Source organism: Humulus lupulus, chromosome 9, assembly GCF_963169125.1.
Source record: "Humulus lupulus chromosome 9, drHumLupu1.1, whole genome shotgun sequence".
NCBI classification, from domain to species: domain Eukaryota; kingdom Viridiplantae; phylum Streptophyta; class Magnoliopsida; order Rosales; family Cannabaceae; genus Humulus; species Humulus lupulus.
The window spans coordinates 159,973,380-160,044,970 of record NC_084801.1 but is presented as its reverse complement, the minus strand read 5'-3'; the positions used below and the strand labels follow the sequence as shown (position 1 = coordinate 160,044,970).

The 71,591-nt window shown below is 40.9% G+C and overlaps 5 protein-coding genes across 6 annotated transcripts; 1 reads left to right on the top strand and 4 right to left on the bottom strand.

Annotated features, from left to right (window-relative positions):
• Positions 1-10,881: 10,881 nt before the first annotated feature.
• LOC133802304 (uncharacterized) lies at positions 10,882-17,108 on the bottom strand. Its single transcript, XM_062240588.1, has 4 exons — positions 16,984-17,108; positions 16,826-16,874; positions 11,917-12,338; positions 10,882-11,838 (listed from the first exon to the last, which is right to left on the bottom strand). Exons 3-4 carry the CDS (start codon positions 12,334-12,336, stop codon positions 11,296-11,298), a joined length of 963 nt encoding a protein of 320 aa, XP_062096572.1. The 5' UTR covers positions 12,337-12,338; positions 16,826-16,874; positions 16,984-17,108; the 3' UTR covers positions 10,882-11,295.
• A 4,669-nt stretch (positions 17,109-21,777) lies between these two features.
• LOC133800818 (senescence associated gene 20-like) lies at positions 21,778-22,646 on the top strand. Its single transcript, XM_062238885.1, has one exon. It carries the CDS (start codon positions 21,856-21,858, stop codon positions 22,381-22,383), a length of 528 nt encoding a protein of 175 aa, XP_062094869.1. The 5' UTR covers positions 21,778-21,855; the 3' UTR covers positions 22,384-22,646.
• Positions 22,647-25,865: 3,219 nt separating this feature from the next.
• LOC133800817 (uncharacterized) lies at positions 25,866-28,369 on the bottom strand. Its single transcript, XM_062238884.1, has 2 exons — positions 28,161-28,369; positions 25,866-27,717 (listed from the first exon to the last, which is right to left on the bottom strand). The coding sequence occupies exon 2, from the start codon at positions 27,527-27,529 to the stop codon at positions 26,123-26,125; it is 1,407 nt and encodes a 468-aa protein (XP_062094868.1). The 5' UTR covers positions 27,530-27,717; positions 28,161-28,369; the 3' UTR covers positions 25,866-26,122.
• A 2,695-nt stretch (positions 28,370-31,064) lies between these two features.
• LOC133800816 (uncharacterized) lies at positions 31,065-36,461 on the bottom strand. Of its 2 annotated transcripts, none has more exons than XM_062238883.1 (5): positions 35,894-36,461; positions 32,948-33,844; positions 32,052-32,830; positions 31,452-31,957; positions 31,065-31,364 (listed from the first exon to the last, which is right to left on the bottom strand). In XM_062238883.1, exons 2-3 carry the CDS (start codon positions 33,842-33,844, stop codon positions 32,765-32,767), a joined length of 963 nt encoding a protein of 320 aa, XP_062094867.1. In that variant the 5' UTR covers positions 35,894-36,461; the 3' UTR covers positions 31,065-31,364; positions 31,452-31,957; positions 32,052-32,764. The 2 variants fall into 2 exon arrangements, with proteins under 2 accessions (XP_062094867.1, XP_062094866.1); XM_062238882.1 differs by lacking the exon at positions 35,894-36,461 and adding an exon at positions 34,735-35,068.
• A 138-nt stretch (positions 36,462-36,599) lies between these two features.
• Positions 36,600-49,311, bottom strand: LOC133800815 (uncharacterized). The gene is made up of 24 exons (XM_062238881.1): positions 48,733-49,311; positions 48,282-48,353; positions 47,384-47,427; positions 47,194-47,305; positions 46,950-47,021; positions 46,326-46,388; positions 46,126-46,203; positions 45,936-46,028; positions 45,658-45,777; positions 44,866-44,952; positions 44,480-44,689; positions 44,329-44,376; positions 43,682-43,936; positions 43,060-43,166; positions 40,469-40,713; positions 40,155-40,223; positions 39,961-40,025; positions 39,663-39,832; positions 39,437-39,515; positions 38,947-39,202; positions 38,339-38,384; positions 37,722-37,830; positions 37,380-37,442; positions 36,600-36,858 (listed from the first exon to the last, which is right to left on the bottom strand). Exons 1-24 carry the CDS (start codon positions 49,069-49,071, stop codon positions 36,778-36,780), a joined length of 2,883 nt encoding a protein of 960 aa, XP_062094865.1. The 5' UTR covers positions 49,072-49,311; the 3' UTR covers positions 36,600-36,777.
• Between the last annotated feature and the right edge of the window lie 22,280 nt (positions 49,312-71,591).

Here is a 71,591-nt window from a genome sequence, read left to right as displayed (position 1 = left end):
TGCAAGACCTGTCGAAGATGTAACTCGTGCTCTACCTCTGAACTAGAATACACTAAAATATCGTCGATGAAGACAATGACAAAATGATCCAAAAATTCCTTGAACACCCTGTTCATTAAGTCCATGAAGGCTGCTGGGGCATTGGTCAAACCAAATGACATGACCAGAAACTCATAGTGCCCGTACCTCGTTCAGAAGGTCGTCTTCGGTATATCCTCGTCCTTGATCCTCAGCTGGTGATAACCAGATCGGAGATCAATCTTCAAGAATACCGTCTTTCCCTACAGCTGATCGAACAAGTCATCAATCCTTGGTAGAGGATACTTATTCTTGATAGTCAACTTGTTCAACTCCCTATAATCAATACACATCCTCAGAGTCTCGTCCTTCTTCTTCACAAACAACATTGGAGCACCCCATGGTGAGTAGCTAAGCCTGATAAACCCTAAATCTAGAAGTTAATGTAGCTGTATCTTCAATTCCTTAAGTTCTGTCGGTGCCATTCTATATGGTGCCCTTGACACTGGCTTTGTCACCGGTGCCAACTCAATAACAAACTAAATCTCCCTGTGTGGCAGTAACCCTAGTAAATCCTCTAGGAATAAATCCAAGAATTCACGAACCAATCTAGTCTCCCCCGGCCCGGTTGGCGAAACCCTAGTGGTATCCACTACAATAGCCAGAAAGCCTATACATCCTCCCTGTAATAAGTCCCTGGCTCTCAGCGCTGATATCATGGGTATGCGGGGTCCACATACAACTCCCATGAAAACAAAGGGATCCTCGCCCTCCAACTCAAAGGTCACCATCTTCTTTCTACAATTAATAGTAGCTTCGTATCTAGCCAACCAATCCATCCCCAAAATCATGTCAAAATCCTCCATACCCAATTCAATCAAGTCTACTGACAACTCCCTACCATCAACCATCAATGGCAGTGCTCTAATCTACCTCCTAGAAACCACCAGTTCCCCTGTAGGCAATATAGTCTCAAACCCTGTAGTACAATACTCACTAGGTCTACACAATCTATCAATCACCTTACTAGAAACGAATGAATGTGTAGCACCAGAATCAATCAATACAGTAAAAGGAGAGCCAGCGCTAGAAAGCTAACTTGTCACCACCGAGGGACTAGCCTCGGCCTCTGCCTGTGTTAGGGTGAACACTTGAGCTGGAGTCAAGATGTCCACCTTCCCTGCTTCCCCTTTCTTCATTGTTGGGAAATCCTTCTTGAGGTGTCCCACCACCCCACACACATAACAAGCCTTAGCTCGACATTCGCCCGGATGGCGTCTTCTGCACCTCGTGCACTCTGGATAGCTCCTCCATGTATCACCGCCTCCCTGACGACCACCCTAAGTACCTCGACCTCTCCTATTAGGACCAGGAGCAGTCAAAGTATCAGGGGTCTTCCTCTTTAGATCATTGGGGCCTCCGTCCCTACCAGACCCAGAATAGGGAGGCACCACTCTGCGACCCTCTCGCCTTGAAGCACTCACCCTCCAGATCTTGTTCTCCACTTCCTCAGCGGTAAGAGCCCTCTCAACAGCATGAGCATAAGTCGTCCCCCCAAGTACTGTTGTAATTCTCACATCCCGGGCTATCATAGCTTTAAGCCCTCTGATAAATCTTTCCTGCCTAGCTACATCTGTAGGCACAAGATCCGGTGCAAGCTTCGCAAGTCTTTCAAACTTCAGGGCATATTTTGTAACTGTCATGTTGCCCTGAATCAACCCCACAAATTCATTCACTTTTGCTGCCCTGATGGCAACATTATAATACTTCTGGCTGAACAAATCCTTGAATCCATCCCAACCCAAAGTAATAATATCCCTGGTCGGTGATGCCACCTCCATTCTCTCAGCATATATGCGGCACAGGCCACCCTGTCATGACCCTCTACCCTCATGAAGTCTAGAATAGCAGTAATCATACTCATCCATTGCTCGACCTTTAGTGGATCTGGCCCCCCCTCAAAAGTTGGAGGATGTTGTCTCCTGAACCGCTCATACAACAGTTCCCACCTATTCCCAACCTCCACTGGTTGTACAACTGGTGCCACTGTAGGTGGCACAATGGATGCAGCACTCCTTGACGAAGCCTGCTGTCTCAGAAGTCGGATCTGCTCATCTTGGCTCTGAAGCCGGGCTTGCATATCTGCCATAATCTGCTGCCAATTCTCAGGGACTGGCAGAGGGTTTTGGCCCTGGTCATCATCTTTAGCCTCAGACTCAATGTCAGCTAGTCGTACAGATTGTCTTAGATGCATAGCTATCCAAGTTAATCTACAATCAACGACTCAGCAGTCAGACTATGACGACAAGGTAACAATCCTTCCATGTATCACCATTGAAACACAACCAATCACAAGCAATCAAGATATAACAGTTTATCCAAATATTCACCCACATGCAACAACAATGCTAATAAGCATGCCCTAATATCATCATACAGTAGTCAAGGGCCAGGCCCTATCAGTATCTCATGCTCCCTATTAATCAAACATATATTAGCATTCATAATTCTTTCCAGTCACTTAAGCATATAAACATGTTTACACAATTACCGAACCCTGAGCCGAGCTTGTCTTTAGCGGTGAATGTACATGTCTAGCCAGTCTTCAGGAACCCTTAAACCTAGACTGCTCTGATACCAAGTTGTAACGCCCTGGATAACTAAGAGCCTTGACCCAGCCGGAAGTGTGGCCGACGGGGACGTCGGGCCCGTAAGGGGGGATGGGTGATTGTGACAGTCAGAATCTTGTGATCCATAAGGGGAAAGACCGAGTAAAAGCTGTGCAATCCCACACCGCCTAGGGAAGGTCAAGTGTGATTATTCTAAGAATGTGTAGGTATGGGACTACATAGCTGAAGAGGGATTAAATGGAATGATGGGTACTACCTATGCAAACAAGATGCATCTTCTTTTTAGTAGCCCATCACTTGAGAACTTCAAAGTTAAGCGTGCTTGACCTAGAGCAATCTGGTGATGGGTGACCTCCTGGAAAGTTTTCCCAGGAAGCATGCGAGTGAGGACAAAGCACGCTGGAAAGACTCGTGTTAGTTTGTAGGGCCAATCATCATTCCAAGAAACAGTCATAGTGACGTGGGGCGTTACATATGTTCTTTTCAAAACATTAGCAAAGTATATTAGATCGGATGTATTTGTTACATCAGACTGGAGTGATATTGACAGTAGATAGGATAAGTAAACATACTATTATTATCTATTCTATTCATATCATATAGTTGACCATATGTCAATTCAATCTCAATTCTGAGTGGTTAGTATTCTAACTGATTGTATTATTTGAGTTCTTTGACTTGTTCGTTACCAGCTTACCCTACGGACTAGCCCATACTTACATCTTGGGAACTCGGTAGTATAATTGAGTGGGAGTGTTAATCATAGATATGAACATCTATAGCTTCTGATGAAGAAGTAAAATGATGGTTAACTTTTAGTTTGGTTCAAGGTGCTAAATGATAGAGATCTCATTTCAATAATTAATATTAGTTTACTGAAATATCATTTACAAGGAACTAAGTGTTTTAAGGACAAAATACAATGATGGGTAAAACATTATTTTAGTCCCATCTCATTGTAGACCGTCTATAGAGAATTGAGTGATAATTATGGTTGTAACAATGGATAACTAATAACGTAACTGTTATCCAAAAAAATTAGCATTGATGATGTGGCAAGTGATCCCTGGACATGTGGCTGACACCTGGAAAAGCTCTGCTAGAGTATCGACCAGAAGACGCATTAGAAGCAGTAAGCAGCCCAGTCTTACCTGCGACCAGTCTGGTCGATGGTTCCGCATACAAAGCAACATTACTGTGAAGATCTTTGTAAATCCCGAATTTAACTCACACAATCTCCTGAGTATCCGATTATTCAGGAAAGAATATCTGTAACAATCTTTTGTAATCCCCCTTGAGCCTATAAATAGCGAAAGATAGCTCAAGGAAGGGACTTTTGGCTTCTGAATCATTTGAGACTATAGTAATTCTCCTAGTGATATTGTATTGTTCTTGAGAGGTTAGTGAAACTCATTGAACCCTTGTTCTTTGATCACTCCTTTGGTTCTTATATCAATAATAGTCTAAGTGGACGTAGGTTATTACCAGATCCTGGGGCCGAACCACTATAAAAATATCGTGTTGTTATTACTTTTTGTCATTACGTTCTTCTCTACACATTCATTCATATCAAGCATATTCTGACTCCGCGTCAGTTGGCCAAATCCTGGGTCAACATTCTGGTGCTTTCATTGAGAGCTTGATTTATCATTGCTGAGAAAACTAATGGCGAAAACTGGAAGGAAAGCTGGACAGGCGACTGCTGCTGCACCATCAAATCCACCTCCTCCTCGCCCTGCAAGCGTGGCGGAGGATGAGCCACATCTGGACTTTGAGGAGGAAGAAATGGATGATGCAACGCTGAAGAGTACCCTGGGGGCGTTGCAGGAGGAGCTGGCCAGTCTGAAAGCCAGTCAAGAGACTGCTGCCGGAGTTGTGGCGCGGCAGCAGCAGGAGATTGAACAGCAGTGCGTGGAACTAAGCGAAAGGCAGGCGGAGATGGACCGCCGCCAGAGCGAAGCCATGGCAGCCCTCGAGGCGGCCTTGCAGCTGCCAAGGAATCAGGCCGCACCTGTTTCGCAACCTGACCAACCTGGCAATGGGCCACCCCAGAGAGGTCCTAATCCAAGCCCACCGATCCAGCCTTCAAGTCCAAAAAGGCCCGAGCAGCCTCAAGCACCCCATGACGACGTCCCGCTGGACCCTGAGGCACAGCCACCATCCCAGGCTGGTCGCGGCAATCCCCCGCAACAAAGGCAGAATAGGGCCGAGCATCAACCTCGTAGTCCTAGACGCCGTAGGGGTGATGAGCCAAACCTACCAAACAGAGGTCAGTATCCCCCTGGTAACAAGAGGGACTCAGAGTTGGGCTCTGCGGTCCGGGGTCCCCCACGGCACGATGATGCACGGGGACACCACGACCAGCGCAGGCCACCCTCTAACGCTCGGGACGTTTCAGCCAGGAATGGAAATCGAGGGAACAGTCGATCCCACCATAGCCAGTCGAGGTTCAGAGATGGCCATGGATATAATGAGGCTGACTCAGGCAAGGGGAACGCTGGCCGAAGGAATGAAGAAAGAGGTAAAGGCAGGAGCCAGGTACCTCAAGATGACCAACCCAATAGATGGGATGCTAGGGGGCAGCCCAAACAAAATAATGTCTTCAACCGGCTCGGGGGTAGCGAGCAGCAGAGAAGGGACAAGGATTTGCGTGACGTACTTAACGATCGCCACGAGCGGCATGGCGAGAACGTCCCCCCAGCAACAGAGCCCACAGCGATTCCTGCCGCTGTACATGCCCAGATAGACGCCCTCAACCAGGCAGTGCAACAGCTGGTCGGGGGAAGGACATCTTACATCGACCACGATAGGAGGAAAGGCACTCCTTTCGTACAGAGGATAGCTAATGCCGAAACTCCAAGAAATTTCAAAATGCCTATACTCCCAAACTTTGACGGGTATGGAGACCCAGTGTCTCATGTCAACAAGTTTGAAATTCAAATGGACATTCAGAAAGTGTCCGAAGATGTTTGGTGCAGGATCTTCCCTGCAACACTTTCTGAAGCTGCGCAGGAATGGTTTTTTAAGTTCCCTCCCGCAAGCATAGTTTCTTGGGAAATGTTCGTAAGGGATTTTTACAGACAGTTCTATGCAGGTCGTGTGCATCCAACCGAAGCAAACCAGCTGGTTGAAATTCGCCAACAGGATGGGGAGTCAGTAAAGGACTACATCCAGCACTTTATGCGAGCGGCGGCTGGAGCAAAAACGGTGGGGGACGAAGGCAAAATGATGGCCATTACCGCAGGGGTTAAACGTCGTTCTCCCCTCTGGAAGAGTCTTCGAAAGGAAGGAGTGAGGACTACCCAAGAATTTTTGGACCGGGCTGATCGCTACATCAAGCTCGAAGAAGCCATCGCTGACGACGAAAATCCCTCAAGCAAGGATAAGAAGGCTTCCGAGCCCGCCAAAGCCGCCAATGGTTCCAAACCTAATGGCAACGGCAATGGCAAGAATGGTGGAAAACGGTCGTATAATGAGCCTTCCACCTCTGACAATAAACGAACCAAGGGTAATCGTTATGAACCTCAGTTCACTAACTACATTGCCCTCATCGAGTCTTGGGGAGAGGTGTATCAGGCCACAAGTTCTAGTGTGCCTTATAAAAAAACCTGGCCCCATTCGAAAGGATATTTCGAAAAGAGACACTACCAAGTTCTGTCGTTATCATACGACTACGGACATGACACCAATGAATGCAACCAGTTAAAAGATGAAATCGAGTTCCTTATTAGACAAGGACACTTGAGAAGATACGTACGGGCCTCGGGAAATTCCCAACGAGAAGCTCCGGGTAGCAACGAGCAGGCACCCACACGCCAGCGCTCGCCACCCTTACCGCCTACCCCCGTGACTGGCACACTCTTAACCATCTGTGGAGGCCCGCACCTCGCGGGAAATAGCGGAAAGGCCAGGGAACGATATGCTCGGACTCTACGCCACGACCAGGACATCGAGATGATGACTGTGGAGGACCGTGCACCAAAATAGGCTCGGTCAGAGGAAGGTGAGATAACCTTCTCTGATGGCGACGCCCAACACATCAGGTTCCCACATTCCGATCCGCTGGTCGTGGATATCCAGATGGCCAACATGATGGTGAAGAGAGTACTGGTCGATACAGGAAGTTCAGTGAATATCCTGTATAAATCAACACTGGAACGCATGAAATTGTCCGTTAAGGACTTGGAGCCCTGCAACCAAACGATATACGGCTTCTCTGGAGAAGGACTCGCCCCCGCCGGATTGATCAAACTGCCAGTAACGACAGGTACAGCGCCCGCAACAAGGACATTACTCGCCACTTTTGTAGTGGTCGACTGTCCTTCGGCGTACAATGCCGTTATTGGAAGGCCTATATTGGTTGATCTACGGGCTGTCATCTCTATGTGGCACTTGTCCAAGAAGTTCCCAACAGACGCGGGGGTAGGATGCGTGTTGGGGAACTAGAGGGAAGCCAGGGAGTGCTACAACACCTCAATCACAAAGGCAAAGAATGGAACGTCGAAGAGCACTACCTCAGATAGGTTGCAAATGGCACTAGATACACAAGCCCAATCCAATGATGAAGTCACCAAATAGGGTGTTGCCCAAAGTGAGGATACATACTTGGATCCTCGCTTTGGGGATTTTGAAGAAAACGTTGGACCCATCGAGGACCTGGAGGAGGTCCAACTCGACAAAGAAGACCCGACCAGAGTCGTAAAGGTTGGGAAAAACTTAGAGCCTACCACGAAACACGCACTGGTGGAATTTTTGCGAAAGAACCAGGAGGTTTTCGCCTGGTCGCATAAAGACATGGCTGGGATAGATCCTGCAGTAATCAGCCATGTCCTGAATATAGACAAGACCTTTCCACCCGTGCAACAAAAGAGAAGGCTGCTCGATAAAGATAGATCGAGAGCCTTAAAAGAAGACGTCGAAAGACTAAAGGAGAATGGGTTCATCAGGGTGGCATTTTATCCATCGTGGGTCTCCAATCCAGTGCTGGTTCCCAAGCCTAACGGCAAATGGTGGACCTGTGTGGATTTCACAGACCTCAATAAAGCCTGCCCAAAGGACTGCTTCCCACTCCCAAGGATCGACCAGCTGGTCGATGCAACTGCAGGGCACGAGATCCTCTCATTCATGGATGCATATTCAGGCTACAACCAGATTAGCATGCATCCCCCTGACGAGGATCATACCAGCTTTCGGACAGATACGGGCTTATACTGTTACAAAGTAATGCCCTTCGGACTGAAAAACGCAGGTGCGACTTACCAACGGCTAGTCAACCACATGTTTAAGGAGCTAATCGGAGTAAACATGGAGGTATACGTGGACGACATGCTGGTAAAGTCTAAGAAGGCAGAAGGACATGTGAGGGATTTACAAGAGTGCTTTGATGTATTAAACAAATACCAGGTGAAGTTAAATCCCCTCAAATGTTCCTTCGGAGTTGGATCAAGGAAATTTTTGGGGTTTATTGTAAATTCAAGAGGAATCGAGGCCAACCCCGACAAGATAAAAGCCCTGATCGACATGAAATCGCCAGAAAGGATCAAAGATGTACAAAGTTTAACTGGGAGAATCGCAGCCCTAAGCAGATTCATTTCAAAATCAACAGACAAGTGTGTCCCTTTTTTCAATCTACTTAGAGGGAATAAGAAGTTCGAATGGACAGGAGACTGCGAGCAAGCTTTCCAGGCCTTGAAAGCCCATATGGCACAACCTCCCATCTTATCAAAGCCAATCGAAGGAGAAACTTTGTTTATTTACCTGGCGATTATTGAAGTTGCTACTAGCGCGGTACTAGTGCGAGAGGAAGAAGGCGTACAAAAAGCAATCTACTATGTTAGCAAGAGACTGATCGGGGTAGAATTAAGGTATCCACCAATCGAGAGGTTAGCATATTGCTTAATCCTGGCCTCTAGAAAGTTGCGCCCCTACTTTCAAGCCCATCCTATTACAGTTCTAACTGACCAGCCCCTTCTGCAAGTCCTCCAAAAACCAGAGGCGGCTGGGCGATTATTAAAATGGGCAGTCGAATTAGGGCAGTTCGACATAACTTATTCACCGCGAGCAGCAGTCAAGGGACAAGTCTTGGCCGACCTTATTGCAGAGTTCACCGAACTCCCAGACAGCGAACAGTGCGAACAGTCTAAAGCGCCTGAGCCTCGAGACAAAGCTCCTTCGTGGAAGTTATTCACGGATGGTTCATCCAACGAATCCCACGCTGGAGCGGGAGTGATATTGATAACGCCGGAGGGGCATCGATTTCACTGCGCCATTAGGTTCGACTTCACCGCGTCAAATAATGAAGCGGAATACGAAGCACTCCTCGCTGGATTGAGAATGGCAAAGGATATGAGCATAAAGACGCTTGATATCTACAGTGATTCACAGCTGGTAGTGAATCAGGTCCTAGGAGAATACCAAGCGCGAGGCTTGAAAATGGTGGCCTACTTAAATAAAACAAAAGACATGCTAGCCCAGTTCACTAAATACACCCTCCAGCAAATTCCGCGAGACCAGAATTCAAATTCAGATGCCTTAGCCAAACTCGCAAGCGCGAAGGATGCTGACACTCTGAACATTGTGCCAGTAGAAAGACTGAGTAAGCCAAGCATACAAGCGGCCGAATCCAGTATGGAGATTCGAATGGAAGATACATGGATGGCACCTTATTTGGAGTATTTGACAAATGGTACGCTGCCAGCAGATAGAAACAAAGCCAAAACTCTACAAAGGTGAGCCGCTAGGTACATACTGGTCAATGGTGTTATGTACCGAAGAGGATATTCAATGCCACTACTCAGGTGCGTTACACCAGAATAAGCTAAGGAACTCATGAAAGAGGTGCATGAAGGCTTCTGCGGGGATCACGCTGAGGGGCAGAGTTTGGCGAAGAAGATTCTAAGGCAAGGCTACTTCTGGGCAACTATGAACGAGGATTCGATGGAGTTTGTATGAAGATGCGATAAATGTCAAAGATTCTCCAAGATTCCACGAGCAGCTCCAAACGAATTAAAACAGATGCAAAGGCCGTGGCCTTTTGCAGTATGGGGGATAGATTTGATTGGATCCCTACCTACAGGGAAAGGCAGAGTAAAGTACGCAGTCGTAGCAGTCGATTACTTCACCAAATGGGCCGAAGCTGAACCGCTCGCTACCATCGCGACCAAGAAAATCCTTGACTTCGTTATCAAGAACATTGTCTGTCGATATGGTTTGCCTAGAAAGATAGTTTCAGACAACGGGACCCAATTTGACAGCGACTTATTCACCGATTTCTGCGAAAGACATGGAGTCATTAAAAGCTTTTCTTCAATTGCACACCCCCAGGCGAATGGGCAGGTCGAAGCTGTGAATAAAACTCTTAAAGACACCCTGAAGAAGAGGCTCGAAGAAGCTAAGGGAGCTTGGCCAGAGCAATTGCCTGAAGTCCTCTGGTCGTATAGAACGTCTCACCGAACAGCGACAGGACATACCCCATTTTCCTTGGCCTACGGATATGAGGCGATGTTGCCTGTCGAATTAGATCCCCCCTCACATCGACGTCTAACATATGACCAGGACCAGAACAGCCAACTGATGATGGAATCCCTAGACTCGATTGACGAAATATGGGAGAAGGTCCAACTCCGAGTTGCTGCATACCAACAAAAAGTCGCCCGGTACTTTAACTCCAAAGTTAAAGAAAGAAAATTCAACGTCGGAGACTTGGTGCTACGACGAGTTTTCTTAAATACCCGCGACCCTACTGCTGGAGTGCTCGGACCTAATTGGGAAGGACCTTACCAAATTGAAGAAGTCCTTCATCCGGGCACCTACAAACTTGCACGCTTAAACGGAGATCTCGTTCCACGTTATTGGAATGGAGAACACCTGCGCAAGTATTATCAGTGAACAGTCCTTTTTAAAGGACTGGCTTGTATTAATTCTTTCTTTTTACAAGTTTAGCAAAGAGGGTTAGCCACGCTATATGGCTAATCGCTCGTATTTGTAAGATTCTATTTCAGAATCACTCGTAAAGACATGTTTAGTCCATTTTTAATATGAGATTATAAGGGACTGTGCGCAGCCAGTCATTCTTGCCAACCTTTGTGAATTTATATTTACAAATATTTGTTCATTACGTGTGTTGTTTTGCTGTATTACAAGTATTATTTTTCACCCGAGCAGAAATGTTCGAACAGGTCGTGGTCAAGGCAAGTGACAAAGGACCTAAAGCTCCTCGATCACTTGGGGGGCATATAAGGCACATCGATAGCAAAGCATACCGTGAGGTATGTAAACACATGAACAAAATGAGTGAAAGCATGCTGAGGTACTTAGAGTATTTTTCAAAATTTATATTTTGTTAAATCATGCCAAAGTACTATGCTAAGTTCGGTCATACGGACAAATGTTATAATAAATGAAAATGTTATAGCATCATGCAATCTTTTACACCGTAAGCATCACTGCTTGGATGTAATTGTTCAAGTAAAAGAAAAAGATTTACTGCCCGTGCAGCAAAGGTTAAAATGAAAATATTGTCTTTACATCACGACCCGTGGGTCATGTAATCAAAAGAAAAAATAAATGAAAAAGCTTAAGAAGCATTGGGAGCAGGAGGGTCCTTAGCAGCATTCTGGGTGACAGCATCCTCGGCAGCCCCTTCTTCCTATGCGCCAGCGATGCTTGGGGAAGCAGGGATCCTTGCTCTTGCCTCCTCTTCAGCCAGTTGGGCAGTGCAGCGAGCCAGCTCGGCAGCCCTGACATCCTCTGAAAGATAGCTGAAGTCGGCTCCCTGATTGTGTTTCCAGAAGTTGTAGAAACATCGGAGCGTCGTCCTCTTGTACCTTTCCAGATTTTTGGAGTTGTCAAGCTCTAGTTGCTTCACTTTGCCCTCAAGAGTGGCGATGGCCTCGTCCTTGGGCTTAAGCACCTCTTCCAATCTCCTGACTTCGCGAAGATGGGTTCGGCTGGCATCCTGATACTCCTGCCTCGACTTTATCGCATCTGCCTTTGCAGCTTCAGCCTCTGACAACTTGGTCACCGCAGCATCCCTCTGTTGAACTATCGCTTCCAACTCCTTAGTATGCCTGGCCTCTGCAGCCGAAAGCTCCTCGGCTGCTTTCACCTGATACCTCTCAATGGCCTTTGCCCTAGTCTGTTTGATGGTGGCTTGGGTGCGGGTACGAGCAGTGGTAGCAGACAGCAATGCCTGAGAACAGAGGATAAAAGTTAGGACCTGTGGCAAAGACTAAAAGACTGAAGCTAAAAAGATTAAAGAAGTACTTACGCTGGCTATTTCATTCAAGGTCCTGTTCAGGATCAGGTCGACCGTCATATTTTCTGCCTCAACCATTGCATCCTTAACGCGGTCATTTTTCCCGATGTACGCAATGCGGTCTTTGGCTGCTCGTATGGCACGGCTCGAGAGTTTGGCCCCAAGAGTTTCCTCCCGTTTGTCTTGTTCCCTTCTGGGCACAACCGGAGGAGGGTTCATTGGAGCAGGGGGAGTCTCCTTCTCAACAGGGGCCGGAGGATGAACAGAAGTTTGCCCAGCAGGCACGTCTCTAGGAGGGTCTTCTGTTCGACTCTTTTTCGCAGGACCCTGGCTCGTCTCGCCAGTTTGTCTCCGTGACGACTTCCTCCGAAGCTGAGGAACTTCCTCTTCTTCCTCAGTCTGGTATAGGTCGAAGACATTGGGAGTGGCCATATCTGCACACAAGTAAAAACATGCAATGGGTAAAGATAAAAGCAGATGAAGACTCTCTATCAAAACGAAAAATAAGGTCACAAAGTTAGTACCCGAGCTACAACTACTGGTCGGTATACTATTGACTCTATTAGTCACACACTCATTATCTGGCATGAAGAACTCTGGCCCTAAATTTGGAGTATATGTAAAGTTGCCCTCCCCGTCAAACAAATGACAGGGAATTGGCAAGCTACTTAAAAGCAAAATAACTTTACCATTTTCATCAGAGGATTCCCCCAGGTCCACAACTGGCTCTTTGGCCTTTTGTTTCCCCTTGCCTTGGGGAGCAGAAGGCCTTTCTGCAGAAGGATTGCCCGTGGGCTCACTGATTGTAACCCCTGTTGGCCTCCTTCGAGGAGGGGACGCGGGAGGTTGCTGCTCGGGAACCCCCTCGGCAGTGGCATCATCTACCACGGACCCTCTTGTTTCATGGCGAAGAGCCAGGAGGCCAGACAGCCTCAAGTTTTCATCGGTAACCAGGGACTTGACGCTTTTTTCTGCGTCTGTCATCCTGGCCAGTCTATTGGACCTCAACACCATGTCTGGTGTTGGGGTCGGACGTAACCATGGGCCTGAAAGACAAAGTGCAGTTTGAGAAAAATGAAAAGAAACTCCTTGATTAAAAGTATCGACAAGTCAAAAATGGCACTTACCTCCTCGAGCGAAGGCCAGGTTGTTGCTGGTTATGTCCGGTGTAAGGAAGTACTCCTTACTGTACTGCCCCACGTTCGATATATGCGTGGTGTCACTAGGAACGTCCGGTTGGTCTCCTGGTGACAGAAGTGGAAGAAACCCGTTCCATATTGTTGCGGGTTGGATTTAAGGTCAAAAAGATAGTTGACCTCATGAGGGGTAGGTTCTGGCCATTTCTTAAGTTTGTACAGGATATAGAGTGCGACCAGCATTCTATATCCATTTGGAGTAATTTGGAACGGGGCGACACTGAAATAATTGGCCACCCCCTCATAAAAAGGATGTAGAGGGAGGTAAGCCCCCGCCTCTAAGTGATACCGAGACCAGGCACTATATATGCCCCCAGGGAGGTTAGCCCTTTGGTCCGCGGCAGGAATTGTAATGGAAACCCCTGTAAGAGGGTATTTCCTGAAGTAATTAGCAACCATCTGAAGGGTCACTGAGCTGGTCGGGGAAGTATACCACTCGACATTAGGCAGATTCTGATGGCGAGGGCGGGCCCTGGTTTGGATATTAGGGTCAGGAGCAGGATTTTCTCGACCACTGGTCGAGGGAACCCTAGCCTGCGAATCAGGCTGGGCAGGAAAGTTTGGACTATTTTCAGACTCAGGCCTTTTCTTGCCTACGGATTTGGAACGGGCCATTTGAGGAGGAGAAGGACGAGGTCTAGTAGAGGATCGTGAGAAGGGAATCTCGTGAACTCGGTCGGCCGGTTGTTCTTCGCCCTCGAGCAGCTGGGCGAGAAGGTCGTCGTCGATGGGCCGTTCACCTCCCCACAAATCTGGCATCAATGTCTGCAAACAGAAGAATGGGGAGGTGAGGATAAAGAATTTTTAAAGGCTTTTTAGAATAACGCTGGTCGTGTATAAAAGCCAAGCTTTTGTACAACAGCATTCTAACGAAAAGCTAAATTTTCCGCATGAACAGTTTGAAAGACGGATCAAAGGATGAAAGTAAAAAGTTTTTTCAAGAAAGCTTTTTCAACTCCCCTTAGGGCGGGAAAAACCTATTTTCCAACTAGCCTAAAGATCGAACTTTTACTTCGATTTTACGTCCTAAAAGTATGATCCTGACTATTAAACTAACTTGTAACCCTTTTTTGCCTACATAACATTCTATTCACAAGCGTCTCAAACCAGAAACAGATAAACTCAAACAGTCAACATACAGAAGCATGCACCACGAAAATTTGAAGCATGAGAATTCGGAAACTTACCAAGAAAATGATCGTGGAGATGGAAAAAGGGTCTTCGGAGATCAGGTAACTCTCGGACTGAGTCTTGAAGATGCAGAAGAACGGTCTCCGGAGAAGTTTAAAACTCTGGTTTTTAGGGTTTCTTGTGAAGACAATGGCGTGCGTAAAAAGAAAAGGAAGATTTCGAAGGTATTATATAAGTTTTTCTGTGGCATTAAAAAGGTGTAATCATCAGTTTCCCTTTTTCAAAGTATGGGGAAGCGGAATGGCCGTCGAATTATTTCTGGGGAACCGAAAAGACGTGATTAGACAGAAGTAGGTTACTTTTTCCAAGAACACACGAAGGGTTCTGACACGTAAGGCGGGGTTACCGAAGAGTCGTTCGTTCAAAAGTTTATTTATTGCTCGTGATAAATAAACTTGGGGGGCAAATGTTATCCAAAAAATTAGCATTGATGACGTGGCAAGTGATCCCTGGACACGTGGCTGACACTTGGAAAAGCTCTGCTAGAGTATCGATCAGAAGACGCATTAGAAGCAGTAAGCAGCCCAGTCTTACCTACGACCAGTCTGGTCGATGGTTCCGCATACAAAGCAACATTACTGTGAAGATCTTTGTAAATCCTGAATTTACTCACAATCTCCTAAGTATCCGATTAGTCAGGAAAGAATATCGGTAACAATCTTTTGTAATCCCCCTTGAGCCTATAAATAGCGAAAGATAGCTCAAGGAAGGGATTTTTGGCTTCTGAATCATTTGAGACTATAGTAATTCTCCTAGTGATATTGTATTGTTCTTGAGAGGTTAGTGAAACTCATTGAACCCTTGTTCTTTGATCACTCCTTTGGTTCTTATACCAATAATAGTCTAAGTGGACGTAGGTTATTACCAGATCCTGGGGCCGAACCACTATAAAAATATCGTGTTGTTATTACTTTTTGTCATTACGTTCTTCTCTACACATTCATTCATATCAAGCATATTCTGACTCCGCGTCAGTTGGCCAAATCCTGGGTCAACAGTAACTATATTGGTTATATAGAGTTCTATGAATTCAAGAGTGCAATTATGAGTCTTTAGTGGAGTCATGAGGATTTATTAAGTTAGTGGAGTCATAGGCCCATGGTCCCCACTGTACCTTGGATAAAATCATTTAGATAGTCTCAACTAATTAATTTAATTATCAATTAGAACTATCAAAGTCGACTAGGTCAATTTTAGATAGTTTCATAGAGTTGTGCAATCTAGAGAAGAAAATAGATTTTAGGGCAGATTTATTAATTAAGAAAAATTGGTGCCTAAATTAATAAATAAGTTTAAATCAAGGTTCAAATTATAAATAATTAATTTGATAAAAGATTTAAATAATTAATCAATAGAAAATAATACATGTCTTGATTTTAAGTCCAATGGGCTTATAATTAAATGGGAAATTTCACAGGCCTAAATCCCATGAGAATTTCGACCTAATGACTGATATTATCTATTATTTTATTTATTTTTTAATTAAATAAATGACCTAATTGAGTCTATAAAAGGAATGTTAAGTTAGAGTTGAAATACGATGTTTTTAGATGATTTGACAGATGAACAGAAGAACAGAACATCTAGTTTTGATACTCTAGATTTTTAGACTCTATCTACAGCATAAGTCCTTTTCTAAGCCTCAATATTCTCTTCTCTTCTTCTTCTTCTCTTTATATCTATCTCATGTATTGAGAATTTCTCACTCTAGTCTAGATGATTCTAAGGATACTTTGGAAGGTTGTGCAGAAAATTGAAGATCGGTTCAGTTTCTTAGTAATACCCTACGACATAAAGAATTCAAGGGTTAGAGAAAATGAAGGAAAGACTAATACATTCTGCTGCGTATAATATAGGTGTTCTTATCATTATCTCTGTTTAAATTCAATTATAGAAACATGTTCTGGGTTGTCTTATATTAATTTGCTTAATATTAGATTTACATTAAAATAAACAAGATCCTGAATAAGTTTTCCCAATAGCTACAAGAAACCCTAGGTCGAAACCTATAGCATGTTCCTATCCCTTATTGTTTCCAAAACCAAAAGCAAAACTTAGCATATTCCTAAGATCACAAATGACCACAAGATAGGAAGAGAATTAAAACCAAACATTCTAAATGATAAGAAATCCTAACATGTTTCTATTTTAAAAACAATGAATATACATAAAACAATATTAGTATTATACATATGAACCCTAGGTTACCAAAAACATAAGCAAAACACTTATAAAACCCCAGCATGCTTTGATCTATAATATATCAAAAGCATATGCCCACTTCCATAAGCATGTTTATCAATCAAAAGATTCAACAACAAGAGTCCCAAAACATACATTAGGCCAACTATACACCATAAAAAAAATCTTTATATCATGATCATGTCTCCTCTCAACAACAACCATCAAAGCATAACAAGAATCAACATAACAACAAAACCACAACAAGGCTAGAAATTTCATATTGATCCATACTTCAAAACTAAGATCCAAGATCAACACCAAATAAAACAAAATAAGAGAAAATCCATTACCTCTCTTGATTGTAGAATTAAGAATACCCTAGCAAAAGAACCTTGACACCTATAGGGATTTCAAAACACCATTACAAGGAAAAGAAAGAAACGAACCCTTAGAATTAAGGAGAAGAACTAGACTTAAGAATCAAAACCAAAAGCAAATCAAGACATACCTAGGGATTGGAATCCCTTTTCTCTTCTCTTCCTTCTTCTTTCTCCTCCTCACCTCCGAGCCCTTCTCCTTCTCTCTCTTCCTCCCTCCCACGCTCTCTCTCTCTCTCTCTCTCTCTCTCTCTCTCTCTCTATTACAGACGTCCAACTCCAAATGGGGCTCTCAAATCCGACCATATTCCTTATAAAGCCCTAAAACCTATCACAAAGCAAATGGGTAAAGAAAAGGTAACTTCTAGGATTTGATTGCCTAATATTTGCCTTGATAGAAAAAGGGATAGAATTGACAACATAAATGGAAACCAATCCCTTGATCCCCTCTCCCTCCTTAGCCGACCACCTCCCTACACCCCCCCCACCCCCCCCCCCCCCCCCCCCTCTACTTGGCCAAGTAAGGCCTTTCACACCTATTCACCAATTTTCCAACTTTTCCAAATATGGGTACAAGTCTACATATAAACTTACCTCTTTATTTTCTTATTTTCTCTTTTTTATACTAATAATAAATAAATAAAAAAGGAAAATCACATTAAGCATAGAAAACTAATGCATGCTCACCTTGCAATCATGCACATGCACACACACAAGTGTTCAAGTGCATCTCTACTAATGCACCTTAGTACACCCAACCAAAACTCAAGAAAACTCTTAAAATAGAATAATTAAATAAAATAATTAACATAATTAAATTCTCATAATTTCTAACAATCAATTCAAACAATTAAAAATAATTTTCTAACACTTAACAATTAATACTAAAATAACACACACAAATTAATAAAATAAAATAAAAATTTGGTGCACTACAAATTCTTTTATATATATATATATATATATATATATATTGGTCTTTTGTCCAAATAAAAAAAAAGATGGGCGGGTTATTTTTACTATTTAAAATAATATATATATATATATGTTTAGTTCTTTTCAAAATTTAAAGCTTGAATTCGGTAATAAGTATTTAAACTAAGAGGAAAAAATAGTAATTTTCCTTATTATATTTAAAATTTTGTGACTAAAGTATGTTTGTGACAAATTGTGACTAAATATTTAATAATTATGATATCTCTATATCCATCGATTTGATCACATTATTATATTTGAAAAATTGTGATTAAATCATTTTAGTGACAATAATTTGTGACTAAATAATTAATAATTATGACTAAATTATTATTTTATATATTTATAGGTGTCTCAAAATATAGTTTGAGAGAAACAATAACGAACAATAATATCGATCAAAAGACAATCAACAAAAATATTAAAAAGACAATAAGTATTGAGTTACGCATACCATTAAAACAATAGAAAGATATAACATTACTAAGAAAATGGAAATTTGATTATTGATGCACTAAATGGGTACCATAACAAAAATAACCTACCCTCTATATACATATCCATTTTATCCTAGTATCTTCCTTAGTTCCAAAAAATACCCTTATCATTTGTTTATCACTTCTCTCTCTACTCTCTTAGACTCTCTCTATTCTCTCCCTCACTCTCTCGGTCATGAAACAAAAATCCCCAAAATCTCTCACTCTCCTTTCGCATGCACTGTCGAATCTGTGGGCTTTGTCTTCCACGACCACGGCCGTTCATCAGTGGCAAGAAATCTCGACCGAAGTAGGCGGGTAGGCGAGAAAACCCAAGAGATCGACGAAACAACCCTGAAATAGGCAAATGTGAGGGATTTACTTGTTTATTCTGCAATAAATTGTCTGAGCCTGGTTTATTTGTTAATGTTTTGTTCATAGGATAGATCGGGGCTGGGGAATGAAGAAATCTGCGTTTTTTTTTTGAGATTTTTATTCAACTCGATAGAAATCGATAAGCCTCAATAATATATGTTAGGTTCTAGGTTTGATTGTGCCTCGATAGAATTAGGCATATTCTGATTTTGCATGTGCCTCGATAGGCCTCGATAGAGTTAGACATATTTTGATTTTGTATTGCCTTGATAGACTTCGATAGGCCTCGACAGTAGTGCCTAACATCAATATTGTTTGGGACCTTGATAAGTCTCGATAGGCCTCGATAGAATTAGGTTTTTTGTTATTTCGAATGGGGCTCGATAGGCCTCGATAGAATTAGGTATATTTAGATTTTACATATGCCTCGATAGACCTCGACAGACCTCGATAGACCTCGACGGACCTCAATATGCCTTGACAGTATGGTCAACATCAATATTGTGTGGTCATCCCCATCGAGGCACATACTACATGCATTATGTTATATACCTCTATCGAGGTCCATCGAGGCATATCGAGGTAGCCAATTGGCATAAACGTATGAGGGTTTTATTGAGGTCCATCAAGGACCATCGAGTCTCATCAAGGCATATCAAGGTAGTCAATTAGCATAAACATATGAGGATTTTATCGAAGTCCATCGAGCCTCATCAAGCCAGACAAAAAACCCAGAAAAAACCAAGGAAGGAACGAAAATTCATTCCGCCAGTGAAAATTTACAATAAAACATGAAGGCATACACAAATCTCTTCGAAATAGCACAAGTAATGTAGATAAACAAGTTTTATCACTACATATAACAAATATATACTTACCCATACGATTTTTGCCCCTAGATCTGAAAGAGAAACCAAAATGAAGTTTCTTGGCTTGAAAGGATTCACAACTTGCTCCTAGATCTGAAATACAAAATGAGCTTGAAAATTAGTATAGATTAAGATAATGGTAGTTGTTTTTGTGTATGAGAGCTTAGAGAGATAAAGAGGAAAAACGTGAGAGATAGAGATGGAGAAGACAATAGGAGAAAAAAGATAGAAACTTATATCATAAGCATTTTGGGTATAAAAGAGAATACTAAAATAAAAATGTGAAGTTTTTTTAGTTAGGTATTATTTTGATATATGACCCCTTATTATGCATCAAAAATCAAATTTTCCTAAGAAAAATACTATTGATAAAAAACAATTAGAGCTAGACATGATATGCAAATTCAGTATTAATTATAAATTAATTAAAATGTCCTTCACATATTTACATATTTCATCAATATATATATAGAATTTACTCATTTGGTACCTTTTGTTTTTGTAAAGTATCATTCTGGTACCCTTTATTTTCAATAATGCTCATATGGTACCCCGTATTTTGAAAACATAAAAAATTTGGTATCCTAATTGATAAAATTTTGTCAATATGACAAAACTGTCAGCAGTTATATATAATTTGTTCCTTGTATGATTGAGAGTAATTTGATTAAATTGGTAAAATTTTATTAATTAAATTTGAGTTTAAGGTACCAAATATATATAATTTTAAAATACAGGGTACCAAATATGTATGATTTTAAAATGCAGTATACTAAATATATACAATTATACTTGAGTATTATTTGTAAATACATAGTATAATTTGAAAAAATACATGGTAATATAAGTATAGAAATTGTGAAGAGAACAATATGCCGAGTGCCGAGGATAATTTAATTGGACACACGGTGACAGAGACGGCGTGGCTGTCAAGAAAGACAAGACAATGGAATGGAATGGAGTCAAAAGGTCAACCTTACAACCCAGCCTGGCCACTCTTAGGTTAGGACCACTGATTAATGCTATCATAATAATCTATTTTTTCTTAAATGACAAATATATATAATCCACCTTATAATATATATATATATATTCTCTTCTTTTTTTCTTGATCGAGGAAACCATATCATTTTCGAAGAGTTTCAAGAAGAATAGGACAAATTATAAAAGGATTTCTGAACTTTTCCCATACATGATTGATCACTTGAGGAATATTCGATTCGTAACTAGGCTTTTGCAGTTGTTTTAGTAACTTTTTCATCGTCTCTTCTTGTTACTTAATTAAGGCCACTATTAATGTACTCCATCTAATCTCCAAAACTTAGTGTATTCTTTCTCTTTTTATTAATTAACTCTATATGTTACTTTTTGGTTCTACCTAAATTATAGTTTTTAGAAAAGGATTCCATTATATATATATATATATATATATATATATGAAGCACAAGATCCCGTATATACCGAAAGAATAATATATACGGTGGAATATAAAAAAATTATGTTGTGTTATTATTAAAAAAAATGATAAGTGAATGAACTTTTCCAACATTTTTGCATAGTTTGCTCTCGAATTCATCCACTGTTTATACAACCTTGAACCCCATCGTTTGTCCCTATATATATATATATAGTCAATATTATATATACTAAGGGTTGTAACCTAATTTGTTTTATTTACATATATGCACGAATATAAATTACATGTATAGCAACGTTAAATTAATTAATAAGCCATGGCTACTTAATTAGTTGTGCTTCCATACTAAGTACATATAAATTATCACAGGACCATTTTTTTTTATTAAACAGCATGAGATCGTTCAGTACGTTTATGTGTGTGTTATTATACGATATGCCGGTGATTAATCTTTAATTATTTAAGAATGTTCGTACTTTGAATATATCAAATCGTATCTCTATATAAAAATTTATATATAAAAATATATATATATGTGTGTGTAGCAAAATCAAAAGGGATCGAGCTAGCTAGATGCAAATAATTAAAACACATCATGTGACTAAAATATCATCCAATATATCATGCCAATAGGGATCATACTAATTTCCAATATTCTTGATTTTCATGTTTTTTTATATAAAATTTAAATTATTAAAAAAACTGTCCACGTCTAGAATAAATCAAAATTAAAAAAAAATGTATATATTTAAAAAAAAAAACCCCATATTTCTCCTTCCTTTTTGCCCTATAAATACCTTCTCAAACCATGCACAAAAACACATCACTAAACACACCAAACTCAACCATTATTGATTATATAAATATATATATATATATACATATATATTTATGGCAACTGAAATCTCGACTACTTATCCGACGGTTGCCGATGAGTCCTCAGAGCTAATCCAAAACAAGGCGACCGTCGAAACACTCTACAAGGCCTTGTCTCAAGGCGAGGCCGAGACAGTGGAGAAGCTCATAGCCACTGACCTCGAGTACTGGTTCCATGGCCCGCCACGGTGCCACCACATGATGCGGGTGCTGACAGGTGAGTCTCAGAGCCAATCTGCGTCTTTTCGATTCGAGCCGAGGAGCGTGACAGCCGTAGGTAGCGCGTGTGTCATCGCCGAGGGATGGGAAGGAGCAAAGGCCTATTGGGTCCACGTTTGGACGGTGAAAGACGGTGCTATTACTCAGTTCAGAGAGTATTTTAACACGTGGCTCACCGTCAGTGATCTCCGGTCATCACCCGCGGCTGGATGGGATGTCGCCGGTGGCGGTGGACACCATCACCGGAGCTTGTCGACCGTTTGGCAGAGCATGCCTAGGGACCTCTTTCGCCGTTCTCTGCCTGGTCTTCTTCTTGCGATTTAGACTAGTCTAATTAATTAAGTTAATTGTTGATTTGAGCTAATAATTAGTCTAATCATATGGGAGGAGAAGAACAAAAATGTGGGGTTATGGATGATTGGGACCATGCAATGCATGAAAACTAGTCCCTTAGCTGTATATTGTGAAAACAAGAGGGGGAAAAAAAGTAAAATTCAAAAGCAATTAGAATCAAGTGTAATAATAAATTAATAATATGATATATATATATATGAATTATGAAATGTATTTTTGGTTTCATTTGAAAATAGTTTGAACAAATTTGGAAGCCAGATAACTTTTTTAACCGAATTACAAAATAAAATTTAAAAAAAAAAACTCTTTCGGATTACCAAAATTATATTTACCGATAAATAAACTAATATGACATATATATACCTATACCTATATAATATGAAGTATATATTTTTGTCTGCTGTGTATACATATGCCACTGCTTCTATATAGATGGCCCGGTCAGGTAATTACTTCTATAGTAATATAATTATTTACATATATTTGGCTATAGATGAAAAATTAGTATTTGCAACACACACATATATATATATAAATATATTGATGATAAAATGTATATTTGTAAAACTTTCTTCGCGTTTATAATTGATGAAATTAAAATATCATTAGCTTGTTCTTTTACTAGTTTGTGAAATATAAATATGATAATGTCTTTGTTTGGCCATAATTATAAAATATCATATATAAATATATGATAAGGATCAGAATTTGCGTAAACAAATGCAAAAAGGTCAGTTGATTTGTCTTCCGGGTTTGGCAAATTAAGGTAGCTGACCTTAAAACTTTTTTTTTGGGATCACTAATGTAATGGTATCACTAAAATTAGGTCCTACACCAAAACCAGAACACACACACATATATATTGATATTATAGCACAGATATATGTGATTATAGAAGAGATTATGAGATATAACTATGTACACTTATTTTATACTTATGGGTCCTTTTCTTGATGAGTTGATAATTAATTATGCCAAACATTTCGGCGATTTCTTTGATAACCTTGAAACAGCTATAGCAATTATATGCTTATCAGCCTTGTAAAACGAATATATAATCAGAAATTTTAGAATAATATTTTACCTTGAAAAATCCGTTTCTCAAATGCAATGAAATGAGATATAATTGAAAGCAAAAAGAATGTTAATTATAAGTTATTCAAATTATCGAGTTGATGATGCAAAGAAAGTTTAGAAGTTCCTAAAAGGAATATTGATCTTTTTATTAGAAAAAAGATAAATGTAAATTTTTTATGTTCGCGTAATGTCAACAATCGCCATCAATTTGGTCCAAGCTGATTAGAAAAGTATAGTAATAAATTTTAGAAAAATATTATATTTGTATTGAATAGTACTAAAGAAACACTATATTATTTAACCCTCTTTTACACTCTTGTTTGTTTATGCATAACATGCAGATATTATTTAATATTATTTTAATCATTGCCGATTACACGTGTCATTAATTAATTAAGAGAGTTTAATATAAGATGTATTTAGCATATTTTTTTTATACAAAAAGTCTTCAAATTTTGAAAAGGGTTATTACCGCCGAAAATACCCAATGTTTATACATTGTTCCGCTTTTACACTCAATCTTTATTTTTCGCGGTGAATATACCCAAACCCACATAAACTGTGTCTCCGTCACTACTTAACCCCTAACAGCGTTAAAAACGCTTACGTGGCCGGTTGCGTGTACAAACCCTGACACATATACGTGTTATTAGACATTGAAGTGAACCAAAGCTATAAGTTGACTGGGGTATAGCTATCCAAACTGACACAAATAGTAGCACTATTATTATTTGGCTACTTGAGAGACTGAGAAAAACAAATCAATGGAAGTCAGTGGCGGTGGTTGGTGGTGGCTCAGCCTCATCATTATCCCTCTCTTCCTTCTCAAATTCATTTTCGGAAGAAGCCCAACCCTCCCTCCGGGACCCTTCACCCTTCCCATAATCGGCACCATCTTATCCCTCCGCAAATCCATCTCCGACCTCAAGCTCATCCTCCGCAACCTCGACTTCGAGCTCATCCATAATTAGACGGCCATATACGGCATCAAGGTTCTTTTATGGGATTCTTTCATTAATGTGGATTTTTTAATATAATTTTACAATAATATAGTTATTTCTAAAAATTAATTAAAATCTGTAAAAAATAAAGAAAGTTGACAAATCTAGAAAAAGTGGGATTCCTGTATAAACATTTTCCCCATAATATACACTAAAATTGTCGATTCCCCTCCTGGTCTTCTTGAAGTCGCCATGGACATCTCCTTCCGATGATTTCTTCATCTTTCGTCAAGCTTCGACCTCGGCCCCATTGTCTCTCTCCGCATCGGCTCCCGCCCCGCCGTCTTCATCGCCGACCATCACCTTGCCCACCAAGCCCTCATCCACAACGGCGCCATATTCACCGACCGCCCTTCCGCTCTCCCCACCACTAAAATCTTCAACAGCAACCAGCACAACAGCAGCTCCGCCAGGTACGGCCCAACCTGGCGCCTCCTCCGCCGCAACATCACTTCCGAGATCCTCCACCCTTCGCCGGTCAAGTCTTATTCTCGCGCTCGCAAATGGGTTCTCGATATCGTCTCGAATCCGATGCTCAAAGCGCCACCGTTGGTGTTCGCGTAATAGATCACTTCCAGTACGTCGTGTACGCCGTTGGTGCCGGAGGAGGGTTGAAGGCGGCAACGGCTCCACACTTGTAGAAGGTGGGAGCAGTGATGGTAGTGGTGATGGTAGAGGGAGATGGGTTTTGAGGGGATTCGTAACAGTGTTGATGATCATGGTTTTCCATGGCAGAGAGAGCTTAGCTTAGCTTTGGTTGGCAGTGAGAGAGGAGAATAGAATGAGCAAAAAGGAGGGAGCAAGAGTGTGTTTATGTGTGTCCGTAGAGATGGAGAGATGAGTCAACCCAAAATATAAAAGTGGACTTGGACTTGTAAGACTAAGCCATGGCTTGGGCTCCATGGGGTTAAGTGGACTGGGTTTGTACACGCAACCGGCCACGTAAGCGTTTTTAACGCTGTTAGGGGTTAAGTAGTGACGGAGACACAGTTTATGTGGGTTTGGGTATATTCACCGCGAAAAATAAAGATTGAGTGTAAAAGCGGAACAATGTATAAACATTGGGTATTTTCGCCGGTAATAACCCTTTTGAAAACTATCATTTTGCCGACTCTAGTAGCTATATAAATATAAAATGAATAGAAACTCACATATTTGTTCTTAATTTAAAAATGAAAAAAAATTATTACATCTTAACATCAAATTAAAGTTTCTTGAACATACATGCACGAATCTAGGGGGTTGAACCCTCTCCAATTTTTATTTTTTTTTAGATTTGTTAAAAATTGCAAAAAACTCCTTTTTTTTTTAAAAAAAGAAAGAAAAGAAAAAAAGACTCCCTTCAAACCCTCTCTAAAATAACAATTAATGAAATAATCCCATTCAAAATTTATTCTGCTCCATCCCTGCAAACACATATTGTCTTTGGTTTTTATATCGTGAGATATGATCTTTCTGCAAGAAGTTGGGCTTAATTAGCTGCTGTTTATCACATAATCTGCAACAAATTACCCCAAAATACGCATAGGAAAGATTAACCAATGCATACATACATACATACATACATTTCTCTCCTCCACCAGAAAATTGAAGAGCCTGATCATGTTCAATAATACATTCCAATAACATCATCACAAAATATTGCTATCTTCTCTTTGAATTGTTGATGTTACAGGTGGCTTCATGAAGTTGTTTATAATAACTGTGTTGTCTACCTTTGAACTCTGCGAGCAGCCTTCTTTCCCAAGCAGAATGGAAGAGCTAGAAATGCTTAATTGAATTACTTTGTCATCGTGCTGTAAGGGCAAGACAGCAGCAGCCTTGCAAAACTTACTTTCCACCATGTCATAGTAATTAGCAGTCCGAAATTCTTGAGCAAGAGAACACCAGCAACAGAAAAGCCACTGAGCACAATCTGTCACTGCAGGGTTACCGCAACACAAGTGATTCGCCGGTAAGTTGAATTTTTTCCTCATTTGGATTCTCCAGAAGCCGCCATAGAGCAAACCAAACACGCAAAGCGCAACACCGGTTAGGCCAAGAGCTTCCTTTATAATCTCATTATCAAAATGGGTGGCAGCCAAGCCGAAGATCAACAATGGAGCAGTGCAGAAGAGGAAAAAAGTTGCAATATGAACATACATGTTACCAAATCCAAGTCTTTCCATGTTCCAACCAAACACACAAAAACCGCATAGCAAATAAAGAGGCGTCATAGAAACACCATCATCGCATAAATCAAGTAACCCCCCTTTCCATTCAGGTTCATGCTCAGATGAGTATTCTTTCTCTAAGGAGATTAGACATGAGCTCTTCAACTGAGCAACACCATTAGTGTGTTTTTGATCCTGTGCTTCTTCATCAAATTCAAAAGTATACTTCTTTCCAAGAGGACTCACAATACAGTAGACACCTGCAATTGCTTGGGCTGCAATTGCTATTACAAGGCAGATAGCAACACCTATATTAGGTCTTTCAACTTTTCTGTATCCTAAGTTGAGTCCACATAAGGCATATTGAGCAAAGCAATTCACATGAAGTAGCACAATAACAACCAGCATATGGGCCCTTTCTTGAGGCTTGTAAGTACCATTTTTGCAGTACATCTTTCTGAGCATTGATACATCCTTTAATTTCCACCTACACAGAAGAACAAGGTGGTGGAAACGCTTTGGGTGTTGGTACAGACTCATGAGAGTAAAAAGAGCATTGATGATTTGATTACTGACCTCGAACCAAGCATCTCTTTCAGATTTCTTTGTCAGGACATTGTTTAATATTCCTGTCATTACAAGAAAAAGAATTGCTCCTGAGATAGCAACACAACTAACCCATAAAAGAAAGGCCATATTCAGAGGGTTCTTGATCCAGTTTTTGCAGCCTTTGTTCATAGTTTCCCAATCAACTTTATGAGAAACAATCCGATTGAAATGTCCTCTAAAACCTGAAATTTCTTCTCTTTCAACTGTGATTTTCGGGAATTTTATTGATGGAGAAATTAGACTATCTGGAACTTTTGTCAAGCCACCCCCATTCATGGTTGAAGTTACTTAATCAACACTTGAAATTGCAATAAAGTTTTGACCCAAAATCCCAAAACCACTGCAACTTTCTTAATAGGGATTCTTACTATTGACAAGGCCAAGATTGTAGCAGACAGCTTTACTATCATTCATGAAAAGCTTCAAAACCCCTACTCAATGGAGAATTTCCAGACCTTCAATACCTATCAAATTCAAAGAATACTTAATATTTTGGAGTCTCACCCCTCATCTTTTGCTGATAACTATAGATGATATTCTTAAACTCAACACGAATGTATAGGGCTCCTCATGAAATCTAAAAATATAATGATCAAAACACAATACTCATTCATAAACTAGTTCTTAAGCCAGCAAGTTCAGAGTAATTTTCAATCCCAAAAAATAAAATTATGTAAATGAACAAAAATGTAGGTTTTATGTCTAACTAACAGCCAATTGAAAGCCAAGACTAGAATATTAAAAAAGGAAATGCTTTTCATAAAAAAAACCCAGAGAGAAAAAGTATTGCCCAACTTATGTTTGATCCAAATTATACATTATATAAACAGTTAGAGGCAAGTTACAACAATATGGAAAAAACCCAGAAACTAGAAGTGTTATAAAAATGAATGGAAGGCTTACATACCTCAGGGGTTAGCCATGGATACTTGGCATGGCAGAAGAGACAGAAGAAATAATAATTAAAAAAATAATAAAAGTTGGCCGTGCCTTTCAAAGTTTGAGGCTTTCATTTATGTATCTTTGTTGAAGAAGGTTGGAGAATATTTTCTATAAAAAAGAAAAATCATATTAAAATATAATAGACGTTGGAATAGTAAAGGCGCCTTTTCAAGACTTGTCGCTTCTCGTGTTTTGAAAAGAGGGACCGTTATTTGTTTGTTATCTGGAATCACAGACTTATTCTTTGGTTTGTAATTATTGATTTGAGAGTTGAGACTACTTTCTCCCAATTCCTCAAATACTATTTCCACCCGAGATTTTAGAAGGGAAATTTTACACTATCATAATATAGTTAAATACCATCATAAAAATTCTCTCATTAAATAAAAGACAAAATTACCCTCATAAATTAGTAAAATTTTACAATTCACATATTTCTTTTTTTATCTCTCTTTTATCCATCATTTATAGTCATTTTCACAGCAATCATTGTCGATTTTCATAGCCAAATCGGTAAAAAAATTGGACTGCTCGAATCTAGAAGTTTCATTTCAAGTGAAGAACTTGTCATTATTGATGTTTTTTTAAGAGAAAAAAATTATGGGTAAGTATTATTTCATTTATCTACTTGTGAATATGAAATGTCATGGTTAGATATTAGATTCGAATTGTTCCGTTGTTGAGTATGGTATTTTTTCTGCATTTTTTTATCTGTTCTTTGGATCTGGAAATATGTGGGTGTCATTCCAAAAACGATGGCATTTCGATAGTATATCGATTGTATGTCATTGGTACATCGATGGAATGTCGATATTGGGGTGAACATCTAATTTAGATTTTATTTTCGATATGATATCAATGGTATATCGATGTTATATATGTTGATTTGGTTTAACGTCGATATGGCATCGATATACCATCAAAATGGAATCGCGTACAGATGGCAACCATTAGCATCGATTATACATCGATGATATTTCGATGGTATATCGATGGCACGTCAATGAAATTTCAATGTTGGGGCGAACATATAATTTAGATGTTATGTTCGATATAATATCGATGGTATATCGATGTTGAATCGATGTCATATATGTTGATTTGGTTCAGCATCGATATACCATCAAAATTGAATCACGTACATATGGCAACCATATGCATCGATTATGCATCGAAATGTCATCGATGTGGCATCAATGTTGAACTGCAATATAGATTTTTATAGGCATCGATTCATCATCGATTTACCATTGATTACACTTTATTTTTATAATTTTCTTATGCTTTTGTGTGTGTAAATTTGCAGGTTCCATAGTTAATATAATTGTTTCTTACAACGGTGTTTGGAAACGAAAAGGAGAGAAATGGAATTTCAAAGCTGGCTTGAACACTATAATACATGTACCAATTGATGTTGGCTACATAAAATTATTGGAGAAGTTGTATTCAAAGCTGAAAGTGGATAGGTCATTGTTTGACTTAAAGTTGGAAGTGTCGTTTACATGCAATGATTTTAGCGTAGATCCCATTGAAATCACAGATGATGAAGGAGTTAGTGCTCTTATTCTTGACAATTCAAAGTCCTTAAGACATCGGGTTCCTTTATGTGTTAGTTCGAATGCAAAGAACATTGCTTTTCTTGATCCATCTCCTAGAGCGAGTGTTAATATGGAAAATCATAATCAATCATGCACGGTTGTTCCACAAACACCTCCTGGGCCAAGTGTATGCATGGGAGGTCCTAGTCATAATGAAACTTTTTTCCCCCAACAAATCTCCCGCATGATGATGGGTATGAGTATGAGTCTTATGTCAATGACGATCCAGTTGTCCATTTTGGTGATGATGATGAAAGAGTTGAGGGGTGCAGTAGTTCTGATGATAACTTCGAGAATCGGTTGTCGATGTTACATGTGGTTCAAGTAGATAACTTAAATGTACAACCCTTGCCAAGACGTCAAGAAAGCCAAGGACGGAGGACTACTGGCTCAGAGAGCAGTTGTCCAACTACACAAGACGATAGAAATAGATGGAGTTCTCCAGCATATACTGCTGAAGATATCCCATGCCCCTCTTATGTTATCCCCACGTTATCTGGAGTGAGTTGTGAAGTAATAGAAGTTGGGAAGGTTTTTGAGAACAAGTTAGAGTTGAAGACGAAGGCACACTTGTATGCAATGAAGCAGAACTTCGAGTTTGTGGTGAAGAAGTCAGGTACTGAAGTTTGGTATATCACTTGCAAGGATCCTGATTGTGGGTGGAGATTGAGGGGAAAGAGAATGCCTAAATCTGATATGTTCGAGATAACTCGTTTCACCAATAAACACACTTGCTCACTTGACCTCCAACATAAATGTCATCGCCAAGCTGCACCTTGGGTTATTGGTCATTGCATAAAGAAAAAATATCACACTGGATCGAATGCATACATGGCAACATAAGAGAAGACATTAAGAATGATTATGGCATTGAGTTGTCATATGGAAAAGCTTGGAGATGCTGAGAGAAGACTCTTTCTTATGCAGAGGGACAGTGGAAGAATCCTACCGGAAGTTACCATCGTACCTGTTCATGCTTCAAAAGAAAAATTCGGTTGGTCGTACAAAGAAGGAACAAGGTAGGCCTAAGAAGAAACGTCATCCTTCCAATGGAGATAAATTGGTTGTAGAACGCAAGTGCAGCATTTGTGGAGGTCTAGGCAATAATAGGGCAACTTGTAAAGTTTGTGTTTAAATTTTATGGCATCAATGTTAAACTTTTTATTTGGGTACTATTAATCTTTTTATTTGGGGAAGTTGAGGACCTGGCGTTTGCTTTATTTGTGTATTAATGGACTTTGTTAATCTTTTTATTTGTGTATGAATGGATTTTGTCAATCGAAATGACATTGTTTATATACATAACTAAGGAGAAATATATTATTGTGTATCATCGAATAGCCATCGAAATGACATTTTTTATAAACAAAACTAAGGAGAAATCAAAATAAATGTTCTAACATAAAGAAATCAAAATAGATGTTCTAACATCAAGCGTACATATTCTCATAAAAAATGTTGATGCATAATTTATCCCTAAAAACTGAATGTGGTCGTCGATGGCATATGATAAGGGAATGTATCCAAGAATAAACTCCAAGTGTTTGATGGCGAATACGCCACAATCTCCGCTAAAACCAAGAAATCACATTTGTGAGTGTATTGAAACTTAAAGGAGAACAGTGTTATGAAAATCTGAAGTTAGTACGTCTAAATACCTGCTTTTAAACTGTGGGACAATATCAGTGGACATGCACCGCCAATCAAAGTTTGGAACTGTGATCTTCGGTCTAGCTATTTTCAACTTTGGGTGTCCTTTAAACATATCGGAAGCGTTGAGTAAAGATGGAAGCATCCTAGTCCAAGGCTCGATTAACTCAGACAACTTATTATGGCTAAAGTTGGAATGATCTGAGTCAAATACAGTGATCATCCAGTTAGTGAAATTTATTTCGCAAAGGACCCAATGACGATTTTCCAAGCACCAGTGGAAGTAGACCTTGTTGCAATCACTCCAAGGCTTCTTGTATTTTTTACAATCTCCTTTCAAGAAATTAAGAATGTCCTCATCCCATTGGTAAGCCCTGCTTTTGTTTTTAAAGTCATCATATCTAGCAGGAATATACTGTGCAAATGATGAATCAAGTACGGTGGCTTTCACGGGGTACGTCCTCGGCAACTCAAAAAGACGTCTCCGTATAAGATAATTCGCAGCGTCGAGATGCTGCAAATAAATAGAGTATCGTTAAGGAAGAGTGGATTGTTAAAATGAGATAAATTTTCTAACAAATATAAAAAGACTTATAGTTTCTGCCAACCATTCTTTTGCCACCTTCAACTTCCAGAACCAAACATGGGTGCCATCACAACATTCCAACTTCCTCGGTCTATTGTTGTCAATCTCACCGAGTACCCATCGGTTAAAAGTTGTCAACATATCTTGATCCAACACCTTTAAAGGATGGATCGTAACTGGGTCCTTGAACTTTGGTTTCTTGGCTGCTGGAGTATAGTTCTCGTACCTTACTGGTCTCTGTCTAGTGCGTTTACCTGTAACGGGAGCAATTAGTATCTAATCTCTTTAAAACATGTAAAAACTCATGGATTAGTCGTGCCTAAGATCGTCTACACTAGCTAAGAAGGTGTGGCTTCTCCAACAGGAGGCTCGTAACATGTGGGGAGAATGTCGTACTCTACATCCTCTACTGGAGTAGGTGCAGGAGTAAGTATACCACCAAGTGTTGCCAGCTTTTCTAATATGACTTCTTGATTCTTAAGGACGATACCTAGAGTGGCCTTAACCTCGTCCACTACACCTGATAGTCTACCCATCTCACCCAACACAACCTCATAAGCCCCAGGAGCAAAAGTAGGTTTTCCACTAGTATTTGGAGTAGTCTCCGTCGGGGCATCCTCCACAAATATGCCAGCCTCCACGGCTATCTCAGCCACCGCAGCAGCCTCTGCCTCAAGATCATAAGGTCTTCCATCCTTTGTTGCAAGCTGGATCATATCCTGCAGCATCGCATACCTAGGAGCATCCCCTTCTGTCCTCTGATATATGGTGCCGAAGAAGTCTCGCTCGTCTGGTCGAGGCCTTAGGATAGAAATGCAGAGAAGTTGTAATGGAAACAAAACAAGCAAATTAGAAACGACATAAGTTGATTACTATAATTCAAAACTTCTTGAATTATTTAAATTTAATATAACTTACATGTCTCCTCGCAAGTGCATCCTTCAAATGCAAATGCTTCGGCTGGCCTATGCTCTCCCACTGTAGCATCCTAGGGAACTTGAATCCACAGGGCTTGGCGTATTCCTTATGCAAATCAAGAATCGTCTCGTATGCCCAATATTGCAGGGCTGGTAGATACCCCTTGCAGGTGTACTTTGCCTCCACCTGAACACCCTTAGAAGACTCCACCTCAATGATCTTCTTCGCCTTCTTACAAGGTATTGTAGCACCAATCACTTTCATATCTCTACTGAATTGCTTCACAGTTGTATCGAATGAAAGGGATCCCCACGGATACTTCTCAAAATAATCTAATTCATTGACCATCGACAATGAATCTCGCCAAATAGCATTGTCGTACTCAGCGACCAATAGTATCCCCTCCACAAAGTAAAACAAACCGAGCTTGTACAAATCATCAAGTATATCACACATACTAAAAGCTCGTTCCAACACATTGAACTTAATGTCTTTCTTGGGCTCCACACTGAAATATGTATCAACTAGGCGGGAGGAAGTAAGGTGAGGTTGAATGTCAGCGGCAAGTGGTGGACAGGAGCAGCTCAGGTCAGTGATAATGACAAACTCGTGCACCCAAAACTTACATAAGTTTGGGCCCATCAAGAAGTGCACCTCATCGCCACGCAGAGACTTCACCTTCCACAAAAGCAGTGTGTGCACCAATGCTCCAAAGAACGAAAAGGCAGGGGCTGTGAAGACTGGTCCAAAAACAAACTCATTCACCCTCCCCAACAATCCATGCCCCTCAAACCTTTTCTTCAATTTTGTTAACCTCCTGGAACCCCTATAGGTCATATGACCGACATAACGATCCTCTATAGGGATCTCAAGCAGTGGGATACATTTGGGTGGCATCTGCAAAATATAAAAAAAAAATAGAGAATTAGTTGAATTTACAAAAAAAATACTCAGTCTGTTGTTGTCATTGATGTTCCATCGAAATACTATCGATATACCATCGAAATGTTATCGATATACCATCGAAATGCCATCGATATACAACTAACTAAGCCACTTACAAATAAACAAACAAACTATCGATGTACCATCGAAATGGAATCAAAATACTATCAATATACCATCGAAATAGCATCGATGGAGCATCGAATATCTTTCAAGTAGATAACATATAAAAGCCATCGACATCGCATCGACATAGCCTCGAATTAACATCGATGCATCACCATCAAATTAATGTGCTCCTACAACCATCGAAATGGCATCGAAATAACATCGACATAGCATCGAAATTAATAGATTTATCAAAATATAACTAAAACTAAGAAAGCATCGAAATATCATCGAACTATAATCGAAATTGCATCGAAGTCAGCATCGACATATCATCGAAATTTCATCGATTTTATACAAAAAAAATGAAAATCATGTAATCATCGATGGACTATTACCTTCATTTATTGGTCCATCGAAATACTATCGATGGAACATCGATTGCGCATCGATGAACTCCTTTTCAATAATTTAAAAATCTACACATGCACTGTATGTCATCGAATTACCATCGATGAAGCATCGAAATGGCATAGATGTGGAATCGAATGAACATCGACCCACAAAATTTTTGCAGAATTTAAACATAATTTTCCAAAATGATGCACATAGAATCAAACCCATTTAAAGCTACATTTTTGCAAAATAAAGATTAAAAATCAAACCCATTTCATCGATTTTATACATTACGATTCAAAATTTTTTTTTAAAAAAAACTACAAAAATTGACTTACCATTGCCCACGATGGAGAAGAAGGTGGCGACGGCAGTTGTAACGAGAGAGAGCTTCGCCTAAGAGAGATAGTGAGAATGTGACGAGAGTGAGGGCTTCTATTGAGAGAGAAATGAGAGACTTCGGCTGAGAAGAGAGTGTTTAATGCTAGGGGTGTTTTTGTCCAAAAAATTAGAAATGACATATCTTTGGGAGAGTAAGTTATATTAGCATTTTAAAAAAAATTAAGTATGTTATAAGGCAATCACCAACCGAACGCTATTGCCTCATATATATGAGGTTGGTGTGCATAAATTCATCCAACCAAACGGGATAGTTTACTGCATTTAGCCGTGTGTCAACAGTGACACGGCATATATGTCGTGCATTGTTCACACGGCAAAACATTTTTTTTTAATATATATATATTTATCTTTTTTATATCTTATATATATATATATATAAACATATGAGTATTATTTGAGTCTATATTTTATAATGAGTTTTTTAAATTATAAATAAACATAATTTAATTTTCTAAATAAAATTTCAAATATTTCATAATTAATTTTTTATATAATTAATTTTAATTTGTGTGAAAATTCTTACTTTACACTTTAAGAAAATAAATAAAGGATAAAATAATATAAAAATAAAAAGAATATTTTATTTTATTAAAAAATAATATAATAATAAAGAATATATTGTTTGGTGTAATTTTTAGTGTTGTGGTTGGAATGCAAAAAAAAATATAGTGCTAAAAATTATTTAGTTTTGATATTGGTGCAACACCATATATATATATATATATATATATATATAGTTATGAGTTGGAGATACTCTAATATCTAAGAGATATAGGATAAAATTTCCCTTTGAGAAGTGCCTCCCTCAACTTTGGATCGACTGAATCTCCATCAAAATAAAATAATAGACGCAGTGAATACAAAAAAACAGAAATCCTCTCCCTCCCCCTTTTTTTTTATTAAAAATGACTGCAGGGACTTTATATAACAAAATGCTAAAAAAAGATGGAAACTTGGTTCAAAAAAAGTGATCAGATTCTGTTATAGTATTTCAGTAAAATATTTTTCTATCTATCTATATATATTTACTCTTTTCCTAACAAAATATTCATTGGTAAAAAAGGTTCAAAACAAATCTTGAAGTGACATACTTACCTGACATCTCCTGAGGCATCATGATTAAGGTGGGTAATCTTGATCCTGAAATCCTCAGCAGTAGCTAGCCGTAGTCTGCTCATCTTCTTTATTGTTGCTGTTTGGTGCTTTTTTTACTAGGACCTTTTTGGACAAGTTATCATTTCTCTGCTGTATTTTTTAATTTTTTATTTTTTGGTTCTTCTTTTGAGCATCTCCGGTCTCTTTCGTTTTGATCTTGTTTGTTGGAGTATTGCTTGTATTTCGTTCCTTCTTTTGATATAGTGCCCCTTGTTTTGTTTCTAAAAGGAACCCAAAAAAAAACAGATATTCAAATTTGGAATCTGCTTCGCTGTATCTAAATTGAGCCATTACTTGAAAAGAAATTTAAAATGTTGAGTAAAAGATGTGAATTTTATTTCCCTTTCGAACTCTTTTTTTTTTTTTATATATATATACATATATATAACGTAATGAAGAAAGAGAGCTAAAATGAAATTGTCTATTTTTTTAATGAAAAACTAAGAACAGGGATTGTTATATATACAAAAGAAAGAGGACTCTCAAACTCTAAACTAACTGAAGCAACTTAACACGAAAGAATCTAACTAAATAACAACGGACATAACTAACATACGATCCTAATAATTTTTTTTTCCGTTAGCTTTACTTTTTTTTTTCTTTCAGAGAGCAAAATGCTGTTGCCTTAAAAAAAAGCCAAACAAAAAAAAAAAAACTTTTGCCAAACTATATATACGTAACATTGAGAATGAATAACCAAAAAGAAAAAGGTAACTGACGAATTCAGAAGAATACATTATATCTGCTTAAAAAGTACAATGCTGGATGAAATTTTGAAGATAGACTTATCATAAAAACATCCTGAAGAATTAATGGTGGTACGTTTACAGGGACCTCTCTGAACCCAGATCAAGTAGTGTACGAAAGAATTGGTGAGGATACATTGGGGGTTCCTCCGATAATGCCTGACACGCACAAAAAAAGAAAATGTCCAAGCAATTAGAACTGACAATAGTTGCAATGTTTTGCAGCATTTGATTGCTAGAATGGATGCACGCATATGCTTGTACACAAAATTTACAAATCAAACCCGCCCGAGTGTGCTTTCATAATCAGTGCTATGCCAGCCCTTACCTTTTCTATTCCGAATTACCAAACCATGCCATATATGGCATTTGGTTGTGATTTTGTTGCTGTTCTTTCAGATAAAGAGTTACAAGAATTTGACTGGTGGCCACTTGCAGGATTTTTGACAAAAACCCTGCAAGTGACCACCATTCAAGTGGATGCAACACAAAAACTTTTTGTGTTGCATCCATTTGAGAATTTAGACATGTTCTGTATTTGATCAATATGTAATAAAGGGTTTTGAATTGAAAATCCAAAGTCCATTTGAACTATCAAACATGTTTTCGCTGGAGGGGGAATCATCAATTTCTCACCCCACAAAATAGAAGCTTAAAAATGCAAGAGATCCAAATTTTACCTGATGAATCAGAACAGTAGAAGGTGTCATCCCAGGAACAGTATTGACTTCTATAATCAATACCTGCAGAAAATGAAATTGGGAAAAGAGTGAAAAGCAAGTTAACTTGGTTTTGAATATAATGTGACATTGTGTGAATTTGGTCTCTCAGACACTACCCAAATGAACCAACAATTTCTTGTGAGAAGTAAAAAAATAAGATATTTATTAAGTTGGATGATCATGTTAATATACTATCATCCAATCTTAATGCATAGAAGTGTGTGCATATATTAGTCTTATAGTTGACAAAACAATTCTTTAGCCCCAAAGGAAGCGTGTAAATGTAAGATGAAATTATACCTCTCCGCTGTCTGCATTTACAAATGCATCAATTCGTGAAAATCCTTCTAGTTGCAGTGTGCTTGCAATTAGTTCGATACGCTGTTTACATCTCGTTAATGCCTCATTGCTGATTAATAGAGGACAAGGAAACAAAATATTACAACACGAGGAGAGAAATGTACCACGCAATTAAAGAAAATGAAAGATTTAGGGGGAAAAAACCCTGTGGGGTAGTAGATTTTCGATGGGAGTACCCAATAATTCAACAGAACATATGCCGACATCTATCCTCAAAACAAACAAGTCAAAAGCACATACATGAACTCTACATCACAGCTCCAATATAACGTTAATGCATGCATGCAGGGGAAGGGGATATATCATCAGAATTAGATTCAAAATATATCTATATTTAGGTCTCATTAGCATCAAAAGGCTTATATCAAAATGTATTTGAAGAAATCATCTCTGTTGCTCTCCCCTCCCCAAGAAAAGTAAGGGGAAACAAATCTAGTTATAAACAATTATTTTACTAGAAGAGAAATCCATACACAATTCATAGAAATACATTACTATAAATATACATAAATATTTATATATTAATATGTTTTCCAGGGAATAGGGATTTGATTAACCTGATAATGGATAATGGAGGTGGAGTCAGATTGATGCCAGTTCCACCTGCCAAAAAGCATAATTTAAAGATCACATTTAAAAGTTATAGACGCAAAGGGTTAATTTCAACCATAGTCCTTATTCTTTACCACTTATTAGGCTTAAGTCCTAAATTATGATTTTTTAGCATTTAAAATCCCCATCCTTTTAGCATTTAAATCACCTAAGTCTCCAACTCACAATTCTATCACTTGCAAAGAAAAAATATGAGTTTTGACAGATTAAACTGACAAAATGGATTTTGGAACTTAGGGCCTAATTATAATAAATGGAAGAAAGAAAAATAAGAATCACGGTGGAAAATTAGAAAGAAAAAAGAAAAAAGAAAGAAAGAATAAATACCATAGTAGTAAATTTTCATAATGCTTAGAAAGTGGAAACTGGAAGAATTATTCACTTTTTGTAGTTTAGTCTAATGTTATATCATCACAGCAAGAATTATTCATAAGAGACGTTTGCTTAAAACTGGAATATCTATACAAAGCAAACACGTGATCATTGCTAAAAACATTTATCCTTGAACGAGAATATCCTTAAACCTGAGAATGGATTACCAAGTAAAACTTACCTTGAAATTTCTCCTCAAGTGATAAAATATCACCACTTTCCTTAACAGTGATACTAGGACTCAAAGAGCGCATAGATCCACAATTTCCTATAACACCAACAGTTACTTCCACCCATCTACTCTGTCCTTTCCACTTGAGCCGATGCGGATAATCATCAGTAGATTTAGATGATACAATTATCTCATCAGTCTCAATAAAAGGTTCAAAGATCAAGAGTTCCGGAGTAGGATTTGGCATCTCAATCATCCCATGAGCCTGTAAATCCATCATACAGGAAACAGCAGAAATTAAGAGAATGAGCAATTGCACTACATAGTCCAAATATTGTTTACTATAGCTGTTTAAAGATAATTGAGGATGATTCAAAAAAAAAAAAGATAATAGTGGAAACCCAATTCATTATGTTATGAGATGGAGAATGGTTTTAACTCTGGTATCAGAAGCTACAAATTAAGCAAAAGTCAACAAGTTATATAAACATTTCTATACCTTTGACAAACTATTTGGAGGAATCCTTAGAAGACTGTCCCTCAATACATCAACATACACTGACAGGTCTTCTGCACAGCTGCGTTAACAAAATATTAATTGAGGAAGGTCCAATCAAATTAATTATAGTCAAACCTTTGCATGAGATTAACACAGACATGTTCGCCGAATTTCCTACTATCACTAGAAGATGATAAACTGTTTTAAAACATGAATATAGACCTACCATAACCTTGCAACCCCTGTTGAACATCCATCTCTTGCTGGTTTAACACACAGTGTTTTGCACTGAAGCTTTGCGGTCAAATCATGCCACATTTCGAGCGTACGGGTTCTCAGGAGATCCTCCTTTTTTCTCACTTCTTTATTTATGGTAAGAACTCCAGACTTTGCAAGCTGTTTATGACAAAAGATTACAATGCTTCAATTTGTAGCAAAATATGCAAGCCATATCTAGAACAAAAGTATGCATCTGTGTGCAACATTATTTGTCTTGATATTCAAGAAGAGACCAATTATCATACATGGCTAAGAGCAAGAGATGTTGCAACTTTGTCCATACAAGTCTTTGAAGCCATCACTCCTGGACCTTTATTTAGGAAGAAAGAAGATGGGAGGAAGGAAAAAATAAAATAAAATAAAGACAGGAAGAAACATGGTGAAATTAGATCACAAAAATCAAAACAAAGACAACAACCACGTCTTGCCAAGATTATACCTGTATAAGGAACCCCCTCATCCTCCAGCAATGATTGAAGCCTACCATCTTCACCAATGCCTCCATGCACTACATAATTTGATTTTATTAAAATAAGAAAAGAAGAAGAAGAAACTTCATGACTTTGTAACTGAACTGAGATTTTATTCAGATGAGTAAGTCCTTGTAATCCTAAAAGGTTATGACAACTACACAACTACAATTGCTGTCTAATTGTGTCTGGAGCTAGATCCATATTTATCATGTGTACGTATTTTCCTTTTTAATCTATTCATTAGATTATTAGCAATTCCATGTTTGGGAGGAGGGAAAACCTGCAATAAACACTGTAGCCTGAATTTGCTTGGCATGTTTGATCCATTGCTCCAAAGAAAATGTCATTGGAAGTTCATCACTAATATCAAACCCTTTAAACCAGCTATGAGCCTTCAGACCTTCCATAAGATCTTTCATCACTTTGTTACGTAAGTGAGATGTCAATGCAGCCCGGGCTGGTTCAATGGCTTCTATGCATGCAGCAAGAACTTCCTCTGTTGTGTGTCTTAGAATAAGAGAATAGCTGTACACAAAACAAAAGCCATAATGAATTGTATTTAAAAAATAGGGATGAAGATGTAGGATTCTATCGTATCTCAGAAGTTGATTTCATGATGCCTCATATCAGCTTTACATATTTTTATATGTCAACATTCTTTTCACATGATAAGTATTTCAATCACTATGAATCTACAAAGAAAATGACACAACAATCAACAAACAACAATGCTTATATATATTCTCACGCAAAGATGCATGCAACAACAATGGAAAATCACTAGCATATCTATTTCAATAAATCAAACAGTTTTACTTTGCTCATTATAAGCCCATTTTGGTGGAGTCTAGTAGGGAAATACAAACAAGCAAAAAATATTGGGTTTTTTTTCCGCTTTAGTCCTCATTCTTTACACTTTGTAACACTTAAGTCCCGAAAGTTGATTTTGTATCAGTTAGGTCCCCAATCTTTTCAAATCATATCATTTAAGTCTCTAAATAATATTTTTATTTATTTTTTCTTTCAAAATACATAAATAAAATATAAAAAATAGCGAATCAATCTTAAAAAAATTGGACCATTTAATTTATAATAATACCAAATATGACATTGAAAAAATATATTTTCATGACATTTTAAAAATATTTAATGGTTTCATAAATTAAATTAGTTTTTCATTAAAAAAAATTCTTACCTACAAATTTTTAATATTAATAACTGAACTATCACGAGATTATAAATATTTTTTATTTTGCATTTTTTCTATAATGCAACTTAAAACTAATCAAATATATATATACATTCTAGGTAGAAGTAATGTACAATGCATGCTTGCTTAGTTTTAAAATTGTAAACATCGTCTATCATTTTAATAAAAATTGGTTCATTGTTTTAAAATATATATAAATATATAATAGAATAAATTATAGTTCTATAATATATATAAATATTTATATCAATAATCTCTACATAAATGACATCTAAACACAATATTGACATAGATATATATTTACATGGCTACATGACATATATATAAATTACAATAATATTTAAGAAGAAATTAATAATCGAAATAAAATAAGAATAGAAAAAGTCATAGTGTAGACAATAGTATACATCCATCAACTATTTTTAGTTTCTAATATATCTCGCAATGTACTTTGATGAATTTAATAAAGAAAAAGAGCTCCAATCACTTGATAAAAAATAAACTATCACATAAATTTATAAGATAAAAAAATTATATGTATGCATTTATTATTTTTAAATAAATATGGTTTAATTATTTAAATTATCATAAAATATCTTAAAAATATCTTATTTTAATTAATTAATTATTTTTTGTTTAATAAGTTTATGTTTGTTATAGTTTTTGAATTTAGAGATTATATATTACATGTTTAATATAATATTAATATTATAAGTAAATTTTAAATTTAAGTTTGTCGCTAGTTGATAGTAGATTATATTATATTATATATTTAATATGATATTATTCTAATACGTGAAGTTTAAGTTTAATTAAATTTTATTTAAGTTATAAAATCTAAGGTTTTATTACTTTTAAATAATTATTATTGTAAAATATCTAAAAAAAATATCTTATTTTAATTTGTTTAATTAATTATTTATTTAATTTTATCTAAGTTTAAGTCATATTTACAATCTACAATTAAATATAAGAATATTTTGTTAAATATAAGAATATTCTGTTAAAGTTAACGGGAAAAAATAAAAAAACCGTTAAAACTAAGAATTTATGTTATCTACACACTTTTTATATAGAAGAGAAATGCACATAAATAAATTTATATGCATTATTATTAAGTTTTAAATAGAATATATGAAATAAAAAAACATAAATATAATAAAAATTGATAATATCAAGATAATCGAGATAGTATAGTTATTAATATTAATTATAAAACAACGATTTGGATAAGAATATTTTTTTAATAAAATATTAATTTAATTTATAAAAATATTAAATATTTTTAGAAATGCCATGATTTTTTTTTTCTCATGTCATGTTAGTTATTGTCATAAATTAAGTATTCAATCATTTTAAGAATGATTTACTATTTTTTTATTTATGTATTTTTAAAGAAAATATAAACAAAAATAATATTTAAGGACCTAAATGATATGATTTGAAAATGTTGGAGACCTAAGTGATACAAAATCAACTTTTTGAGACCTAAATGCTACAAAGCATAAAGAATGGGACCGCAGCCCAAAAATAAAATTGAATGAAATTGAAAAAAGCAAACTGACAAACAGAAACAATAAACGTCATTTAAATAGACTTTTAGATCTTCGTAGTACCAAGAAACATTATATGACTAGCATCCAAGGGAAAGAGAAACATACGGAAGTGACCAAACTGTCCTGGAGCTTACTTCAACTTCCTTTTCGTTTGAATCTATAATAACTGAATATCCAGAAGTAGGAGCAAGCAAACACGGAATCACTTCAAGCTACATCCAAATGACAGAATTGACAATATTATACGTTTAGATCTCTAAATTGATAGAATAAACAACTTTAATTATCTATAAGGTACCATAAACGGATGTGAAATGTATTTAAAAGAAATTGATTATTGTCAACTAAAAAATATATATTTTATCTAAATATCTAAAATGGTGAATTCCTAGAATGCTGGACCATTTGGTTTATGACCGTTCATCTTCTACAGCAAGGAATGATGAAAATCATCTTGAGTACATCTTCCCAGATTCAGGATTAATGTTAAAATCATAAAGAGATATGAGCTGCAATAACAAAATTAAACTTCGGAAAATATCATTGATTTGGCAGTCAAAACAATAACTAAAAAGAAAAATCTCTGAAATAATATTTTTGAGTACCGCACATCAAGACTGAAACTTCGCAACTTCATGAAATACAAATAAATTCTTGCTTAATTTTCCCCTTTTTTCCATTTTCTACTGAGTCAGTGAGATATAGTACTTAGCAGTCTAGTACTTACATCATCAAAAGCTTGCAAATTGAGCCAAACATTTGTACCACTCATAAGAGATACTTGCCGCTCTGATGTGTCTCCTCCAAAAATGACTAAAACTTTGCGAACACCTTCACGTTTTGGAAGTGCCTCACTAAGCAGGGATGGTTTTGTTCTTCTAGGAAAAAAATGAGATACACTTTTGAATGATGCAAACTCAAGAAACCGTGAGCAGGCACGGTAAATGATGCTCCGAAGAATGTTGGAATGGGAAAACCCAACCTGAGTACAGAAGAGTTTTTCAGATGCAAATTCATAGGCACAAAATCGATGGACTTGCATGAAAATAGCCACGAGATTGAAAAATACAGAAAGCCTTTCATGCAAACAAAACAGCTATGTAATAAGAATTTCATCATTTTTCCAATCGAGACTCGCATCAAAATTTAACAACCGTAGACCTTTTCAGTCCTCCGTACAAAGAATAAATGAGACTTGAATGGCCACAGAATAATTGATGAATGAATCTGTATTGAATAAGGTAGAATGAAGAGATGTAGGATTTTATTTTCCCATGTTTATAAGAGTGTCAAAACACTAAATCATGACTCATGAGAAACTCTTGCTGAAACACCATGGCTTTAGATGAAGCATATAACTTAATTTTTAAGTACCTTGGAAGCTTGTTGAAATAAAAAGCTGGTCTGCTCCATTCCACTAATCTGAAACACATAAAAAGGATAAAGACAAAACTAATAAAAGGAAATCTTCTGAGAACAAAATACTAAAAATGAGACCAACAAATATAACTAACGACTATCTTACCAAGTTTATGTCAGTAAATACTATTGTACCGAATTTAGTCTTCCCAAAATTACTTTCTGAAAATGATGATACGCTAACAGAATTAGGCAAAAACCACCCATCAATTCGTGCAAAATCACGTAAACCTAGTCGCTGGAACAATAGTGATGCTCCCTCTCTAATAGTTTCAATAACATCAATAGGAAAACGGGGTGGCGTATGATAAGCAACCTGTTCGATATACAAGAAAAGGGAACTCATTCACTATAAAAAAAAATACGGTTGACATTATGTGCAGCCATTAATAGATAGACTAAGCACATGATGTTATTATGCAGTCTATGCAGATAAGCGTGTAAAAATGCAGGAATATACGTGATGGAAAAATTAAAGATATTCTGCTCTACCTGCTGTGTTGGGAGATACTTCCTCCTATAGTTGAAAATTGCATCCTTCTCTCTCACATCAACTTTACCGTGGAATTGAAGCTCCACCTTCACGTTGAAAACATGTTAAAGAAGCATAAATCATATCAAGCTGATAGGTAACTTTTTTTAGTCAGTTTTTCATTTCAATTAAGACAGTTTTACGGGCACAGCAACTAAACTATTTCAATTTAATAATAAAAAAATTTGCTACAAATTAAGGAAACAGCTGATTATATACCAGCAATAATTAATATTGCTTCATTAATCAAGTTAAAATATCATGAAAAAGCGATTTCTGGAACTCAAATAATTGGAAATTTAGGAACAGGTTGGAGTCTCTACTCTAAGAAATATTTTTCAACATATGTTCACAATACCTCAGAAATTCCAAAAAATCTCAAACAACCAATCGAAAAGAAAAAAAAAAGTGTACCTAGGGGAGTCAAAACCACCTGACACACAATTATGTATAATATGCAAGGAATTTTACGGAGATCTTTATTGGCTGGAAGGTTCTCTAATTAATAGCTACGTTATCAATTCACTGACTGCCAGTACACCTTTATACAGAACCTTCCTCACGAGCCACAAAGCTTTCATGAAGTCCAAATGATAATGAACTTTGTGACCAAGTAGTTTTGTCAATAAGAGAGAGAGAGGGCGAGAGGGAGAGAGAGAGAGAGTATGGCATCTTTTGTATACTTTTTTTTGTAGGCATGGAGCATTTTTCTTTAGTAATAAAATTGAGCAAACGAAATCGTGAGCACACACCTCAGTTGGCAGAAGTACAACAGGTTGGCAATCTAAACCAGACCCAACATCAAGAACAATTGCTGTAAATTCACTCCCCCCTTCAAGAAATACTTCAATTAGGACTTTATTGTCAATTCCCTGCCAAAAATGATAAAAAAAATTGATGTAATAAGATTTCTGTTGCTTAAAATTTTGCTATCACATTCATAGCATACAATCATTCTGCACTTCCATAAACTACGTTTAAAGTTTTACAACAAATACCGGAAAAGTAACTGTTAAGAAATGAGAAGTACCTCTGATATAATTGCCTCAGCCTTCTTAAGAGAATCATCCACACCATATGCAACTTTAACACCAAGGCTTGAACCTGCTCGTGCTGGTTTTACCTAGAATAAAACCATAGAGAAGGCCCAAACTCCGAATATGTTAAACAGCTATATCATTAGCGGTATCTTTCAGTCACAACAGTAAAATGTGCATTACCACAACTTTCCCTGAATTAGCGTCCAGCTGATTTCTTGCAAACCACTCTGACAGTTCATATTCATTTGCTTCACCGTTCTGCATGGTATGGAAAATTGTAACAAATCAACAAAGTAGAAAGTAAATTAAGCTCAAAAGGTACAACATAAATATCACAAAATTGTGATAATTATCAAAATATAACTCAGTTGAGATGGTACCTGCACTAAATAACTAGGTACTGTGACAAAGCCTTGTCTGCTGAGTTCCAATGAGGCATTGTACTGCAATAGGTTGATACAAAGTATGGTACATATATCAGTAGAGTACAATCAAGGTAGTTCTTGTAGGTGTCACAAATTGTATCTAGGACTCTTTATGATACAAACACAAACAGGAAAGGCTCATGCCAATAAATTGACAAATTTAACATTGCAAAAGTGTATTTATAAGTTATATCAGTACACTAGATATAGAATATGTTATGGAACCTTGATATATTCAGTGTCATTCCAGGGTAATGGTAGAGTACAATCAGCTCATAGAAATTCCAGATAAAAGTTGGGCTTGGTGTAATCATTTTGAACAAATGAGGAAAATAGCATGCACCCAAGTTAAATATACATGCAACATACAGGTATAATTAGGATAAAAAATTACTAGGAATTGACTCAAACTGTACCTTGAGCGATATCGTCATAATAAGTGAAAATATAGTTGTCAGAAATTTTAGTGAAGGCTTCAAAACATGGTTCATATTTATAAATAAACTATCTCAATGCAGCTACAAAGAACTTATAAGGAAACTAAGTTCAATTATAATATCAAACAAAAGTCACTCTTACTTTATCAAATGCCTGACGACACTCAGTCGAACCTGTGCCAACAAAAGGAACATTATATTTTTCCAGCAACTCCTGGAACAAACATGTCAAAGCAGTATGAAAATGTTCTGTTAGTTTACAGCTGTTTCAAAGGAAAAAACAAAAAATTCAGATAAATATAAAAGAAAAAAAATGTGTATTTATAGATATATATACATCTTGTAATAAAAAATAAATCAAATGAAAAAATTATGCTATACAACACCTGAATCCCACCATCTTCACCAAATTGACCGTGTATAACAGGGAATACTATGTCCACTGAGGCAGCTAGATGTTCAGCAAAATCAGACAAAGACTGGAAACCTTGGGCAAGGCTGTGGATAAAACAAGCAATCTTAAAAGTTCTGTTTGAAACAAGATAAAACTTTATAGTGAAGAAAACCCATCCATACCTTTCAAGTTTAAAGTCAAAATCTGATGGAGTGTTTGAGTATACCTGAAATCGATAAAGAATGAAAATAAAAGAAATGCTCGAACTATCACAACAAGGAATTTGCACAGATAAGGTATCGTCCTCTAAATAAATATTTGGGACTGCATTGCAAAAGATAATTGAGATCAAGAAACAAAGAATCAGTCAACCTAATCGAAATCCCTCAACAAAGACATAGAACCAAACCATAAAACAGATGTTAAACTTTCTGATAGACCTCCTATCACCTATGTGTACACAAGGAGAGGAAAGGGTGAGAGAGTGACACGTGGCTGAGATTTAGTTGTGTGTGGGAGGGGTTTGTATGGGAGTAAGGTGTATGGCTTATGATGTACCGAGGGAATTAGTAAATAAGGGGTGAGAGTTAGTAGAGAAGGAGGAGAGAATTTAAGTAGCTGTAACCAGCTTTGGGAGGGATTCCTGGCTCTCGAAATCCAGGGCAGCTAATATTACAGAGTTCTTTCATTATTTTGTTCCTCCATTTCTGCTCTAATCCATTTTTGCAGAAAAAATTCCTAACACTTTCACGATCTGGATAGCTTACTATAGGTAAAAGTTACAAGCACAAAAACCATCATTTAAAGCTCTGATTGACAATTCTCAATAGAGTATCAAGAAAAAGAAAAGCAAAAGTCTACTGACTGAATCATGTAACAGTATCTTCTTAAACCCAAAAACAATGGTTAATACAAATTTGTAAACTGGTTTTAAATGATACATCTAAATACACTAGAACTTTCAATAAACAACAAAACGCCCCAAATTAAAGCTCAAAGCCTCAGAATCTAAAACACTGAGCCAGTAAGCACAAAAAGATAAAATAAAAGAGAAGTATTGAATGTTCGTTCAAATCAGACCTGAGCAGATGATATTGCATACGCATTATAATCACAATCAATGTAGTAGCAACTGACGTGCAAATCATCACCCTGTTACAGAGAAACAAAGTAACTAGTTATTACTCCAAACACGTACACCCGAAAATACAATAAAATTGAACCTCAGTTTTCTCGTCTTGATAAATAGCGTCATTTTAAAATTTAAGTCACAACTTTCCATTTAATTTTCCTCCAATTTCTCCGAAGCCAAACAGAACTAAAGACGGTGGCATCATTTTCAAATTCTTAAGTGACAACTTTCCAAGTACTTTTTCCTCTTCTCTGAAGTAAAACTGTACTAAAGATTATCACACAATATTCATATTTCTAGTTACAATTAAAGACAAGAAAATAAAGAAACACAAAGAAAGCGAGAAGAAGAAGATACATACACATACATTATACATATAAGTTCATAGGTTCAAATTACCTGTATGTGATCAATAACTGATCTCGCTGAGTTAAGAGAAATCCCTCGCTCTGCGGAAGGACCTCCGCAGACGACTCCAACTCGCAGAATTCCACCTTTCTCTTTCCTTTCCCCGTCTGGCTCAACCACCGCCGCCTCCGCGACGGCGCGTGGAACTCCAATAACACTAACACCACTACGGAACCGCGTCCTCGCAATCGTAAAACAAGCAGCTCTTAATTCAGAGTCAGATCTCAACAAGTTCGGGAAACGCGCGAACAAGTCCTCGGGAACATCATTTCCGGCGCGGCGAAGTAGGGCGAGGCCCGAACCGAATGCTGCGATGGAGGAGATGGACATGGCTGATCAAAGAGAAGATGTAGAGAATCAGAGGTCACGCAAATTTTGAACTCTGAGAAAGTGAGACTGATGAAATGCGGTAGTAGACTAGAGGCTTTTTTTTTCTCTCTCATATTATGGTTCAGCGGACGGCAGAATGAGGAAGAGACAAGATTTGGAAGGAGAATTGTGCGTCGTTCTGGTTGGCCGTTGGGATTGTCTTTTTTATTTTCTATTCTTTATTATGCAATAAAAGTGCTGACGCAAAATGCAATTAACGTCCGACCACCATTGCGTTTTAATGTTTTTTTAAAAAAAAATTTCCTTAAATAATGTGTAAAATAAATTTGCTTTTTGTTAAGTCAATTCAGTGTTTGATTTCCATATTGATTTTAATTTATTTTTTAAACAATCAATTCGTGAAATTAAAACATATATATCCTTTTCGTTAATTGTCTTGACAAAATTTTAAGTTTTTAATTGATAATTTTAATTGTTGACGGTGAAATCTCGTCAACGAAATTAGATCGGAAAATTCAAAGGTAAGTCGAGTGAGGTTTTTGTAAGAACTAAGAATAAACTTTAAGAAAAAGTAGACACAGATAAATGATGGAGCAAATCCTGGTATATTTCTCAATAGCCTCTCCTTACAATGAATTTTCCCAACCCCCTTTCAGGTGGTCTTAGGGTTCCTTTTATAGTAGGCTCTAATGGCCTTAGATACATAGTGGTCCAGGGGACCAAGTGGTACATAAGTACTGTGTCAGGGGAGTGGCTTCAGAGGTTGTGGTCGTACACCCCGTACAGAAGCAGGTGTCAGGAGGATGTCTCCACTACTTGTCGGTACCCATGTCTAATGCGTGGTGGCAGGCGTAGTGGCGCAGGAGGTAGTGGTGTCGGCTCTGACCCATGGCCGTAGACGTACGGACCATAACTCCTATTCTTGCATAACCACTCCTGGCATTCCCACTACTTGTCTGGTAAGGGTACTATATCCGTACTTTGACTTCTTTAGGTTTGTAGGCACATTCCATATTCATGCATGTACCTTGCCCTTTGTGAGTATTCTCACCTCCAAGGCCATGGGCGAGGCCATGGGCGAGGCCATGGGCGAGGCCATGGGCGGGGCCATGGGCGAGGCCATGGGAGAGGCCATGGGCGAGGCCATGGGTGAGGCCATGGACGAGGCCATGGCCGAGGCCATGGGCGAGGCCATGGACGAGGCCATGGGCGAAGCCATGGACGAGGCCATGGACGAGGCCATGGACGAGGCCATGGACGAGGCCATGGGCGAAGCCGTGGGCGAAGCCATGGGCGAAGCCGTGGGCGAGGCCATGGGCGAAGCCATGGACGAGGCCATGGTCGAGGCCATGGGCAAGGCCATACCTCATTGCGAGCCCCTGGTGCGCGCGGGGCGCGAGGCCCCTGATGCGCGCGGGGCGCGAGGCGCATGGGCGCGCGGGGCGCGAGGCCATGGGAGAAGCCATGGACGAGGCCCTGGTCGAGGCCATGGGCAAGGCCATACCTCATTGCGAGCCCCTGGTGCGCGCGGGGCGCGAGGCCCCTGGTGCGCGAGGCCCCTGGTGCGCGCGGGGCGCGAGGCGCATGGGCGCGCGGGGCGCGAGGCCCCTGGTGCACGTGGGGCGCAAGGCCCCTGGTGCACGTGGGGCGCAAGGCGCGAGGCGCATGGGCGCGCGGAGCGCGAGGCCCCTAGTGCGCGCGGGGCGCGAGGCGCATGCGCGGGCGCGAGACCCCTGGTGCGCGCGGGGCGCGAGGCGCATGGGCGCGCGGTCGCGAGGCCCTTGGTGCGCGCGGGGCGCGAGGCCCCTGGTGCGCGCGGGGCGCGAGGCCCCTGGTGCGCGCGGGGCGCGAGGCGCATGGGCGCGCGGGCGCGAGGCCCCTGATGCGCGCGGGCGCGAGGCGCATGGGCGCGCGGGGCGCGAGGCCCCTGGTGCGCGCGGGGCGCGAGGCGCATGCGCGGGCGCGAGACCCCTGGTGCGCGCGGGGCGCGAGGCGCATGGGCGCGCGGGCGCGAGGCCCTTGGGGCGCGCGTGGCGCGAGGCCCCTGGTGCGCGCGAGGCGCATGGGCGCGAGGCCCCTGGTGCGCGCGGGGCGCGAGGCGCATGCCTTGATGAGACATGGGATACATCTTAGGTGAGAAATGTCTTCTTGGCGTGAGGTCCTTGGTGTGGGACACCTCGGGGCAAGGCTAGGCGCATGAGGTGTTGGCATGCGCGGGGTGCTGCTGGAGTGGTGTTCGCGAGGCTGGGGCCTTAACTTCGAGGGGCACGGATAAGGGCCATGTGTGCATGACAAACACGTCTAACAAGGTGATGCAGCTTGGAGGCCTGGAATGACCTCATGAGGCCTAGAGCTCTGCGAGTGTCTAACACTTCGATGTCCTATAATTACCTTCTGCCTTCATTGCGTACTTGGCGCCCTTGGTGCCCCTTAGCTATTTACTTCTTTAAGGGACTAGAAACTTCTTTTGTGTGTTTTTCTTATTTGGTGGATTTTCGGCATCCACACTTACCCCCCAGTCTATAGGGAGGCCTTTAGGCGTTCTTGTAGACTCTTCCGTTTCTTTTTATTATTCTCTTATTCTTCTTCTTTTTTTTTTTTTATATATTTATCATGTTCGAGGTCCTTTGGAACCCACGCGAAAAAAGTGGGTTCGGTAGGCCTCTCTGTGATGCGTCTTAGTTGCACCTGTAAGGATATATTGACCCCTTGGGTTCTAGTTATCCTTTTATATATCTTCGCGCGCGCTTATTATATCTTGCGAGAAGCGTCCTTCTCGTCATTAGGCATAGTACTATTTTTGCAAGCGTCTTCTTTGAGACCCTTTTTGCAAGCGTCTTCTTTGAGACCCTTTTCGGAAGCGTCTACTTTGAGACCCTTTTGGATAGCGTCTACTTGGGAGACCCTTTTTGGAGGCGTCTACTTTGGAGACCCTTTTTGGGAGGTGTCTACGTTGTAGACCCCTTTTGGTGGGTGTCTACTTTGTAGACCCCTTTTGGTGGCGTCTACTTATGAGACCCTTTTTGCAAGCGCCTACTTTGGAGACCCTTTTTGCAAGCGTCTGCTTTGGAGACCCTTTTTGGAGGTGTCTACTTTGGAGACCCCTTTTTGGGAGGTGTCTACTTTGTAGACCCCTTTTGGTGGAGACTTTCATGGCTAGATGGTCTTCGTTCGATCTCTAATTTGGTCAGGGACCCCTCTAGCACGATGCCCCCCTTCTATATGGAATCCCCAGACATACTGGTAGTATGGCCACTGGAGGAAGGTTCGCTCTCTTCGACATGGAAGTTCTGATGGCCCTCTTCCACACGTATGTACTTCTGTGCTCTCTCGAAGAAGTCGTCCAAATCCGAAACTTCTCTTTTGAGCATGTTACTCCATAACTTGCTTCCTGGACGAACTCCGGCTGTAATAGCCATCTTGAGCTCTGCTTTGGTTAAACATCCCACCTTTGTTGCTTCTATACCGAATCTATGGATGTAGTCCTTCAAACTTTCATTCTCGCCTTGTTTGATGTTAGCGAGGCTGGTAGTTGGCATGACGTAGTCACACGCTGCATGGTGTTGCTGAAGAAATTCATCAGAGAATTGTTGCCATGACTTGATTGTTCCTGGCCTTAACCTCCTGAACCATTTGTACGCCACTCCTTTAAGAGTAACGACGAAGCAATGACATTTTGCTCTGCTGTTGACCCCCCTTAACCTCATCAAGTTATTGAAGGAGTCTAAGTGATATTTTGGGTCTGTAGTACCCTCATACGGAGTCATGCGAGGCTCTCTGAAGCCAGTGGGCATTTGTTCAGCCTGAATCTCCCTTGTGAAGGGTGAATCACGGTCGAATTCTCCGCCATCCATGTGCCCCCCAAGTACAGTGGTGATCTTGCCTTGAGGGCATCGTATTTTGGTGTCTAGTCCCCTCCTCTTTTCGTATAAGGAATTTTGCGGGTTCTCGGGCTGATCCCTCGCCTTGGTTGTGTCCCTCGGTGGAACCGCGGGGGGTGCGTCTCTCACTTCTGACCTCTCCTCATGGAGCCCTTTTCTTAGGCCAGGGGGTGACCCTTTTGGGGGGACTTCGGCATCTTTCTTATGCCCCTCATCTTCTCTCTGCCTATGCTCCTGGGGACACTTCGCTGGCCTATCTCCCCCATGGTACTTTGCCTGGGGGGTTTCACTGGCGGAAAGTTGGGTTCCCCCACCGTCTATGGGGACAGTGTTTTCCCCTTTTTCATGCTCCTTCCCTTTATGCTTTGGGAGGGGCATGCTTGACTTCCCTTGCCGTAGGTTGTTTAAAACCTTCTGCATGTTCTCCATCATGGTTTCCAGCCTCCTAGTCTTTTCATGCAACTCGTGAATCTCATCCTTGTAGAATCGCGTCCTTGAGCTGGAACTTACCGAGCGTACCCCGGGACCCTTGCCTGGCCAGTGCGTCGAGGGACTGGGGTCCCGGTGGCCTGAGCGTGGGGTCAACCGGGGCCGGTTAAGGGGATACACTAGCGGCTCTGAATGACCTCCGTCGGGCTGGGTAGCTGAGGACGATGCTTCCCTCTCCTCCTCCGGGGGAAGAGGTTCTTCTGGTCCATCTCCATGCTCGGGCAGAGGGGGGTCTTTCTTGGAAGGCCTCCGCTCTACTTCGTCTCGGTGAACCTCCACCTTTTGTATTTGCCGTAGGCGTTTTGAATGTCTTAGCATCTTTGTTTGTTGGAAATGAAGGAAGAACACTGGCTTGATGCTTGTTCTTCCCACAGACGGCGCCAAACTGTTGACGGTGAAATCTCGTCAACGAAATTAGATCGGAAAATTCAAAGGTAAGTCGAGTGAGGTTTTTGTAAGAACTAAGAATAAACTTTAAGAAAAAGTAGACACAGATAAATGATGGAGCAAATCCTGGTATATTTCTCAATAGCCTCTCCTTACAATGAATTTTCCCAACCCCCTTTCAGGTGGTCTTAGGGTTCCTTTTATAGTAGGCTCTAATGGCCTTAGATACATAGTGGTCCAGGGGACCAAGTGGTACATAAGTACTGTGTCAGGGGAGTGGCTTCAGAGGTTGTGGTCGTACACCCCGTACAGAAGCAGGTGTCAGGAGGATGTCTCCACTACTTGTCGGTACCCATGTCTAATGCGTGGTGGCAGGCGTAGTGGCGCAGGAGGTAGTGGTGTCGGCTCTGACCCATGGCCGTAGACGTACGGACCATAACTCCTATTCTTGCATAACCACTCCTGGCATTCCCACTACTTGTCTGGTAAGGGTACTATATCCGTACTTTGACTTCTTTAGGTTTGTAGGCACATTCCATATTCATGCATGTACCTTGCCCTTTGTGAGTATTCTCACCTCCAAGGCCATGGGCGAGGCCATGGGCGAGGCCATGGGCGAGGCCATGGGCGGGGCCATGGGCGAGGCCATGGGAGAGGCCATGGGCGAGGCCATGGGCGAGGCCATGGACGAGGCCATGGGCGAAGCCATGGACGAGGCCATGGACGAGGCCATGGACGAGGCCATGGACGAGGCCATGGGCGAAGCCGTGGGCGAAGCCATGGGCGAAGCCGTGGGCGAGGCCATGGGCGAAGCCATGGACGAGGCCATGGTCGAGGCCATGGGCAAGGCCATACCTCATTGCGAGCCCCTGGTGCGCGCGGGGCGCGAGGCCCCTGATGCGCGCGGGGCGCGAGGCGCATGGGCGCGCGGGGCGCGAGGCCATGGGAGAAGCCATGGACGAGGCCCTGGTCGAGGCCATGGGCAAGGCCATACCTCATTGCGAGCCCCTGGTGCGCGCGGGGCGCGAGGCCCCTGGTGCGCGAGGCCCCTGGTGCGCGCGGGGCGCGAGGCGCATGGGCGCGCGGGGCGCGAGGCCCCTGGTGCACGTGGGGCGCAAGGCCCCTGGTGCACGTGGGGCGCAAGGCGCGAGGCGCATGGGCGCGCGGAGCGCGAGGCCCCTAGTGCGCGCGGGGCGCGAGGCGCATGCGCGGGCGCGAGACCCCTGGTGCGCGCGGGGCGCGAGGCGCATGGGCGCGCGGTCGCGAGGCCCTTGGTGCGCGCGGGGCGCGAGGCCCCTGGTGCGCGCGGGGCGCGAGGCCCCTGGTGCGCGCGGGGCGCGAGGCGCATGGGCGCGCGGGCGCGAGGCCCCTGATGCGCGCGGGCGCGAGGCGCATGGGCGCGCGGGGCGCGAGGCCCCTGGTGCGCGCGGGGCGCGAGGCGCATGCGCGGGCGCGAGACCCCTGGTGCGCGCGGGGCGCGAGGCGCATGGGCGCGCGGGCGCGAGGCCCTTGGGGCGCGCGTGGCGCGAGGCCCCTGGTGCGCGCGAGGCGCATGGGCGCGAGGCCCCTGGTGCGCGCGGGGCGCGAGGCGCATGCCTTGATGAGACATGGGATACATCTTAGGTGAGAAATGTCTTCTTGGCGTGAGGTCCTTGGTGTGGGACACCTCGGGGCAAGGCTAGGCGCATGAGGTGTTGGCATGCGCGGGGTGCTGCTGGAGTGGTGTTCGCGAGGCTGGGGCCTTAACTTCGAGGGGCACGGATAAGGGCCATGTGTGCATGACAAACACGTCTAACAAGGTGATGCAGCTTGGAGGCCTGGAATGACCTCATGAGGCCTAGAGCTCTGCGAGTGTCTAACACTTCGATGTCCTATAATTACCTTCTGCCTTCATTGCGTACTTGGCGCCCTTGGTGCCCCTTAGCTATTTACTTCTTTAAGGGACTAGAAACTTCTTTTGTGTGTTTTTCTTATTTGGTGGATTTTCGGCATCCACATTAATATTTTTCTAAATATATCAATCCTAAAAAGAGGGATTAAAGAAATAAGCGAGTAGTCCACGAGTCTTTGTTATTAAAAATGTTTAGAAGCTTGTGAGGGCGAGCTTCAATGGAGTATTCTCAGGCAGTATTTAGGTTGCTCTGGCAGTATTTAGGTTGCTCTGAGTACAAGATCTTTTTTTCTCTAAAAAATCGAATCCTTTACAATGAGACTCTCAGCCCTATTTATAGAGACCGATGTTACTAATATTAATCATAAGTAATTAATACATGTTCTTTTCATTATTGGGGGATTAATACACTTCAATGCATTGGGATGCATTGAATAGAGACCACAGCCCAAGCGAAATTTGCAAGGCCCACTGCAGAAAGGTACATGCTTCATGGGGAACATGCCCCTGGTACTGTCAGGGGCACGTTGTACGTATCTCCATGTTAGGCGGCATAGTGGGAGTGTGAGCGGTCGAGTCGTACAATCGACAACACTGTAGGTGGATCACCCAAAAGGGTTGTCAGGTTTTCCTCTGATTCTACTAACCCACATTGGCTGACGCTTGGCTTATCCTTTAGATCCCGAGAACTAGGTCCTCGGCCTGGAATATAACTGATGGCAAGAAAAATTGTGGACTGCCAAGCACCCTCGGGACATAACCTTGGAAAGACGTTCGTAGATCTCTGGACATTGCCCTAGGGAGATGTCGACGTCCTCCTTTTATCCGAGGAGAATGAGCTCCGACTGTAGAACCGACCTCTCGAGGACTTATCCTCGGGGCATGGCCTCGTCGAAAGAAGCACATGTCCTACTCGGGCTGCCACATGTCCTACTCGGATTGCCACATGTCTTACTCGGATGATCATGTGTCCTTGGGTGAAAATACAAACAATATTTGCCCCCAAGTCTCTACTCGTCCTCGGACAGTGGAGACTTAAAACTGAGGAAGACTTCGAAAAGTCCTCGGATAGGAAACGTTTGGACTTCTGTTGAATCACTGTTATATTATTTTAAATAATATAATGTTAGATTAAATAATGTGACATAATGTGATTTGTCACACCTTGTAACATATTATTGGGAGTCACAAAATTGGACACATGTATGTGCCCAAATGTGACATATTTTGGAGTTACAAACTTGTAACTCCCAAATATTACCCAATAATGTGTAGATTTAATATTACACATTTTGATTTGAATTTCTTAAATCCATATGTGAAATATGGCTGTTAGAGATGTGATTTTAACTCCCATAATGTGTATGGAAGTTACAAAATCAAGTATGAATGAATTTGGAACGTTTTGGCAAATTTGGAAAATTGGTTGCTGAAAAAACGACTTGGGCTGCTGCCTTTGTTTTTCAGGCAGCGGCCCAAGAGGCAAAAATAGGCAAAAAACACACCGTGGGCCGCGCCCTGAGCAGCTGACATCATTTTCCAACTGCGGTTTTATCCAATTTTGAACGTTTCCAACAGCCAAGTAACTCCCAAATCTCTATTTTAATTCCATAAACATCCAATTAATCATTGGTAACAGCCATGGCGGTTGGTGGAATTTTAAATTCAAAGGGTGTCTCAAAACTTTATAAATAGGAGCATAATGCTCACTTGTAAGACACACCATTTTTCATCCACAAAGTACTTGGCTGAAAAATACACCTTAAGGCTTGATTATTTCAGAGAGCTATTTCCTTAAGAGATCCCGTAGTGCTTAGAGAATAGGGGGAAATAAGCTTTTGGACAAAGGTTTTGAACCTTGTTCAAGTTGGTGATCCCCATTACTCTACACTTTGGTTGAGTGTGAGTTTGTGTTTTTCATTGATCTTTTCATTCAGTTGTTCTTCTTGTATTATTATTGTTTTGAGTTTGTAATCTTCTTCTTCTACCTCTTTATATTTACTTGTATTTTGAGCAATTGAGTTGTAATGTTTATTTAATCAATTACCTTGTCTATTGTATTTTTTGCATAGAATTGTATTTTGGTTTTTCCATGTTTCCATTGAGTATAAAAAATATATTCTCTAACAGTCACTACGAGATTTCCTGCCATGTGCAGAACCCCATTGCTGAACCCATCAATCCATGCAATTAATGAAAGGTCAATTCCGTAGCCCGAAACCTCTTTTCCGTACCCTAGGCGTCCTTTCAGTTTATACTCGAGATTTATCTTTTCCAATGCCAATGATCACGATATGCACCGCTCTGATCTTAGGCCCTTGGATCATTCTCGAATACCCATGTCCTAGATAATCCAACGGTTGGGGTGAACTTACTTCGCCCCCAAGCACTGGGTCTACAAAAGGTCGAGAATCAAATCCCCAACGGTACTTTAGCATATTTCAAATTTCCCGTGCCTTCAAACTCTCTCAACTTCTCTCAACCTCTCAAACCACTTTCCGGCATTGCCTCCTCTCCAGTTCCTTTTGTCACTCTGGATGACTAGCGCGAAGCTTCGTACTTATGGGTGAATGACAAACTGTTCTTCAGAGTTCGCACTCGGTCCAGCACAATCTAACACTACATTTCGAGTAAGTATCCCTAAACTGTGATTTCCCGTTTTCATGTGTATTTAAGAGTTTAAGATGCATGATTATGAGTTGTTTTCCGAGCCTTTCAGATGTTATTTTTTCCTTATTTGCAGTCATAAATGGCCTAAATGGCTCATTTAACCGTTATGTAGTGTTCTGGGGCGTTCTACCTTAATCTGTGTCCTTGGCCGGAATCTGGAAAATTTCCAGATTTCAGCAATGTTCATCATCTCCGATGGTGTTCATCTTTTCCGGTGGTGTCTCCGGTGTCAAGTACTTGGCTCCGAGGACACCCCAAAGCCATTAGTATATTTCTTTCTCCTTCCCCAAGCAGTTGTCTTAAAGGCTCTCGTTTTTGCCCAACTTCCTTCGGGTCAAGGCACTAACTTCTTGGTGTTTGTTTTCAGATGTCTGAGGAGCTTCATCAGCTCCACCAACAAGGGCTCTATGCCTTCGACAACGAAATCCTCCAGATGGCCCGAGAGGTAGAACAACGCCCCGAGAAGGGGAAACAAGTGGCTGGCAGTAGCCAGGCTCTTACCGTATGGGAGAGTTCAGAATCGACTACGGTGAGGCCTTGCGGAGCTGGCCTCTCAGTGGAAGAGGCCAATGCTAGTCTGATGCTATCAGATACCTCGTATCCCGTCATAGGATTCGAAGCAGAAGATCTTCCTGTTGGGAATTGTGCCCTGAAAGCATATGTAGTAGACATTGTTTTAAGAAATAAATAAATAAATTGAATTTGCTATGAATATATTTTTATTCTGTGATAATATTAAGTAAATATCAGAAAAATTCCTAAGTTCATATATGTGATCTCAACCACGTATTGATACGGGAGGATTGTGTTTGAGATAAATGAACTTGAATAGTTCGCAGTAAAGTAAAGTTATGGAATCTTTAGATTAATTACTGCAAGTACGGTCCACTAGTATTATGAATACATGTGTTCTAGATCCGGATTACTAGTGTAGTAGGACACTTTAGTGGAGGTACTTTATATATTAGAGGCAACCATTAAGCAAAAGGTTAACTTCTCCATCAGCGGGTACCTAGACTCTACCCCAAGGAGTCTTTTGTTGACATAATAGACGGGGTGCTGAACAAGGCTTTCTTCCTTTACCAATGCTGCACTGATGGCGTCTTCCGAAATAGCCATGTAGAGCAGGAGAGGTTCTCCGCCTACTGGCTTGGATAGGATCGGAGGGTTTGCCATGTGCGCCTTGAGCTGTTGGAATGCCTATTCGCACTCTTCTGTCCATTTAAACCTCTGACTTCCTCAAAGAACATTGAAGAAAGGGATGCACTTGTACGTTGCCTTGGAGACAAAATAGCTTAAAGCTGCGATCCTCCTTGTCAGGCTTTGAACGTCTTTATGTTTATGGGGAGATGACATTTGGATTAGGGCCTTGATCTTCTCGGGGTTCGCCTCAATCCCCCGAGCACTAACGATGAAGCCTAGGAACTTGTCGAAGGCAACCCCAAATGTACACTTTTGGGGGTTGAGCTTCATCCCGAACCAGCAAAGCATTGCAAAGACCTTAATTAGGTCGCCCATGTGGTCTGGAGTGGTCCTAGACTTGATCAGCATATCGTCCACATAGACCTCCATGTTCCGACCCAATTGGTTTTTGAACATCTTGTTAACCAGCCTCTGGTATGTGGCACTAGCATTTTTCAACCCAAAAGGCATCACAATGTAACAATAGACACCCTTGTCGGTTCGAAAGCTAGTGTGCTCCTGATCGGAAACGTGCATGGATAATTGGTTATATCCCGAGTATGCGTCCATGAACGACAACAACTCATAACCAGAGGTGGCATCGACCATTTGGTCTATCTTGGGGAGCAGAAAGCAGTCCTTCAAACTTGCCTTGTTAAGGTTCGAGAAATCGATGCATGTCCTCCAAGTGTCGTTTAGTTTTGGAATGAGGACAGGATTGGATAGCCACCTGGGGTATTGGGCTTCTCGGATAAACTCATTGGAGAGGAACTTGTCCACTTCGGCCTTGAGAACCTCTTTCCGAGTTTGATCAAACGTCCGTTGCTTCTGCTTGACAGGAGAAAATCTAGAATCAACATTCAAAGCATAACATATGATATTTAGATTAATACCAGTCATGTCGGAATGTGACCACGCGAACACGTCTTGGTTTCCTCGAAGGAAGCCTACCAATGCCTCTTAGACTTTTGTTTTTAAGTTTCCCCAACTTTTACTTTCATGTCGGGGGTGGAGGTATCAAGAACTACCTCCTCCACCTCCTTTATTGGTTCAATTGACCTCTCCTCGTGAACCCTTGGATCTAACTCATCGGTCCCCAACTCCTGGACTGCTTGTACCTCTGTGGCCTCGAACTTTTCGTGACCTTCCCCCCTTACCATCATCACTGGAGCCTTGAGGGAGACATTGTAACACTGTCTTTCCTCTTTCTGGTCACCACGAACTGTATCGATACCTACATCTATGGGGAACTTCATGCATAGATGACAGATGTAGATGACAGCCCCAAACTCCACCAGTGCAGGTCGTCCCAAGATGGCATTGTACGCCGAGGAATAGTCCACCACCACGAAGGAGCAGTATTTGAAGGCTTGGCAAGGTACCTCTCCAAGCGTCACATGGAGCTTTATCTGCCCCATCGAGATGAAGGCTTCTCCCGAGAATCCATAGAGGGTCGAGGCGCACGGGGACAAGTTTGTCGTGGTCAGTCCTATCTTCTCGAAGGCTGACTTAAGCAGGATGTTCATTGAACTCCCGTTGTCTGCTAGAATCCGCGCCACCATTTTATTGGAGATTTGGCTCTCAATCACCAACGAGTCATGAAGTGGGAAATGTACTCTCGGGAGTCATCTTCGGAGAATGTTATGACTTGGTCAGTTATTCGTGGAATTTGGGCAGACAGCTGGGTTAAAGCCATAACCTCATCATCATGGTTCAAAGCTCGTGCATACCTGTTCTGCGAGCTTTGCGAATCCCCCCTCCCCCCCGCCGCCCAAAATGAGGCCCTCCTGAGATGGTTCCTACCCGCCCGTTTATTGGAGGAGGCCCTTGGGCCACTGGATGCTGGGGGGCTATTGGAGCTGCTGTTGGGACCTGTGGTGTAACAGGTGGTATGTAACGCCCTACTACCTTAGAGCCATTACTAAGTGAGTTTAAAACGGAAATTGTGCAACTAACTGACTCTACGAGGTTTCTAAAACCAAAAGTGTGACTTGATCATAAGTTAAGGCTGTAGTCTTTGAAAATGCTTAGTTTCATTGAAAACATTAAGTGTCAAACATCTGGGATCCCAAAATAAGGTTTACAAAATATTTACAACTCAAAAATAGATTTACACTTGGTCAACTATCAAAAGAATAAGTTAATACATCCATTACAAAATGCCCCCAACCAAAGCAGTCGAGCAGGCCGAACATGTACGCGCCGCCCCCACGCTCTCCATACTCATGGCCGGTTGACTGACTCTTTACTTTTACCTGCCACACAGAGCACCCGTGAGCCGAAGCCCAGCATGAAAACTCATACAGTATATAACATATGCATAAAATATAGCTGACATATAATCCACTGATAAATAGGAAAACCATCAGACTGAACAAACACGGCCATGCCGCCCCAGAGGCCTTACCAAAGCCTGGGGTCTCGGTCTTTACCGTAAGGATAACTCATGTATCCATTGGGTCCCACCCTGGCTACAAGCACTCCATGTGCTAAGCGTTACTTCCGGCCCCAAGGCCGTTCTCAGGGTTCGCCGCTCTCGGCCTTAGCCGTTCATTTCATTATAATCACACATATAGTACATTTCAAAATAATCATTCAAGCATATAATAATTCATTTAAGGTTATACATTCGTACATAATACAATCTAGGGCCATGCCCTGCAATAACACTGTGGGCCCATGCCCTATTCTCGGGTACTACGATTTTCTTACCTTTCAATTCGGTAGCTTTGATCACCTGTGTAATGCCCCAAATTCTCCGATGTATTTAGCGAGGTGAACAGTAGGCCGGGAGGGCCGTACTTGCTTAATTATGTTATTAATTAATAAAATGCATGTATATGTTGATTATATTATGATATGATGTGAAATGCATGCATGTGAGTCCATATTTCTTTATACAGGGGTGTGATGGTAATTTGGCCCATTAAGGGTAAATTGACTATTTGAACGCATGTTGGTAATATAGATTGAGACCACATTATGATGTGGGTTTGTTCGAGCCATTTGGCATGAGACGATCAAGGAATGTCGATTATCGGTTTGGTCATAACAGGCATAAGCTCGGGGCTCGGGGTGAGTCTCGGGGTGTTTTAATGACTAGAGTGTTACCGGGCATTAAAGGGTAACGGGATGTGAAATATTGGAGTTTGAGAATTTTGAGATTAGCGGGAATTGGGAAGCGTTAATTATCATTAACGGTGTAGGTGGAAAATGCCAATATTGCCCTTGAAGTGGTTTTAGAAGCTTTTAAAGACCTAGGGGTATAATGGTCTTTTGGCTTGGATATATATGGGCTTGGAAGGCTGTAGAGAAAACAGAACCAAAACAGAGTGTAAGTTTCTTCCTTCCCGTACCTTCACTTTCCTTGTTTCTTCTTTGGAGATTTTGAGCTCAAGGGGTGGAACTAAGCTAGGAAATCAAGGGGCTTAAGTTATAGACTTAATTAAGCCATTGGAGAGGGTTCAATACCAAGTTTGAGGTAAGCTTTGATCATTACTTTTCTAGTTTTGCCCTGTTTTAAAGATAGTTTTCAGTTCTTGATTTTGGTGTGGAAAGTTGGAATCAAGGGGAGTTCTTGTGGTGTTTTACTTGGGTTATGATGAGGGATAGTTATGGGAGATGTTTGGAGGTTTCAATGGGTGTTTGAAAGAGGTTTGGGTGGTGTTTAAATTGGGTTTGAAGGGTTGGTTCCAAGTGAAAACGCAAGGGAAGAAAAACAGGGGTTTTGGCTGAACTGGGTGTTGCGCCGCGGCATGGCAGGGGTGAGCCGCGGCCCTTGGGGGCTACTGGGTTTAGGCACCTCTGTTTGAGGGGCGGGCCGCGGCATGGCCAAGGAGGGCCGCGGCCCTTAAGGCATTTTTGGCCAGAATTAGCTTTTTGGCTCGGGGATGCAAGCCTAAGGCCTCGGGATTGAACCTACTACCCGGTTGAGTAGTGTTTGGGGTCCCGGAGGTTAGGTTTTGGTTTGGGAACCTTTTATTATTCATTTTATTGATGGAATCCCATGATTTGGTTATGACCAGGTAACCGCTAAAGGACCAAAAAGTCGATCGTTCTCATGGTTGTTCTTTTATTCGTTCTTGCTCGAACCAAAGGTAAGAAAACTGCACCCCAAGTGTGACATGCATGGATATTTGTAAGGCATGTTGATTGTGTAATATGGACATGGATTGAACATAGAATGCTTAGCATATGTTGTTCACTTGAGCGTAGCACTGACTAACTAGTCAGGTTTGGCAAAGGTGCTAGTATCAACTGTGAAGCTGTGACTGATTAGTCAGGTTCGACAGTGGTATTGGGCACTGGTCACGTTGCACTGACTTGTCAGTCAGAATTGGCAAAGGTGTTAGTGTCAGCTGTGAAGCTGTGACTTATTAGTCAAGTTCGGCAGTGATACTGGACACTGGTCACTTAGCGCTGACTTATTAGTCAAGGATGGACTTAGCGTGGTTCACGCAAGCCAACAGAGATTAGATCTAATCGACTACTAGCATTGAATGACTCAAAGAGCATTAATGCCAGACCGACCCCGAGGGTCGATGAATGAAATAAGCGCTTGGAGGCTGGTGGCTTACTTAGCAGCCACTCTCCCATCTGAATTAGTGACATGTATGGCAGTCACTCAGTACGGTTACCAGAACCTGTTGAAGGCTAGTGGCTTACCTATCAGCCACTCTTCCATTTGAACTAGTGACTTGCTTGTCAGTCACTCAGTGTGGTTTATCAAGACCTCATGTGGTTTTTACTCATTTGTTTGAAAGCTTTATGTTCAGTGTGATTATAATGATAATCATTTGATAATGTTTATATAAAGTGTTATGTTTTCTTGCTGGGCCTTGGCTCATGGGTGCTATGTGGTGCAGGTAAAGGGAAAGAGAAGCTCACCTAGCCTTGAGTGGAGAGCTGATGTGGTGGTGTGTACATATGCAGCCGCTTGACCACCACGGTCAAGGTGTTCTCAGAGGAACTAGGGGGTTTACCCTATTTTTGCCGCTTAGGTCGGCGGGATTGTAACTTTACAACAGTAGTGACCATTTTGTACTGAGAACAGCTTGTAAACGTTTTGTTTAGCTCTGCAGAGCAGTTTGTAATGAAAATCTCCATCACCTTTTTACTAGTTTTATACCTTGACCTGTTAATTACACTTAGAGCACGTTTCTGACCAAAGGACTCAGGTAGTGAGTCAAATTTCCGGTCCACCGTTCACCGTAACTGTTCTGGGGTAGCCGGGGCGTTACAACCTGACTCCTCGAGCACGATCCCATTCGATCCCTATTGCTCACCTAAAAAAAATCCATAAGTCAAAGTCATTACCAAACCTCAAGTCCAAAAACCTAGCCTTGGGACCAATCCCGAGCCCCCGGGAAGTCCTAGATCCACAAAACAAGGTGGTGGAATCGAGCCCCGAACCCTAGGTCAAAATCCCTCAAAAATAGCCCAAAAACCCCTTTCTATGAACAGTGCAGCGCTACAGCGCTCTAAAGAGGGCGCTATAGCGCTACAAGTAGAACCACACATCCCCAGAAATAGGGCCTAGCGCTACAGCGCCCAAAGACTAGCGCTGTAGCGCTAGTTGCAGAATGGCAACACCCAAAATCGTTTTCTGCGATTTCTTTCAACCATTTCAACCCCAAACTTGTCCAAATCTTTCCCAAACCCAAAAACAAACTTATCAACACCTCACACTCATCCCAAGCATCCCAAGAACTCATAACCCAAGCTCAAGCAACCCAAAACTCAAGATCTACCATAATGAACCCTAAACCCAGAAATTCAGTCAAACATCAAAGTTAAAGACTTAGAAATCATACCGTGGATGGAAATTTGACCTTGAGTTAAACGTTATACCTCCTTAGCTTGATCCTTCTCAACCTTGGCCTGAATTCCCCTAAAATCCCCATCAATTCAGCTTAGTTACACAGCTCAAACCAGTCAAACCCTAAAACTGAAACTTTTAAAAACTTACCTCAATGTTTGATGTGTTCTTGCTAATCCCTTGCCAATCTTCAAGTCTAGCTTAGGATCCTTGATGCTCAGCCTATCCTAGCTCACCACTGAGCTTAGCTTCAAGAAAAATGAAGGGAAATGGTGGGAGAACCACAAACCGATCCTTTGAAGAAAACCCACACTGTTTTTCTCTCTTTTCTTTTTCTTCCTTCTTTCTTTCTTTTTCTCAGCCTTATAACTCTATTTTACCAATCCCACTAAATATAAAGCTTCAATTAACTTATCTCTAAAAAGCTTAAAGACCAAAATGCCCTTCCTTATTAATTCTTAACCTTTTTCTCCATGTAGGGCCATTTTAGTCATTTTACCCAATTCCCACTAATTCCTCGAGTGTCTCTAATAATTTCCCGCTTGCTACCCAATACCCGATTAATCACCAAATATACATTCCTCATCATCAAGATTAACCTCAATATATTTTTCCAAATTCCCATTTAAACTCCCCAGGCTTGACCCAAGCCGGATATAGATTCCCGCTTTGACTTTTCCGCTAACCCGCTCATTCTAGGATCGTCTCGAGTCACAGATCACAGATATCAACACAGTCATGCCCAAAGTGGCCAAATTACAATTATGCTCTTTCTAAGACAATCAGGTCTACATGCATACTAATACACATAGTCATGCATCTCAAATAGTCATATAACACGCATTAAATCATAATCATGCATTTAACTCATTAAAGTCACACAAAAAATCCCATTATGCCCTCCAGACATACTAATCAAGGCCCTTAAGCCTTATTAGCGAATTTGGGTCGTTACATGGTACCACTGCTCCTGCCACGATAGATTGTGTTGGACGCGCTCCACCCTTAGCGTATTGGTGGAGGTGTCCCAGCTTGATGAGATTTTCAATCTCATCCTTGAGTTGACGACACTCATTGGTGTGGTGCCCTATGTCATTGTGGAAATGACAAAATTTGCCAGGGTTCCGCCTATCCCTGTCTCTTCGGATGGGTTGTGGCTTCCTGTAATGAATGTGCTGTGTTGTGGCCACAAAGATGTTCTCTCGGGAGTCTACCAAGTCAGTGTACTTGGAATATTGTGAGGTGTACTTCTCGCCTAATGTGACTCCCTGCTTGGGCTGTGTGGTTTCGCTTCCTCTGGGTTTGCGGTCCTTACCCTTCCCTCTGTGCCTAGTGCCGCTGAGGGATCTGCTGGATTTAGCAGGTTGGGAGGGGGCAACAACTCCAGCACTGAATGCAGGCTAAAAAGCGCTATATCCAGTGGTCGCTGCCCCGAACCCTGCCAGAGCCATACCAAATCTAGGAGCAGACATGACACTGTAACTGAAAGGTGGGGCGCTCAGGCTGGGTTGGACTCCCCCCGAGCTCTGTTGGATGGGAACATAGGGGGAATATTGGATCCCCAAGGCTATGGGGCCAGGTGCGGCCAATGTAGGGAAGAGAGCGGACGCTCTGAATGTCCCGATCTGGGCATCCTCCTAACTGATGTATTCTTATGCTCGATGAATGAAGTCATCGAGATGCCGACATCCCCTTCGTTGGAGATCATCCCAAAGAGGATGCCATCCTGTAACACCATCAACTGTTGGCCATCATCTACCCTTTTGGTTCTCACCGCTTCCTCCTTGAAGCGCTTGATGAAGGCCTTGAGGGTCTTGAAGGGCCCTTGCTTTATGTTGGCCAAGGCGTTACCTCAAAGCTTACCTTTCGAACTCCTATGAACTGTCTTCAGAAGGCGGATGATAACTGATGCCATGATTGAATGGACCCTGGTCGGAGATTTTTAAACCATTCATCTGCTGGCCTCGTCAGGGTGAGCGGGAACACATGACACTTAGCGTCGTCAGAGCATGATGCGCCGATATTAACCTGTGTAACTTAGACAAATGGTCCACGGGATCCCAACCACCATCATAAGGCGGTATGGATGACATTTTGAAGCCTAGTGGTAGCGGGGCCTCAACAAGGTGAAGGGCACATGACTCCACCTCTTCATCCTCCGAGTCAGACTAATGGCCTTGCTGCCTGACCATCCTGAGCATTATCCGCTTTAGACTTTCTAACTCTGCAAGGAGTGGGTCGCGATCCCGGTTGACACTCTGAGCTGGGTTATCTCTTCTCAAAGTGTTGACATTATCTCAAAGATCTGACAGGCCTCTCCCAACAGGCTCGCGTCCTCCTGCCTTATTGCATCTCCAGGCATTGAGGTTGTCTCGCAGGTCGGCCTGTCCTCGAAACGCACCGTTATCCTCTGGACGAGCCACTTCGATCTCTCCATCGGACTCGACGTTTTCATTTATCGATATGCTGATACTTCGTTCTCAGTTTTGTTGGGCATTCCTCGGGAGGATCCCTGGACTGTTATTCCTGTGGGGCTGGTTAGGTCCCAAAGGGACACCAGCTCCAGGCCTCATGCAGTCTGTATGGGTGTGTATGGGCGGAACGCCTCGAGATCCACGGGCGTTGACTGCCTAGTAGTGCCCTCGAGCCCCTGGATCGTTACCTTTGCCAGCCTGCTGAGGAACCTGGCGGCCTTCGGGTTCTTGATGAGCCTTCTTCTGCTTTGGAGTAGGATTATCTTCAACCTTTCCCTTACCGTGGTCCTGCGGTGGCATTGGGGTTCCAAAACTTGCTGGGTGCCTGGCGGGCACCTCAGCTGGCAGATCTTGTGCCTCTGCAGCTGGGTGCTCGGGAGGCACTCCAGCTGCGTTGACAAGTGGAACTCCAACGGGGTGCGCAGGTGGCATGCCAGTTGGATGCCTAGCTGGTATGTTTCCATTGAGGTCCACTTGCAACCCCTGGGTTGCAAGAGTGGCCTTCATGGCAAGTACCATCTCCTGAAAGGCAGCGCTGTTACCCTCTTGAGCATCGATCTTTTGTTGCTGGGTGGTCACCTGCTCACGGAGCACCACCACCTCTAGTGTCTCTTCCGCATCCATGGCCTGAGGGTATTCTTCCTCATAATACCCTTGGTCGACACCATTATCTTCACCGTCATACCTGGCATATTCGTCGTAGTCCTCCATCATCTCAGGCACATCCAGAAGTGGTTGCCGACTGGGTTCTCCTCCTTCAACTCCGGTAGAAAAGAGCATGTCATTTGTAACAATTCTTCATGTAGTTACCATGGTTGTGAGTGTTTCAAATGCTTTCTTCAAGCTTTCAATGAAAGCACCAAAATGTTGACTGCTTTTTTGCAATCAACCCTAAAAAGAGCGATTAAAGAAATAAGCGAGTAGAACACAAGGATTTTTACGTGGTTCAGGTTATAAAAGAACCCTAGTCCACAAGTCTCTGGTATTAAAAAGGTGTGGAAGCTTGTGAGGGCAAGCTCAATGGAGTATTCTCAAGCAGTGTTTAGGTTGCTTTGAGTACAATGTCTTTTTCTCTCTAAAAAATTGAACCCTTTACAATGAGACTCCCAGCCCTATTTATAGAGGTTGAGGTCACTAATATTAATCATAAGTAATTAATACACATTATTCCCATTATTGGGGGATTAATACACTTCAATGCATTGGGCTGCATTGAATAGAGACCACGACCTAAGCGAGATTTGCAGGACCCACTACAGAAAGGTACCTGCTTCATGGGAAGCATGCCCCTGGTACTGTCAAGGGCATTGTAATGCCCCAAATTTCCTAATAAGTTTTAGGACCTTGATTAGGAGGACGAGAGGGCCATAATTGATTTATTATGATATTTAATGATTATATGCATGTTTATGTGAGTTATATTATTATATGATGGTAAATGCATGCATATGGGTTCAATTTTAATTATAAGGGCATTTTGGTAATTTGGCCCGTTGAGGGCGTGATTGTGTATTTTCATGCATGTGGGTGAATTATAAATAATACCACATTATATGTGGATTGGTTTGAGTCATTCGGCATGAGACGATCATGGAATGCAAGTTTTTGGTCTAGTCATAACGGGTTTAAGTTCGTGGCTCGGAGTGAGTCTCGGGGTAATTTGGTAATTAGAACGTTGCCGGGAATTAAAGGGTAACGGGATATAAATTATTGGTATTTGAGAGTATTGAGAGTAGCGGGAATTAGATGGTGTTAATTATAATTAACGAGATAGGCGGGAAATGATGATTATACCCTTGGGAGTCTTTAGAAGCCTTTATTTAACCTAGGGCCAAAATGGTCTTTTCACCCCTAAGATTTATATCAACTCAAGGCTGTAGAAACCTTTAGACCAAAATAGAGCATCATCATCCTCATCTCTTTCTCTCCCGTACCTCTCCTTCTCTTCTTTTCCTTTTTTGATTTTTGACCTCAAATTGAAGAACCAAGCTAGGAAATCAAAGGTGGGAGCTTAGGAACTTAGTTCGTCCATTGAAGAGGACCCAAAACCAGCTTGAGGTAAGATTTCATCCTTGAATATAAGCAATACTCTATTTTTTTTCCTTATGGTTTTCAGTTGAGAATTTGAGGTGTTAGTGGTGGGAATTCATGGAAGTTTTTGTGTAAGTTTGAGTGGATTTTGATGAGGGTGTGATATAGATGATGATTTGGGGTTGAATTGGATGTTTGGGTGATGTTTGGGATTGATTTGGAGGGTTTGTTTTAAGAGAAATCGCAAGGAAGAAGAACCAGAAAGTTTCTGGTCTGTAATTGGCGCAGTAGCGCTAGGTAGGGCAGAGAGCAGGGCTCTCTGACTTGGAAATAGTGCATCAGCGCCATTTAATAGGGCTGCAGCGCTGGTCCATTTTTCAGCAAGCCTATTTTAGGGCTCGGAATGACTTTTAAGGATCGGGGTTTGGTTCCTTTGCCCTGTTTGAGTATATTAAGATTCCCGAGAGTGCGGGATGGATCCCGGGAGTGTGGTTTTAGATTATAAACCTTTTTATGATTTATTTTATTGATGGGATTCCATATTTGGTTATGACTAGGTGACCGCTAAAGGACTAAATGATTGATCGTTCTCAAGGGTCGTTCTTTTACTAATTCTTGCTCGAACCCGAGGTAAGAAAACTACACCCTGTGTATATGTGACATGCATGGCTATTATTGGTGCATGTTGGATTGTTAAATATAATGCATATGATGCACGAGAAACATGTGATTAGGACATGCTTTACATATTGAGTATGATATTGTTCAGAGCTTGAGCCTCTATGTTCGTGCATAGTCCTAATTGTACTAGTACATGTTAAGTAAGCATGCTGAATACCTTGTTCATGGATATTGGATATGTGATATATGTTTGGTGGCATGGCTTACTTGTGTGTGGCACTGACTTATTAGCCAGAATCGACAATGGTGTTAGATCCATCTGTGAAGCTGTGATTTACTAGTCAAGTTCACAATGGGTTGAACATTGGTCGTGTTTTACTGACCTAAGAGTCAGAAATGGCATAGCGTCATGAACGCCGAGCCAAATGAAGATTAGATCTAATCGATATCAGCAAGAATGACTCATATGGGGTATTAACACTGGACCGACCCTAAGGTCAATGAACTTATAAGCGCTTGGCTAGTCTGAGACTAGTTATTCAGAGCCAGGGCATATGGCCCGGTGACTGTTTGTCACATGGCTAGGGAACGCTGTTCCAGGGTTATGACTGTAAGTCACGGGGAAGGTTATATTGGTGACTAATCACCATACACTTATCTTGTTCAAACTTATGAAAGGTTCTCTTATCAGTTAAGCCCGAGTGACCCTAACGTCACATTGTTAGAGGGGGCTGTACCCACTTTTGTGACTGTTGCGACTGTCACCTATTTATATTGGGACTAAGAGTCCTCGATGATTATTACGATCATTGCTGATATTATACCGTGCTTTATTGTGTTTTCTTGCTGGGCTTCGGCTCATGGGTGCTATGTGGTGCAGGTAAAGGAAAAAGAAAGCTGGACCATCATTGAGTTGGAGAGCTTAGGTGATGAGTGTTGACCCAAACTCTTAAGTCTCCTTGTTTTGATGATTAACAAATATTTGATTATTATTTGTTACTAATGATTTGTTGATTTTGTAGCAAAAACTAAAGTGAATTAGCACTTCAAAGTCAAAATTATGACCAAGGGCAAAA

What these genes read in the sequence shown, in the direction of transcription:
- LOC133802304 (XM_062240588.1), bottom strand. Translation starts at nt 12,336, where the DNA reads ATGGCCACTCCCAATGTCTTCGACCTATACCAGACTGAGGAAGAAGAG. An exon ending in CCTTGAATGAAATAGCCAGC is followed by an intron (nt 11,839 to 11,916) that starts GTAAGTACTTCT and finishes CTCTGTTCTCAG; the next exon opens with GCATTGCTGTCTGCTACCAC.
- LOC133800815 (XM_062238881.1), bottom strand. Translation starts at nt 49,071, where the DNA reads ATGTCCATCTCCTCCATCGCAGCATTCGGTTCGGGCCTCGCCCTACTT. An exon ending in CAGTTATTGATCACATACAG is followed by an intron (nt 48,354 to 48,732) that starts GTAATTTGAACC and finishes TCTCTGTAACAG; the next exon opens with GGTGATGATTTGCACGTCAG. An exon ending in TATTTCAACAAGCTTCCAAG is followed by an intron (nt 43,937 to 44,328) that starts GTACTTAAAAAT and finishes TTCTGTACTCAG; the next exon opens with GTTGGGTTTTCCCATTCCAA.
- LOC133800816 (XM_062238882.1), bottom strand. Translation starts at nt 34,917, where the DNA reads ATGTCATTTCTAATTTTTTGGACAAAAACACCCCTAGCATTAAACACT. An exon ending in CTTCTCCATCGTGGGCAATG is followed by an intron (nt 33,845 to 34,734) that starts GTAAGTCAATTT and finishes TATATTTTGCAG; the next exon opens with ATGCCACCCAAATGTATCCC. An exon ending in ATGCACTTGCGAGGAGACAT is followed by an intron (nt 32,831 to 32,947) that starts GTAAGTTATATT and finishes TTCTATCCTAAG; the next exon opens with GCCTCGACCAGACGAGCGAG.
- LOC133800817 (XM_062238884.1), bottom strand. Translation starts at nt 27,529, where the DNA reads ATGAATGGGGGTGGCTTGACAAAAGTTCCAGATAGTCTAATTTCTCCA.
- LOC133800818 (XM_062238885.1), top strand. Translation starts at nt 21,856, where the DNA reads ATGGCAACTGAAATCTCGACTACTTATCCGACGGTTGCCGATGAGTCC.